Source organism: Nothoprocta perdicaria, unplaced genomic scaffold (genome assembly GCF_003342845.1).
Source record: "Nothoprocta perdicaria isolate Ctin4 unplaced genomic scaffold, notPer1 scaffold_52, whole genome shotgun sequence".
Taxonomy (NCBI): Eukaryota; Metazoa; Chordata; class Aves; order Tinamiformes; family Tinamidae; genus Nothoprocta; species Nothoprocta perdicaria.
The window spans coordinates 3,148,870-3,215,307 of NW_020455777.1; the positions used below are offsets into that span (position 1 = coordinate 3,148,870).

A 66,438-nucleotide genomic window follows, 5' to 3' on the forward strand; every position below is an offset into this window, starting at 1 on the left:
TTCGGCATTCTATGATTCTATGATTCTATGATCTGTGACCCTATCTGTCTGCTGTTTATCGCATCCCCGCCTCTGTGCCAATTCAGACCAGGATATCTTCTCTGTAGCCAAGAAATCTTGTGCCTTCTCCTTTCCCATCATACACAGTTCCCTGGTTTCCTATACAAGGCACTAAAGCATACAGTATGCAGCTTTCACTGAGAATCTGATTCAAGATTCACATTAGATTTCAGATTMAAGTCCTGTACTGATCATGGCATAGCACACCCCAACAGCCTGACCCCAAAGTTTTAACACTGCAGACTCTCTCTCTAACAGTCTGCTATCAGATGTTAAAAGTAAAAAAATGCATACATCTSCATGTTCATGTCAGCCTTTTCTGTGCAGAAATCACAAGACATTGGTTGCAGAATTAGATTATGCATTAGTCCTGGATGTTCTAAACCTATTCCTATTTGAAAGATTGCAAACTTTGTTTCAGCCCTTTTAATGCTGGCCAGGGGGAAAACAAAAACAAAACAAAAAGCAGAAAAAAAGTGGGGGAAGAGAAATCCGCTTTTGTTTATGTCAACATAGGTTGCTATAATGCCATTGAGTCATTAGAGCTTACCTGGGTTAAGGAGGTAAAACTGAAAGCAAGATTTGGCTATCCCATTTATTATTAGGCAAGCCCTGCTAAAGAACCAATAGCCTGACACTAATCTGCTCCTGCACTGCTATCTGCTTTCATTTTTAGCTCTAAGTACAATGCTTTCCATTATCCTTCCTAAATTTAGCATGTCTRTCTTTACAGGTTTAGATTCTCCACTTAGATTCCATATAAATCTGAAGCCTTTTGCAACAGTCCTAAATAAGGTGAGGCACTAATACCAAATTATTCAATGACTAAGGACAAAGAATAGACTGATTACAAGATCAGGATATAAAAAGGATGTAAAGAATCTTGTGAGTGCAAATGTGGTATTTCCAAGAGGCTTAATTCTCCACAGAGTGCCTTCCTTTTCAGTTATTATTGAAATCCRCACTCTGATAAAAGCAGCTGGAAAAGCACATTTACTAAAATGAAGAGTCACTTCAGAAGCTAGTTCATTACGTCAAATGCAAATCTTACTCCCCTTTCCYTCCTTTGAATACAGTGTCAGCTTGCCAATATATTCAAGTTATGAATACAGATCTTTYATGCTATAAATTCTTCAGTAGAAAAAAACTTTCTAATTCCATTTGTTTTAAATATTCTATACTGATTTCGTCAAATTAAGCCAATTAATGACAGCTTCTTGATGACTTAAACATCAAGTTCATTTACACTGCAAGGGTAGCATAAGTGGATTTATAGACACACAAATCCAAACACTTAATATYGGGTCCATTTTGAGGTTTGCAAAGGTGTACTCTGATATTTTCTCATTCTTTGCTCCTTCTGGCTTCAACCTCTGCTGCATTCAGAACTCTCTAGGATAGGTTTTCATTACTCCATGCGATTGAGACAACATATTCTTTCTTATGTATATATTCTTATCTTTTGGATTCAACCAAAAMCAAATGGCAAAAACATCAGTTCTTTGATTAGGAGGAGGTACAGTATTCCGTTTCAGAGGAAATTAATCCTGATTCCTAAACCATATTCAGATCTGACTTTGAGTGTATTTAAACCCAACTATCAGCCTGTATGTACAAACACACAGGAAGCATCTGACAAGGAATAAACTATCTGCAGGCCGCTCTTACTGAAGAACCTCATGTGGACTTCCCGTTCCCTATGATAGGAACAGCGAGCAGGCAGTTACCTGTTCAAATGCTTATTCTGCTTCCTAGGGGGTGGCAGCCTGCGTTAAGTTCTGCTGCAGGAGCCCTGCCAGCTTGATTGATGCACAGCCTAGTTAACTCTGACAGCAGCAGCAAGCAAGATGTGACAGCCCAGCTCTCAGGCCAGGCTCCATAGGCCTGCAGGRGATCTAAGGTACTTGCTTCAGCAGTGAGCCTACACATGTGCTGTGCTTTTCCCTGACACTCATTCCACATGTGCAAAAGTAAATTACCTAAGGGCTGAAAATCTGGAATTTCAGAAAGGCTAATGCTGGCATCCTACTGAAGGCRTCCTCATTGTTTTTGTCTCTGAATAGCCAAAGGCCAAAAAGATGCTGCCAATACCTGAGAAAAGAACTGGAGTACAGCATGCTTTTTGGTAGGCTCTTCTGTAAGTACATGATGGCTCTGCAGATGATAATGTTGCTGAAAAGTGCTGGCTGCCAAGGAACAAAGGTAATTGATTCCTGTCAAGTTCTGTGAAGAATAAAATTGTTCACATGTAYGGAGGCTCTGCTGTTCCTTCTAAAAGCATGGTGCTCATGGAGCCCTGGGAAGAGATTGGCTGCAGCTCCTGCTCCAGCCATTGCAGACTTCAGTGACCCTGCTCAACACGCATGGCACTGTCTCTGACATCACTGCAATGCAATTTTATTCCAAAAATATTTGGGAGTTTTRCAGCCACCTTCCCTAGCTATCTGCCAGGCTTCCCTTGCAGCTGAACATTGCAAAGATTGACATTTGTTACATTTTGGCAAACATTCTGTTTACCCATGCAATATATACAACACAATTGGTGCTCTGTTATGAAGGTGTTGGCACCTGACATGTCCTGCTCTCAGGCAGGCAGAAGCTTAATTGTACCATAGCTGATGGGGACTGTGCTGGCACCTACTTTCCAGTAGACACAGATGGCCCCTTATCACCTAATGTCCTTTGGCGGGACATAGTCAGCATGGTGAAGAAAGAGAGGGTGCTGTTAGGAAGTGGGGTTGATCAAAAAAACAAAAAATGGGCTGATGAACAAGGAGATAACTGGAGGATGGCTTTGCAAAGAGCAGGGACCAGAACATGTAAGAGGGAAATGTCTGCAAAGATGCATATAAGCTCATTAAATGGTTTATGTAAGATATCACTTATGGAGCTGCACAGTGCTTGGCAGCTCCATTTGCCTTTGATATCAGGTGACTCATGAGCAATGTGAGACTTTCTGGGAAAAGGCTCATTTTTGTTTCCCGTTCGCTGGCCCCTGACCCTGTCTTGCAGCAAAGGTCCGTTCCCTGTGTTGTGCAAGAGGCTGCGCACGGCCAGCTCTGCATATTGTTGTGTGCCCTTATCTCAGGGAGCAGCAGGATGTGCGATGGCCCCTCTGGAAAAGCACACCGAAGCCTGAAATTTCACTATTCATGGAAAATTACAGCTTTCTAGCAACTGAAACCACCATAAATAGGCAGGAGTTCTGCACTATGAACAGATTCTTTTATTGAACAAGGTGTCAAGGCGAAGCAATGTAAAGACTTAAGGATCATGGATTAAATTGAGTTTGATATGGAAAGATAACTGCATGAGGAAACTCTGCAAGATGAAACATTTCTATAGGGCAAAGCAAGGGAGAACTGTGATGAGGTGTCAGATTGCTGCCAGAAAGCAGGTGAAGTGCTGCCTTTAAGATACTTCTGTCACTAGSGATGGTAGGAGACTGGTCCAATTTAACCACCACTGCTGCGACCCCTGACCCTGAACATCACATACTCAGAATACCACAGTGAATTTAATATTAGCCATTTGAAGGTAAAGCAAAAGAGAGGCCTGACTGAATTTGTCACCAATGATTTAAAATTACTGCTGCAATGATGGGCGAGACACCCACACTGCAGTGAGGATGGCAGTGGAATGACCTGGACACAGAGGTATCCATGAAGAACTACGAAGTGTTGTAGTGCAGCAAGTCTTGTTCAGTGACCTGCATGGAGAGACAGAGTGCACCTTTAGCAAATTTCCTGATGATACTAAACTGGGAAGCGTGGCTGATACACTAGAGGCCATTCAGAGGAACCTGGATAGACTGGAGAGATGGGTGGACTGGAACCTCATGAGGTTCAGCAAAGGCAAGTGCAGAGTCCTGCACCTAGGGAGGAATAACCCCAGGCACCTCTATAGACTGGGGGCTGACCTGCTGGAGAACAGCTATGGGAAGTCTTGGTGAACAGCAAGTTGACCATGAGTCAGCAATGTGCCTTTGGTGTTAGTGGTACCCTGCAGTGCATTATGAAGAGGGTTTACAGCAGCTCTAGAGAGGTGATTCTCCCGTTTACTCAGTCCTGGTGAGACCATATCTGGAGCACTGTGTCCAGTTCTGGGATCCCCACAACAAGAGGGACATGGAACTACTGAACATTTGAGTCTAGCACAGGAAAACAAAGATAATGAAGGGACTGAAGCATCTTTCATATGAGAAAAAAACTAAGAGAGCTGGGCCTGTTCAGCTTAGAGAAGCCTGAGAGGGATCTTATCATATCATGTATAAGCACGAGATGGGAGAGTGTGGTGAGAATGGGGCCAAACTTCTTTCTTTGGTGCTCAGTGATAGGACAAGAGGCCAAAAAAAAAAAAAAAAAAAAACCCAAAATGAAACACAGGAAGTTCTCCACCTGAGTAAGAGGAAAAACTCTAGTGGGAGGGTGACAGAGCGCTGGAGCAGGTTGTCCACAGAGGCTGTACAGTCTCCTTCCTTGGAGTAATTCAAAAGATGTCTAGAAATGGTCTTGGGCAACATGCTCTAGGTGATCCTTCATCTAAAAGATCTCCAGCGGTTCCTTCCAACCTCAAACATTCTGTGATAGTCCTCAAAATAGCCAGATGGGTAGTTCTAAAACCAGGTTAATGTATCTTTTCACAAAGCATTCTCTCTGGTCTCTTTACTGTGCTGAGAGCAGTAAAGGAAGAACATAGAATCTAATTTCAAATCCTAATTTTAATATGTTCTCTTATTAACAAATAGTCTTAAAAAATATTGTGGCCTACATACTCCAAAATACTTGCTCAGTGTACATATTTTGACATGATTTATCCTTTCTGAAATCTTTATTGTGAAAACACTCTATYCCAGAATTAAAGTGATTTAGCTTCCTCAGCTTCCAAAGGAGAAATTGATGTGAGAAGTTTCTCCGAAGTATTTCCAACATTTATCCTGGACTGACTAGTTGGCTAGATTCACCAAAAATAATGTGCTGCTGACATCTAGTGGAATATGAAGACAAATTTTATTCTTTATTCTTTCAAGGCAACTCTAAATATAGGTCAAAATCTTCATTGAGRGCAGTGGGATTTTGTTTGTTGTGCTAGTCTGATCCACCTTAAAAAAAAAAGGAATTTATTTTGCTTCTCTGGGCTTAACAACATCAAAACAGCAATATAAAACCCAAGTCTCTGAGCTCAAAGTTCTAATGTATTTATTATTAGATTACAATATCATTATAACATACAGGAGGTATGTGCTATTTATATACACCTGTGTATGTGTTATTTAATGCATWTAACCATGGCATCTGAGCAAAAGGCAAGAATTTGGAAAGGAAAAGAGCCTCTTCTCAAAGCCTCTTCCAATCCTAAATTTGCTGCTGTTCTGCAATCTGACCAGAGGGTGGAGACCTTAAGGACGATTTGTCTTTCAGAGWCACCATGAATTGGTACACACTAAATGGTGGCATATTATAATCACAGAATCATAGAATCACAGAATGCCCAAGGTTGGAAGGGACCTCAGAGGTCATCKAGTCCAACCCCCCTGCTCACATAGGGCCACCYAGAGCACGTGGCACAGGGCTGTGTCCAAGCGGGTTTTAAAGATCTCCAGACAAGGGGACTCCACARCCTCCCTGGGCAGCCTGTTCCAGGGCTCTGTCACCCTCACYGTCAAGAAATGTTTCCTTAAGTTCCTGTGGAACTTTTGGTGCTCAGCTTGTGGCCGTTTCCTCTAGTCCTATCACTGGGCACCACTGAAAAGAGGCCGGCCTCCTCCTCCTCACTGCCTCCCTTGAGGTATTTATACACACTGATCAGGTCCCCTCTCAGCCTTCTCTTCTCCAGGCTGAACAGRCCCAGCTCTCTCAGCCTTTGCTCATAGGGCAGATGTTCCAGGCATCTGATCATCCTGGTAGCCCTGCGCTGGACTCTCTCCAACAGCTCCACATCCCTCTTGTACTGGGGACCCCAGAACTGGACACAGTGCTCCAGATGTGGCCTCACCAGGGCTGTGTATAGGGGGACGATCACCTCCCTCGACCTGCTGGAGACGCTCTTCTTAATGCACCCCAGGATCCCGTTGGCCTTCTTGGCCACCAGGGCACACTGCTGCCTCATGGTCATCTTGTCATCCACCAYGACACCCAGGTCCCTCTCTGTGGGGCTGCTCTCCAGCAGGTCCACCCCTAATCTGTACTGGTATCCAGAGTTATTCCTYCCCAAGTGCAGCACCCTTCACTTGCCCTTGTTGAACTTAGAATCATAGAATCATAGAATGCCGAAGGTTGGAAGGGACCTCAGAGGTCATCGAGTCCAACCCCCCTGCTCACGCAGGGTCACCTAGAGCACGKGGCACAGGGCTGCATCCAAGCGGGTTTTAAAGATCTCCAAAGAAGGAGACTCCACAACCTCTCTGGGCAGCCTGTTCCAGTGCTTTGTCACYCTCACWGTSAAGAAATGCTTCCTTAAGTTCCTGTGGAACTTCCGATGCTTCAGTTTGAAGCCATTTCCTCTAGTCCTATCCCTGCCCACCACTGAAAAGAGGCTGCCCCCTCCTCCTCACTGCACTTCATGAGGTTTCTCACCGCCCAGTCCTCCAGTCTGTCCAGGTCCCTCTGGATGGCAGCACAGCCCTCAGGGCTATCAGCTACTCCTCCCCGTTTGGTATCATCAGCAAACTTGCTGAGGGAGCACTCCCACCCTTCATCCAGGTCGTTAATGAATAAGTTGAACAGGACCAGACCGAGGACCGACCCCTGCGGGACACCGCTAACTACAGGCCTCCAMCTAGACTCTGTGCCACTGACTACCACTCTCTGCACCCTGCCACTGAGCCAATTCCTAATCCACCTCCCCATCCACTCATCTATCCCACACCTTYGGAGCTTGCTCAGGAGGATGCTGTGAGGGACAGTGTCAAAAGCCTTGCTGAAGTCCAGATAGACCACATCCACCGCTCTGCCYGCATCTATCCAGCTAGTCACTCCTTCGTAGAAGGCGATCAGGTTAGTCAAGCATGATTTCCCCTTGGTGGATCCATGCTGGCTACTCCTGAGCACCTTCTTCTCCTCCAYGAATCTGGAGACAGCAGCAAGGATGAGCTGTTCATAATAAAACTGTCCAGTGTTTTATGTTATGTACTTTATTCCTGATGCTCTTAGTCTTAACCAACTTGATCAACTCTGCTAGAAATTAAAAGAAAATGTAAAAAAGACTTGTCCTGAGGTGAATTGTCACCACCGGCTCTGAGGATTCATGCTGCAGCTAGCTAAAGGTTTTTGACAACTAAATACATAACAACCTGATTAATATACTTAATGGAGGATTTAAGAATTGCCTGTTCTTCGCCTRTTCATAAATAAGTGAGTTCATCTCAATAGTTGCCCACAGTTATGAGAAATGTTATTTGGCTCTAACCGAGYTACCACACCTTGCTTTTAAGACCCTGTGAGCAATGACTTTTTGCTCCTACTACCCTTCCTGCTGTCTGATCATCCTGTTTTGAACTCTCTGGCATTTTAATGTTTCAGGGTAGACCATTAGCTCAGCACAACACTTGAATGCTCCAGTCCCTGACCTTGGGTTGCCCTGGCTTTGAAAACCCTGCTCTGGCCTTAGCCCATGGGATAAATGGATGCACTGCATTTAAGACTTGCTTGCAGTAAATGCCAATCCAAATAGTGCTCTTTGCACAGACAATGATGGGGGAAAATATCATAGCTAACCAGTGCTAAAAATACACTTACTTTGAAAAACTTTGTACCCCATTTCCCCCGTTCTGTCTCACACCGATTGCTTGACATTTAGCAAGGATAACTTTCGTGCCAAGAATGTATGTTTTCCTGTTGTTTTAAAAGCCTGCCTAGGTTTGGCTAAACAGGGGCATGTAGAGACATGCTAGAGCTTAAAAGCTGAAGCCCCTCAAGGCACTATGCTCAGCAAATACGGTCCTTCTATTGTGAGCCTGGTGCCCACCTGGCCTCTCCATTCTCTTCTCCCTTCTCAGCGGGAGGGAGCTTCCTCCATCCAAAGGCCTCAGGAGGCAGAGAACTGAGGGGGGAACGTGACATAAGTCACCATGGACGTGCATGAAAGCCAAGGTCCCACCCCAGTGTATGACACAGAGTTGCTGCGTGATCTGGGCAAGCTACTTAGCCCTGACTCTCCCCAGGAGTTGGTTCTTTTGCGCGTGTGTCACTTCTTACACATGGGAAAAATAATTGTAGCAGGCAATCTGCTTAAGGGATTACTAACAATGGGTTGTCAAAATGGAAAAAAATATGCTTCCACCATAATCTGTTGCAGGGCTGATTCTCTTCCACGTGTTTGGCTCCGTGACGCCTATCATTAATGGATATGTGTATTAAATTCATCTGAGGAACTGCAGGCACATTGTTCAGGGGACAAATAACCTTGTGCAGCAAGCTGGGAAAAAAAAAAAGATAAATAATTCAGCTAGGAAGACCACCAAGGTCTATATTGTAGTAAGAGTAATCAAGTATAAAATTGCAAACTGGATGTCATCATGTCACATATTGCTTCTGCAGGCAATGTCTCCAAAACAGTCTTTCAGAAAAGGCTGAGAGAACAGTGAATTCTCTGATATTAGACATGTCTGTATTAGTGAGAAACATTTAGAAAAGACTTTGGTCAGACATAGTAGTGGTCATCATGTATATTAACAGCCATTCCAAGGAGGGATATACAGTTCTTTATGTCCGCTATTGGCTGAGCAAGAAAAGATGGACTAACTTGGGCACTACTAGTTGTAGACAGAACTGTAGGTTTTGCCTAAACATCAATCTAAAAATGAATATAATTATGCACTGCATTGAGTCTGACCTAGAAGACTCTGAAATATCTATTTTTAGAGGTCTTTTTTTAATAACATAGATTTTTATGTTATAATTGAGCTGTGAGGATATCCAGAGGAAACTGATGCTGCTTATCATTTTTTCAGGCGGGAAGATGGGCTACGCAGCCTACAGAAGATGGTCAGACCTACTTTTTTTCTTTTGCATGATCTGAGATCCTGGAGCTTTACTTTCAGATGTGTTAAAGTCAACAACAACAAAGACAATGGAAACTGCATTTGAATGCATCAGAATTTGTGCATCACTAAATGACAAGGATAAAACCTAGATTCCACAGATTGGACACCTGAAATGAAAAGATATGTTTGGATATAAAATGATACATATCTCCATTTTCCATCTGCAGTGTGGAAATAATGCTGTCCATGGATCTTATTGTCATGTAGGTGAAGATAAAGGAATTGAGGTTTGTGAAAGTTTTATATATTACAGGACCCTCTACGATTTTATAAGGTAATGTTAATTGCATTTCTACAGCAGATTATGTCCATTTCACAGAATCACAGGATGGTTGAGGTTGGAAGGGACCTCTAGAGATCATCTAGTCCAACCCCCCTACTCTAGCAGGGACCCCTGGAGTACATGGCACAAGGTGACATCCAGATGGCTTTTGAAGATCTCCAGAGAAGGAGATTCTACAAACTCTCCAACCAGCCTGTTCCAGGGTTCTGTCACTCTAACAYGCCCTTCCTCTGGCTTAGAATCCAGAATTTCCAGGTTTAGAATCACATACTGGGACAAAACACTATGGATTATAAGGGCATCAGTGATTGTTGTGGTTTTGCAGTCTGATCTATAATGTAACACAGATCATCAAATTATTATTAACTAAAAATCCTCTGTTGTGTACTGAACAAGGTCTTCACCTTTTCACCACACGTGAAAAAGATGATAAGCAATACTGACATTAAACAGTCTGTGCCTAAGCACAAAGGGCTGTATTACAGAGATACATTTAGCCTTTATTTCTGTAATTTCCCTACTTCTGCATAACTGCTTTTATAACAGTCTTTCTAGGCACTTCTGTGCATGAAATAAATCTATGCCAGTACTCAAACTGTACGTATAAAATCTGTTGAGAGAAACCTGTCCTATCATTAGGACCCAGCCTAAACACAAAAAGCTGTTTGCTGCCTTTTCCTGTCCTGTTTAAAGGGCCGAAGCAGGGAGAGCTATGCAAAATGTTGCTGGGAAAACAGTGAGGTTGCTTTCCAAATTTGTTTTTTCCCATGGCAKCAGCCCAGCTGCATAGCGGTGGTGTAGCCAGGGCGGGCATCATGCAAAGGCAGTGCTGGCCCCTGGGACCATGAGTTTATGCCACTTGGTCCAGGATGCCTGACACCATCCAGTGACCTCTCCTCTCTGAAACTCATGGCAAAGCAGGGGCGACGTGATTTGGCTCACCAATAGCTCTTAAATAAAGCTGGAGTGCTGGCACAGGAGGTGTCTGAAAGCAGCCAAGTGAAATCTAAAACTGAAATACTTCCATTTTGCTGACACTGCAGCCACCATCTAGAATCAATTCTAGATCCTTATCTKCAAGATGCACATTGCACTTAGCAGTCTATGGAGTTACCATGCAGTGCCACACAGCTCAACTATGTTTTCTCCAGGAAAACCATTTCATATCCCACTTGCTCCACATCAGCCTCCTTCCAGGAGCAAACAGGACTTGACAAAGGTGCATGGGCTGTTTTGGACACACTGGCCTCACTCCTTATCCTCGGCTCCCCAGGAGTCCAAGCAGCACAAGAGTGTTGTGAGCAGGAGATCAGCTCTGGGGGAGGGCATCATGCACCCAGGGCTCACCGTTGTCCATGGGCTCACCTGCCCTTGATGCTCTGCTTGCTATCACTGCAGGTGGAGAGGAGCCAGATCAAAGGTTTTCCAGCTGCTCTCAGGCCCTCCTTCTCACGTCAAATTGTCTGCTGGGGGTGCTGCRAAGGCAGTGCATGTCTCAGCACTGGCCCCAGCGCATGCCTAGCACTGGCCCGTGCATGTCAAGGGGTCAGGGACTGACCTCACCAAAACATCCGGCTGCTCCCAGCGGCCACCAAGGAACAGGACAGACTAAACTACTTCTGTGTATGAGCTTACTTCTCCTTCTCAGTTTTAAAGTCATGTGTGTTTAAACTGAAGATGAAATATTAAACACTGCAYGTGTCTTTTCTGTGCAACAACACATTTAGAATTATGGGGACCTTCATAAAAGATTTTTTTTTTTAATGGATCCATGCACCATCTGCAGCCAAACTTCTCGATTCAGAAACCATGAACCAGGGCCCTCAAAATCAAAAGGATGCTTAGAAAGTGGGCTTTCAAAAARGAGCTAATGCAAAGTTCTTTAGCTTTATATTTGCATACTTGAGTTTTTATGAATGAGACTCAACTAACTCAAGCTTTCCAGTTTTTACAACTGTGGCAGGGCTGGTTGTTTAGGCATGGTAATCACAATGTCGCAGTATATTGGGGCTTTAGCATGTTGCCTCTGATTGCAGTGACTCATGCCAAGCMGTTTGGGAGCTGGCTGAAATGTTTTCTCTTTTGGAAAGTGCAAGGGAGGCAGAGGCTGAAACGTTAACTACAGATCCACATATCTAAATATGTTGTTAGCCTCAGAGAACCTCAAACTATGGGGAAACCCATTTAAATGTCAGATGTCTTCCAGCTAAATGGGACTTTCTTCGGAAGGAAGCAGACGGTCTCAGTTTCCATTCTTACTGCTGTAGCTGCTCTGCTCTGAGCTCRGGCAAAATGGTCCCAGAACTAGGAGTAAGAAAATATTGTCAGTGAGTGTGTGTGAGGTTGGGAATGTGCATGAGGATATGTTCACTGGAACACAACGGAAATAAATTTCAGATATGTTTATCACAATACAACAGACGTACTGCAATAAGATAACAAGGGGCAATCTCCAGAGAGCCGCAAACATGGAAAAGGAGATTTAGACTGGAGGCGTATTGATCGTTTTCTAGGAAAAAGTAAGATTTGAAGGAGAAAAAGAAGAGTTTGAAGGGGCTCAAAGTTCCCTGTCTAGCAGGGAGAGTTTGAGGGGAGTGCCAAAGTTCCCCAGAAACTTCTCAAAAGTCAGCAGGATCGGTATGATTTCTCTGCAGTGCAGTCAGAGAAGAGAAAAGGGTCTTCCACTTTCCCAGAGAAGCCTGAAGGGGATAGCAAGTTCTTTTGCTCCCATAAGGCAGCTGCCTGAAGTTTCTGTTTACTTTCTATGGCAAGAAAACAATCTTCAGTCCAGTTAGACATTTCCTATAGATTCCAGCAGCACCTAAGTTTTCTTGTGTCCTTGATAGGAAAGTTTGCAAGACCTAAAATATATGACAGGTAACTATAAATCTTTGCCCACATATCCTTGGGCAAAGATTTGCTGAAGTTAGAAGCTTTATTGGAAGGACCTCACTTCAGGGGGAAGAGCAGAGTTGGCTACTCAGAGACCAGCCTGCGGCTCGGCAAGGCACCATGTGTCTCCCACAGAGCACACAGTGTGCTGTTGGCAGTACATTAGCTTTGGCCAATGTGTGTTTCTCCTACAGTTATTTAAACAATTAATGCTTCAGTGATTAATCTGCCATAGGGAGCTTTAAGCCAAGTTTAGCAGCACAGAGCCTGAATTCGAGTACGAAGGCAGAAAGAAGGGTGCATTTTGAGTGAAGTTGCTCCGAGGCTGTGAGGCCAATCTGGAGAGAAGCCAAATGCATGCACTAGGACTTTTGCAATGTTAAGAGAAGACCAAGCCCTGCTGATGATGTCTCGTGTTCCACTGAACTGCTGCTTCTGGGCAGCTGTGCTCAGCGGGTGGTGGTCGGGGTGGCAGGCGCAGCTGTGTCTGCCTGTAATAGAAACAGCAAGAGAGGCAGCATCAGCTTCCAGACAGACACCCTCATCACCACAGGGAAATCACTTGTAAAAATTGTGCTATTAAACTAAGTAGAAAATTGCAGTAATATTCCCTGAAGAGAGCTTGCATCTTCCCTGAAGATCCCTAGATCAGCTTTGCCAGAGGTGCTAAGTGCCTTGGGCTTTTAGAAAGGCAAATATAARTGCAAGCCACTGAACAGCGAATGTCAGCTCTTGAGCTGCAGCAGACTGTGAGCAGCACCACGTGCTTTCAGAAGGTGTGTGTGGATCCGGTGGGAGGCCAGGGTGTTGCCAAAGTTTTCTTCCCCGAGTGCCTCACTGGCACCCACCCAACCTGTTCATGTCAAATAACATGACAGATCTTACTGACCTTCTGACTTTACCTGTCCCAAGCAGATCTTACCTGCCATCAGGAACTGGGAAAAGTTGAACAAACTTGCCAAATGGCCCTCCTCATAGTTACTAAGAGAGAAGACTTCTTGTTTAAGTTGGGAAGCGAAAAACCATTTCCCAGCTCCTCCCCTCGCCTCTGTGCCAGCAAAGTGCGTAGCTGGCACATGGGGCTAAGGCGGTCAGAAAAAGAAACCTCTCTGGGATCTCATGCAAGATTGCTGCCAGCATGTTGTTTTCCCAATTTGTATTTCAAATGGCAAGATATCAGYGAGTGCAGAGACTGAGAAGTGATTCTGGGGCAGAAACTCTCTATTTCTTTTAAGCTCCCTCTCCCGTGCTCGGCTCCAGCTCATGAGCTTTCAGTTTCTCCATCTGTAAAAATGGGAATAATAATGTCATGCTACTTCACAACCTATTTTGACAAATATGGATGAATAAGAGCCAATTTCAATTTTTCCTTTGGCCCCTAGCACTTGACTCTCCTGAGGTTAACCAGTAACAGGTCTGTCCCCAGCTAGGCACTATCAGCTCTTACAAAGCTTGGGCAGAGGGAGAGGACACTTCGTGTTTTAAAAGCTGGGTAAATGCACTCCTGTCTCTGCAGCCTCAGTACAAAACGAGGCTTTTCCCTCTGCTTCTTTCCTCCTGTTCCATTTCCATTTCTTCTTCACAAGTAACTGGCAATGGCTCTTCCAAACTGTGGCTCTAAATGTTCAGAGGTGATCAGTGATTTCAGTGACCACGTTTCTTTTCAGTGACCACGTTTCTAAGAAGGGACAAACTTGAGACCTTGGAAGAGGTGGAATTTCCCCTTGGAAACACTAAACTTATCAGTCCTCTTGCAGACTATCTTTGCAGACTATTGGCAAACCAAGTCAAGAACTATTCAGGGAAATGGAGGATTTTAAACGGCCATTGCTCAACACAATTGCACACTGCTTTTTTTTTTTTTTTTTTTTTTTTTTTTTCCCGCGCACATGCATATAGAATTCCTTTCAGGCTGCCAGTTGTGGTTAAAAAACAAGAAGTTGAAACACTGCATTAATGACATGTAATTGTTTATTTTTACAACAACAAGATTTTCAGGAGAAAAAACACGTTCTCAGTAGAAATAATTAAAACCATGAAAATGACTGCATTTCCTGTGTGACTGATAGACTCCATGCAGAAGTAAATGTTTCCCAGCAACAAAACATATTAGCAGTTACATTTTTCCTAGCAATATACATCCCTTTTGTTATAAGAACGAGCAAAAAGAATTACAGCTCACACACTTTAAACAATTCATCACATGAGGACATAGCAAAAGCCRTTTCTGACTGAGCAGTGATCAGGAGGACTTCCATTTTTTGGCATCTTTTTCTTAAATTCCTAATAGCTGCCTGATTTCAGGTAGCGGATGACATTACTAATAAACCAGTCCAGGTCCAGACAGTGCAATGGTGCTATGACCCCATCGAGGGCACTTTCTTTTGCAAGGGACAAAAAAAAAGTAAAAAGAATAAGGATCATGTGCCCTACTAGCACATGGACGTAGGAGAAAAATCAAACCTGTAACAATTCCAGTTTGAGGTGAGAAACAGTTTTGTCACCTTTTTTCGCCAAGATTAATTCAGTAAAAAATTTGGACAGGATAATATTTGCTACTAAACCTTTTGACATTCAGTTATCACTGGCTCCTGATTCTGTTTCAAATGGGCAACTTTCTTATGGAGCTGATATTTCTATGGTTTATTAAAAAAAAAAAAAGTAAATATAAAATACCTGAAGCAAATCTGAATAGTGTGTGTTGGGAAATCATAGGCAGGTTTTTCAGTAACTATGATATGTGGCACTTCAGCTTATCCTAAAGTTAGACAACCTCTCCTTTGATCTGATGGAAAGGCTAAACTGTCATGAAAGTAAAAATATGCAGTAAATTTTAGTTTTTATTTCCTTTTCTCAGCTCAATTCTTTGTGTATTATACTTTCCAGCTTCCCCATTCTTAACTTCTTTTGATTTTAAGATTTTGTCAAAATATAATTCCTAGAGTTACTGACTCTGACTGCACYGTTCTTTTAAAGAGTACTTCTAAAGAGGGTGCAAACAGTAGAGCAGCAGGAGAGAGTACTTGTGTAGCAAGTCAGTAGATATTTTTCAGGCACTGGAGGAAACTGTTAAGTGTGATGAACTCTGAATTGTGCGTATTATTTGCTCTATCAAAAGAGGTCAAGAACATTTCTAAAAGACTTTTTTTATGGTTAGATAAAAATATATGGGTATAACTCAATGTGTCTCAAAAAGAGCCAAACACAAAGATCATGACCTAGTAAGTAAACCACAGGACTCAAAATAAAGAAATTTGTGTTCTCAGGAATTTGTCTTCTCAGGAATTCACTACATGACCCAAGCTGTTTTATATTTATTTGCTCAGTATTATAAATTTATTTATGTATTTAGAGGTAGTGGTTTGTAAAATGAAAAAAATACACAGCCTAAATATTGGATTTATTAAATTTATCTTATTATTTTAACCTTCTTTGCACGGTTGACTCCTGAATTAAAATCTATTAACTGCATAACACTAATAACAATTATCTTCTCTATATTTTCAGTTTCTGAAGGGCAGTTCACTTTCTTGAGATTCTTCTCTCTGTCTTTTTAATCCATTTTTCATTTCTCTGGAACTAGAATTTTGGCATATTTTCCCTCTTGTGTGTGGGTGTTAATGCGTCAGCATTGTTGGGAAAGGCTACTCATGCTTTTTGAGATTGGTACTTGTTTTCTGAAAAAGAGGTATGTTTTTCTTTCTTTTGCTTCTGTCTCTTTTTTTTTTTTTTTCCGTCCTTGTTTTTCCTTTCTTTCTTCATCCCAGTTTTCCTTACATTGTCCTGTGCTGGCTGTCTTATGAACCTCACTTGCATTTTTGAGAACAGAGATCAGCAGTCACAGGTGCAGGAACAACTTCAGCTGACATGTCAAGCATATATCCTCCATAATTTTGCTTTTGCAAAGTTTATTTCCATAATAGAAAAGAAACAAATTACGTGAGTTTTATTATCTTCTTTCCATGAGTCATAAAATATACGAGAAAATGAGAGAACCTTATTTATTTTACCTTTTGTAAAAATGGCCTAGGAAAACAAATTCCAAAAGTCTTTCAGCTCTTGATACATTCTTGATATGTTAATACTAACTTGCCTGTCTCTCCACAGCCCTAAATCTGAGTTAATCAATCTCCAGAAATTCAGACAAATACAAATCAGGACTGGATAAGTTAGATGAGATGTTGGCTCCAACCTCACAGATCTCCTGGGGGGCATTATTCAGCAATTTAGTATGAATACTTTATCTTCTTTTTCCAGCCTATTTGAACTTCTAATTATAAATTCTTCAGTCAGTTTGGAAAGCAAGGAATTGAGAAAATATCAGAAAAGTTCCTTTCTTGCCAGCTGCACTCAAATATAGCAAACAGGAGAGCCTCTTGATGCTGTTGAACTCATACTACTGGCTTTTTATTGGCTTTTTTTGTCTTTTCCAGTGTTCTTTTCTTCCTGAACTGCATGACCTTCTACTCAGCCTTAAATTTCACAGTTGTGCAACTAATGATTTTCCTGATACTATCTATCATCTGGAGTGTCCTTAAGCTACTTATCTATCCTGGTGCTGGATTTGGTTTTTTGTTTTTGTTTTTGTTTTTTTGGAACGTTTCTTCCAAATTTCAGTGGGACCTCTTTCCTGGGCAGCATGACAACTTCAGAGCATCTCCCATCTCCCCATCTTTCCGCCCTCCTTCAAGACCAGCACGCCCTGTTTACCCATCCCAGCAGCTCTAATTCACCTGCTACACAGCTCCTCTCTGTTCCCCCTCATTTTTCCTCCTGCACTGGGGGGTGCCTGAAGTTTCTCAGCCTGCAGCTTGTGTAACAGCACTACTGCTTTCTCAGCCCTCACAGCTCAGTCAGCACCCCAAGCCCTTTGTCCCCCGCCTGTTCTGCATGCACAGTCTCCTTGGGCTACGCTCACCAAATCTGCACTGAGCCTTTGGCCTCTCCCAGATCTTGGATCAGTTGTCTCAAGGCTGCAGGCCTAGTGGCAAAGCCTCCAGCTTCTTTTTACAAGGGGGATACACCTTAGTATCCTGTAGATACCAAGACATTCTCAGGTGTGTCTTCGGTATGGTCCTCTCTTTCTCCACGATAGTTGTCACCTTCTTTTTGGTTCATGTCTGGGCAACATGAACCATGCAGTTGCTTTAACAACATGCACAGGCAAAGCAGTACCAGTGAAATAACAGAAGACAATAGAAAGCAAGTGAAGCACATTCCCTGCTTTTCTTCCTTATCTCTTTTCATGTCTGGTCTGCTGCATTTGTTTGTTTGTTTGCTCGTTTAATTTTGCTAGAAATAAGGAGGAGGATACCAAATGCTGCCCAGGACTCTATGGGCTACCAGCCAACATGTCCCAGTTGCTCTTTTCCATGAGATCCCTTTACTATCACCCTGCTGTAGCATTTAGCACAAACTGTTTTGCTTTCCCTCCCTCTGATTGCTTTTATTGACTAGGACTGGCCTTTTTCTAGAGCCTTCCTATTCCAGGATGATAGTTAACACCAATTGATGCCTCCGCTTTTCAGCCACAGCTCTGAAAACAGATCCTCCCAGTTGCTGAGCTGTGGCTTTTTACCATCAGATGACTACTGATGACTCCACAAAAAAAAAAAAAAAAAAAAATCAATTTCATGCCAAACAGCAGATCTTGCGATAAAATATTTCATGTTTCCCCTTAATAAATTTGTCATGAAGACGATGTAAAGAAATGTTTATCATTCAGATACAATGCTTTGGGGTTTCAGTGCAATTTAGGGAGCAAGTCAAAGCTCTCTAGTAACTGCAGCTCATATGGCAAGCATGCCCCACTCCCTGAGCAATCCAAACTCAGGATGCCCACAGAGTCCTCTGCCCTTTCTGCAGAGTTACACCCAGGCCCCATCAAAAGACTTACCGTGCGCTTGAGGTTTACCACATCCTGGAGCAGGTCCAAAGCTGGTGACTGCATGCGGCACTGCAACTAGTCAGCATGGATGTAATATGAGTTGGAGTTTGGGTGAGGGCATGGTCCGTGGTTTGACGTGCTATGTTGGCACCCTTTAAGAGACCAGAGGACTTCTGCAAACCCCTGACCTTTACACACTGCATCAGCCAAGCTTTCTAATTAAACAACACAATGCCCTCTAGAAATGACAAGGCATTAGCTAAAGGAATGTTCAGAAGCAGAGCAGCAAGAATAGTGATGTCTTCCTTCATTTTTGACTGGCTTTTAGGGTTTCTAYCATGTACTGTTTGCTTTGCCACACATGAGAGATACATATCTCAAGAGGTTGCCACAGGAGGCAAGGTTAAGCAACTGCGTATTGCAGCTGCTATATTTATCATGAAATAAGAGTGAACTTGGAAGAAAAAAGGGGTGTGTAGACTTAACTTTCAGGAGATTAGCCTGCCGAATTTCTAAGCAAACATGTAGGTAAACATTTCTGTATCAGACTAGGCCCTGGTTTCTGAAGGGAATATTCATGACAACACTCAACTTCATGTGCAAAGGCAGTTGAAATAAATCCTAATGTTTGTCGAAAACATTTGCTTWTACTGTAATAAAAAAGGAATAGAATTCACTGGTGTATTTACTGGGCATTTATCACTTGAAATCTGTTCATCCTAAGATTTCAAAACTCGATGAAAAGATGAAAGTGCTCATATTCTCCAGGATCATTTCATATGGAGACATTTAGGAGCCGGGAACAAGCATGTAGACATGGAATTAACTGAAACAAYATGAGTGCCCAGGGAGCTCCTTTTTAAGCAGAGTGTGAGCTATACAAGGCATGGGCAATCAAGGAAGGTTGGTTATGGCAGAGGAATCTTGGCACAGTTGAGTTCAGTCTTTGGAARGATTTCCACTCTTCCCCCAATTGAAACAGCTCCCTCTCCTCTCCTCTCCTCTCCTCTCCTCTCCTCTCCTCTCCTCTCCTCTCCTCTCCTCTCCTCTCCTCTCCTCTCCTCTCCTYTCCTCTCCTCTCTCTTCTTCCATTCATCCTCTTCTCTCTCTCTTTCTTCTGTCTGTCTGTCTCTCTTTCCAAAACATCCAAACATTAAAATAGTTTCTTTAAAAGCTGACATTCGTTTGCATGTATCACATGAGGAAACAACGTTTCTCTGGAAAAGGCAAGACGTTGGTAAAAGCCCTGATAGTGTCTCATGCTGTCTGACAGGTAGACATTTTACATGAAACAATGCTCATATTACATATGAGCAAAGAGTCAGTCCAACTCCCTTAAGTCCCTGCCAAATGTACTGCCAAAAGTAAATTCCCTGCTGGAATCTCCACTCATGTAGCATTCTGAGTCCTCCAGCTCCTTAAGCTGACAGTGACATACCTGTCAGATAGGGCAATTACAGTGCCTTTTGTCAATTTTTCTTGTCAAGCAAACCCTGATAAAGGGTATATCTTGTCTGCCTTAATTTAGTAAAAAAATGTTTAGGAATTCCCCTTCCTGGAAATATTGCAGAAGCTACCAGCTTTCCATCACCRCCTTCCCTCCCACAGTATTTGCAGACATTAATGTATCCAAATGAAAACAGCTGAGATGAAGAAACGAGGAACAAAAGGAGGAGAGAGAACAAACATGAGGCCAGCAGCAGTGTCGGATGATCCAATGCTGATTCCCATTGGGGACAACTTGGACAAGGTGCCTGGCTGAGGTTAGCGAGTCTATACGGTGCAAACCCGGACTACTCAGGACGGYCCGTGACAGGGACCCATCTCTGCCTGCCCCAGCCCTGCCCTYCTGCCCTGTCTGCCCACTGCTTCTCCTGAGCCTGGGAGGGAGTGTGTGATTCCTAGCAGCTCTCAAAAATCTATCTCTCTTTGACTCAATCCTACTGAWTTTTTTTTTCCTCAAAAAAAGTTGTCATGGGAGGTAATGGGTTGCCTTTTCACTTGCTTGTGAAAAAAACACGYGCATCCATGGCATGAAAAATATCCATCACAGCTCTTCTCTTCCTGACCACCAAGGACGTACGTGGCTGCCTTCTCCTCCCAGCTCTTCCTCACTACTCCTTGCTCACAGTTCAAAGAAGCAGAGTGAAGCYGTGCCTGCCTCCAACCTCAGCTGAAAACCCCCGTCCCAGGCTCCTCTTCTGCTAGAAACTCTGTATGCGCATGGACACGAGAAGGAGAGAGATCYCCCGAGCTATGGGGCAAGGAAAGCGCACGGAGCTCCGCGCGAACGGCCGGTGCCTCCAACTATTTGTTAAAAGGCAAGAGCGATACTTCCGACAGACGGCCCTCCCCTCGCCGGCAATAGGCTCCCAGGAATAGCAACAGCCTGTGTCACCGCGGACGGCCAAGCCTGCTGAAATAGCAGCAAAGTTGCTCGCAAGACACTCTGCAGCTCCGCTCCGGACGGCTTCGCTCGCTTGTCGCCATGAGGAGCCRGCAGCGTGTGGCGCGGGCAGGCGGGCCAAGGCCTGCAGCGCTGTGAGGCACCCCAGGGGCAGCCATGGCACTGGAGCAGCAGCGGGACCACCTCGGCCAGCAGCACCGGGCCATGGGAGCAGGGGAGGATGAGGAGGAGAGCGGGGGCGGCCGCAGCAGCAGCCTCCAGCAGCCTTCGGCTCCGCCAGGTAAAGCGGCGGGACTCGAACACCGGCGGTGCCGCTTGGGTCAGGAGGAGAAGCTAAGGGGGCCTCAGTGCACGTGAGTTTCTGGGAGTGCAAGAGAGGGGAACTGAGAAAAAGGAAGGGAAAAAAAGAAAAACCCCAAAACCAACTGCTGTGAATGAAGGTATAGGTGATATTGTTCCCCAAAGACCTCGGTCCTGCTGTTCCTATGTGCGCTGCCTGTTGTGTAAATCTTTCCTTCTTTATGAGGATAAGTCACCCAAACAATCAGACGGTTCGCTGTCATCTTGGATGACAGCGTTGCTCCAACCCTTGCCTGCTCTGGAGCCATTCAGCCCTTTAAACTGTAATTCAGGGGGTGCCAAGAGCATCATCACACCTGCCTGTGCWGGTGGGAATTTTGGGTGTTGGCAGATACTTCCTCATGACATTTTTCCCTAGCATTTCGTAAAGAAAAAGGGTTTCTGTGTTTCCATATTGAATGAAACACCTGTAGAACTTCTTCTGAGAAAGATCTCTGGATACTGAAGCTGAATTTTGTAGCTCTTCACCTTTGCTGCTCTTCACACAACTGTTTTTTTTTTTTTTTTTTTTTTTTTTCTGAGTTACAGCATATCTTTAAAATGAGTCTCTTTTGCTAGTGATAAGATTGAGGGCAAATGACCTGCAATTGTGACATTTCTCACCCACAAGACAGCTGGCCCAAACAGGAAAGCGTTGCTGTAAGGCAGAAATGACCATGTCCCAAGCAAGTTTTGTTCACTTAGAAATGAATGAGCTGCCTAACCCGCACACATTCGGATAGCACCGACATGAGCGCTTTGCTGGAGTGTAACAGAGATCAGGCCAGCAGCATCCACTGATACTTGGGAGCGGAGGAAGCAGAGGTTAATTGAAATAGAAAGCGAGTCAGTGTGCAGATGTATTTAACATGAGCCTAGGTTACAAGAGGAGCAATGCAGATTGTTACAGCACGATGCTATCAAAGGGAAGCAAAGCCCTTAAAATAAACAGCAAAGTTACTGCAGCACAGGGCTGCAGTTAGAGGAATGAATGCAAATTACGCAGCTGGCCTTACCCTCGGAAACTCAAGCAGGAATCCAAGAAATTTCTAATTACCGACTTAGGAATTAAAGCACTTGTTGATTCCTGTTGGAAAGAAGCAAAGCCTAGAATCTTATTTGATGTTATGAAGGGTCAACCTGCCTGTTTACACAGGGAAAATACATGGGAGAGTAGGAAGAATGATAGACTAACTGGGTCTGTCCAGGACCTACATTGCCCTGTCTTGCCATTAGTTCCAGGATATTTTTGCTTGTGAAATTTGAATATTGCTCATACAATGCATTCATCTTGTTTACAGTGTGCAAAGTACAAAATTCCCACTCTCCAGTTCCATCTGTCACAGAAATTTAGATATATGAAAATTTCTGATACATTAGCTTCCTTGTGCCTTTTTTTTTTTTTTAAAGTTTGATTTATATCCTTTCATACTTGGGATGGAGGAGTAAAATTTAGAAGTTGATACACTACCTGGGTCTCATAACATTTTGGAGTAAACATATTTTCTGAGATTTTTCAGCTCTGCTTGCAACATAATTTTGTTCCAATCTAGCAATTTGTTTCACCCTTAGGATCTTGTTTTATAACTATTTTAGGCTCCAGGCCAAATATCTACATAGATGAAGTTAGTTCAGATGTATCCTAGCTAATAAAAAGTGTGCCTGTTGAACAGCTACATCTAGAGAAACCTTGGACACTAGAACATACCAGTAAGAYAGATCACTAATGTTTATATTTCTCTGCACCATACAACTGGAGGACGCAGAAAAGATGATTATGACAGTATGGCAAAGGTCATAATGCTGTGAAAATGGCATAACTGCTTTTTATACAAGAAACAAAACCACAGTTTAATTATGCAGCCATAGCCAACACACACTACTACATATTTATCCTATGAAACCAGGTGATCCACTTACATGTGTTAGTAAATGCTGTTATAGAAACAGTTTGTGGAATTTTAAACACTCTTTCTCTGTAAAGAAAAACTTTTGGTATGTCACTCAGTGCTTAGATTGAGAAGAAATAAGCCCTTGAAATTAATTCTAYTTTATTTTCACGTACAGGTGCTGTAGTTTTAAGATTTACCATGGGCAAAATTAGATGCCTTGTTCTACTTAAAAGGAAGATCCCATGCTGTGGATTCCTATCAGTGCAGCAACACAAATTCCAAAGGGCCTGACCTGAGCTTATTAAATTAGACAAGGGTTAGCAGAACTTGATCTTGTACTCTGAACATCCAGATAGATCAAAGAACCCCCGGGAATTAAAAAATGTATATCCTGGAAAACTGTGAAATTTCTCACTCCAAATTACAACTAAAGCAATAAAAGAAGGTACCGTGTTGGGAGGCACCATGCTCATTCCTCTCCTTTTAAAATAGAGCATATTTACACAGGTCATACAAACAGATACCTCACCCCCAAAAGAACATATACACAGAGTCCCAGTTGAGCTTTCTGTTTATACATTGAATGCTCTTTTGGGAAAAAGGGGGGGAAAAAAAGAAAAAACAAAACAAAACAGACTGCTTTCTGTGCCAAAAACCCTCCATACTTTAGCTATCGTGACATCTAAGGCTGCTCTGGTGAGTGGAAAAGGGCTYCGAGGCACCTTACACCATAATTCCAGCACATGAAGGGAGGGAAGAGGGCTCCTTCCCATCTCAGACTCCCTGTAAACCTTCTCTGGCAACAATCATTTATCTGTAATGCTCATAAAATACATGCAGAGGCAAATATTTTGCCTTGGGAAGGATTGTGTTTTCCCCAAATACATGCTTGAAAGTAAGTGGAGAGGGGCACACCCTTACTAATCTTTGCTGCTAACATCCAGTCGCACAAGGAGAACACCATGGTGCTATACTGTGACTGCTGTTGGTCTCCTTTCCAGGCACAAAGCATAAACATTTCCAGCAAATGTTCTTAAAGATAAGTTCGTTTGCCAAGCAGTGGTGCTTTTGACCTGAGTAACAGTGGTGAGAAACCATTTTGTTTACACGGGGAAACTAATGAATAGACTTTCCAATCACTTGTCACATACCAGCTATACGCCCGTTAACCATGGTGTTTATTGCAGGCAAAAGGAGAAGAATTTCTGGAAGCCATCATTAAAGTATTTTTTTCCCTTGGGCTGCACACTGCCGTGTACTTTTCAGGCAKCTCATAAAAATAAGGGGAACATACATTTTAAGAAGCTTTTTTTGAAAAGGAATGCCTAAGAACTGCCAGAAATATCATTAAAAATGACACTTAAAAGGGTTGTGAGTCTAACTACTGCAGTGTGTTTTATCTTGAAATGTTAAAGCAAAACATACGCTGAAGTCAGAGGGAATTTTGTCTGGACCATGAGGTGAAATTGGGCAGAGATTTGGGGGTTTAAGCTACTAGGCTATTCTGAGCAGGCGGGCCTCAGGTGTAGCGAATGAGATTATTCCCACTTACGATAAAACCTCAKAGTGATGTAAGAATGAAAATTACATCATCTTGGTTACTTCACTAGCAACTTTCCAAGTTTCCAAGCTGCATCCCCAGCTTGTACAGTTTCTCCTGTTCAATAATAAATTATCAATCACCACCATAACACTGATCTGAGGACCACAGGCTGAGGAGAGGTCATGACAACCTAGRTCATAAAGAACAGTGCCGATGATAGACTTATTTAAGACATTTGATTTGTCATTGTATTTTTTACTAAGAAACTAGAACCACACAAAACTGACATATTGCACATTAAAAGAATTAAAACCATATGGGATACAGATCTTACCCAGTAAACAGGAGACACACAGCAAAGGAGACGCATCCACACATTGCTATTTTTCTGCTGGAGATCCTTATGCGTAGGTTTTGTCCCTCTATTAACTTAGATATTTATTAATGGAAGAAGATAATCACGGATATCATATTCCAAGATATGATTATCTTGGAAGAAGATAATCATGGATAATAATATTGGCAGATGCTAAATGTAATGGGTGAGCAATAAATGATATATGTCACTAGCTGAATGAAATTTGGRTGGCTTGCTCTGCTGTTGGGTAATGGCTGGGCTTCCTCTTGGCTAATTTTGAACATATGTGCTGTAGGTGAGCCTGCTTGAGCAGGAAGGTTGGACTAGATGATCTCTAGAGGTCCCTTCCAACCTTAAATATTCTGTGATCTGTGATCTGTGATTCTGTGATCTGTGATCTGTGATCTGTGATTCTGTGATATTCATCTGAGCAAGCCATGCAGATTCCCTTTATAGTAAATGGGAGGAAATAATAACTGACCTATTTTGAATATATATAGAAGTGCCTGTTTTTCAGAGGTGATTACAGTAGAAGTAGAAGTAGAAGTAGAAGCTCTACTGTTTACAGTAGAGCTGTAGACTTCTTATATTTAGGTGAGTTTAAACCCTCCTCCCTATGTATTTTAATACAGCAAAGTACAGATAAGTGTAAATTCCCAACTAGGATAGAAAAATGCAGGCCTTATTTAAAAGAAAGGCAATATTTTGGAAGGAACCCAGTTAGAAAATAAATTGATTGTCTGGAAGGATGGCCATCTGCAGATGAGCTCCTCTACACTGCTATGAGAACCCACAGGCAAGAAGGCAGGCAAATGTGCACCACGAGTGGGACAAATAAAGAAGCTTTGCATTTGACACTGCGCAACTACAGCAGACGTGCTGGGTCTTGCTCACAATTTATTGGAGAAACTGATAGTCTTGGGAAAGTTCAGAGAACAGGGCTTTGGATAGTTAAGGGATGGGCAAATTTGTAGAGACTCACAAACCAAGAGGATATCTGTGGGATGACTTGATGGCAGGCAATAATTTTGTACTTATGAACAAAGATCAGTGCAGGAACAAAGATCAGTGCTGGAAAATGGAGACGATCAGATGGCTGGAAGTCAAAGCTGCAAAAATTAATACTGGATAATATTAATATAATAATGCTGGAAATACTTTAAAGATATTTTACAGTGAAAACTATTAACCACAGGAACAATTTGCAGCTTAATTATATTAGTTTTCAATTACTAGAAATTTTTAAGTCAAAGCTGAATATATTAAATGATTTAGTTGAATGAAAAGTCATATAGATATGTCCAAAGCAAAGTGTAGTGCTGTTCAGAAGTGTCAGACCAGATGATGACAATGGTGTCTCTTGGCATTGTAATATAGAAATCAAAGCAAAATCCTAGGTTAAGTTCTCTGTAGTGCAATAAAAGGATATCCAAACAAGCACAAGTATCAGCCTTCATTGGTTTATTCTGGGCCAAACATTGGGTTAAAACTAATAATGTGTTTCTGATACCCAGGCTCACTCACTAAGCACAGCATGGTGTTGTATCAGACCTGCTTTGCAGCCAGCACTCATTCGAAAGATATCTTTTCCAGATACAGCAAACAGGCAAACCAAGAAGGCAAAAGGAGGGATGGAGAAAGTAGTTCCTGCAATGCTAAAATGCTATTGAGTGCATATATTGTAGAATGGAGCGAGGATAACTCCAAGCAGCTTAACTGAAGTTTATAGTACTTCCACCAAAAGTGTGGTTCACTGTACAACCTCATACTAAACCCAATTTAAAACAAGTACAGTAGTGTTAGATATTCCACCCATAAAAGAAGAAAAATTTTAGGTATAATACAGCCACGGATTACAACAATAAAAAGTTYGTTTTATCAACAGAGTACTTTGTAAATTCATTTCTCACAAATTTGTGTCTTCTATTTCTTCCAACCTTTCCCTTCTCTATCACAATAAATCTACCCTCTGCCCACTGTCTCCTGAAAGACTTCTCACAATATTCCCACATCCCCTAGGTTGTCATTGTCCATCTCAACAAAATCCTCTGTTTTAGCTGTATCTCATTTGTCCAGCACCGGAGCACAGAGGAGGAGAGTGCCCTGGCAAGCAGAGGCAACACGTGCACTCCTTAGCCAAAGGCAGCTGCCTCTTCGCTCCTGGTTGGCTCTCAGGGAGCAAACTTGAGAGCCAGGAGAGTTGGAGAGTTAATGGGATATATGCACCTTAATGGAATTAATGGGCTTGCACTGTCTGGCCATGGAGGCACAGCTAACAACACAGCTAGAGCTCAGGAGTTAGCAGAGTGCTAGTGGCAAGGAGCAAAGCGGTGCCAGGACCCTGCTAACAGTTTCCCAGGACAAGTGGCCCTCTTCCAGGGCTTGTTCAGTAGTACAAACATATCCTAAGTGTTTCTCCCTTCCCCTAGTACTGATTTTCTTTACAAATGTAGCATCTTCTCTCAGAGGGGACTGATTCTCACCGCTGGGCTCTAGAGTTATTGGCAAGGAGCATCAGGCAGTCAGCATGATCCAAGTGCCTTAATGTCTTAGAAAAACAAACTAAAAATAAACAAATCTCAGCATCATAAGTTAGACCTTATAACGCTTTCCAGCTAAGGAAGTACTTATTCTGAGAGAGTTTAGTTTAATATGGAGTATGTTATGCTGCAATAGTCACCTCTCCTCAGACACATGTTATTTCCCCAACTAACCACAAAATCAGAAGTCAATTCATGCCTTTCCTAGTTGTGTGGCAGCAAGCTTCWTGGTGAGAGGAAAATCATGCTGAGGGAAAGAACAAACCCAACAATAACAAGCTGAAATTATCCTCAAAGTTTAGGGTGCAAAGGCTTCATGGTTAGTAGAGTATGATCAGTTAAATCTATCTTGCAAAAATAAACAATTTTTTGCAGTTGTATAAAATGAATTTATTTTAAAGTGAACTTTCAAAGGCRTATAATTTCCACTTTTTAATGTTTTCACCATCTGTTTTTTATTGTTGACATTGTGGCCATTGTAAGCTATGCAGGATATCTGATCTTTATATTCCAGGCTAGTGATGAGCGAAGTCCAGTGAGTTCATGAATTCAAAAACTGCATTTCCTAGAGTATCCAGGCTATCTTAATCAGCCTGATGATCAATGGATGAGTTTGTATACACCAAAAAAAAAAAAACAACAAAAAAAAACCACCAGTAGCCTTCACGGCATCCTCAAATGAAAAAAAAAAAAAAAAAGGTGAGGGAAAACTTACTTTATTACTTGTTCAAGTTAGAGTTGAAGCAATTTGACTGGAAAAGTAATGCTTTCCTTACCCTTGGTACACCAGGTGGGTGAACAAGACCTGATGGCCTGGGCAGGTTAAATCTTTTATGGTCCCTCAATTCATCACTAAAAAATACTGAGAATGTCCCAAGTCAAAAACTGCTTTCTTATCAAAGAGTTGTATCATCAATGTTGCCTGTTACAGTGATATTCTGAGACAGAACATTTAATTGTTTGAGACCTGATCAAAACTACATTGACTACTGTTAGATCACGAGTCTAAAAGCATTACAATTAAAGATAAAGTTATAAGAAATACAAAGTGTATACATATACATATATATATATACAATTTCAAAAATTAGTACTACTTTCTATGTGGCCACTTCTGGGTCCATATGGAATTGAATCATGGCAAAATCATGGTTTTGATTTTAAGGTGATTTTTTTTTTCCTTTTTCTCTGATTTCAGGTTGTGGGACATTTACTTTTCTGTCATCTGCTATTGCTGCCGTAAGTGGACTTCTGATGGGTTATGAGTTGGGACTTATCTCTGGAGCTCTTCTTCAGATGAGCAATATACTAGCACTCTCTTGCAAAGAACAGGAAATAGTTGTAAGTTCCCTCCTTTTTGGGGCCTTATTTGCATCTCTTACTGGTGGATTCCTGATAGACCGATTTGGAAGGAGATTTGCCATTATTATTGCATCTTCATTGCTTGTTTTGGGCAGTCTGATCTTATTGCCCTATGAATCATACRGAATACTTATTGTGGGACGGATTGCCATAGGTATTTCCATATCGTTATCATCAATTGCTACATGTGTATATATTGCTGAGATCGCCCCACAGCACAGAAGAGGCCTCCTCGTGTCTTTAAATGAACTCATGATTGTGATAGGCATACTTTTTGCCTATATTTCAAATTATGCATTTGCCAGTGTATCTCATGGCTGGAAGTATATGTTTGGCCTTGTGATTCCATTCGGTGCCTTGCAAGCTATTGCCATGTATTTCCTTCCTCCAAGCCCTCGGTTTCTTGTTATGAAAAATAACGATGAAGCTGCAAGAAAGGTCCTGGAGAGGCTACGGGAAACTTCAGATGCTACCAAAGAACTTAGTGTGATCAAGTCTTCCTTGAAAGATGAGCACCAGTATAGTTTCTTGGACCTGTTTCGTTCAAAAAACAACATGAGGGCCCGAATGCTGGTAGGACTTACTCTAGTCTTCTTTGTGCAAACAACAGGACAACCCAACATTTTATTTTATGCATCCACTGTTTTGAAGTCAGTTGGGTTTCAAAGCAATGAAGCTGCTAGTTTGGCTTCTACTGGAGTTGGAGTTGTCAAAGTGGTCAGCACAGTCCCAGCCACAATTTTTGTTGATCAAGTTGGAAGTAAAACGTTTCTCTGCATTGGCTCATCTGTTATGGCAGTATCACTGGTCACCATGGGGTTAGTGAACCGCAACATACATGTGAACGTCACCAGTGTCTGTAAAAGTCAATCTCTGGAGGATTCCCTTCTGCATAGACCAGGAAACCTGAGCAGCCACACCAACGACAGCATCAAGGACCTCTTCATTAGTATGGTTTCACAAGAAAAAGTGTCAATCAACACACAGAGAAAACATGGCATTGCCGGGAGAGAACAGAACAGAACTGCTCTGCTGGGAGGCAAAAGCACTACAGGATCATACATGGAAAGCGAGGAAGTTCCTGTTGTCTTAAAATGGCTMTCACTGGCCAGCCTGCTTGCTTATGTTGCTGCATTTTCCATAGGTCTTGGACCAAGTAAGTATTTTATTTTATTTTTGTGATTTTATAATTCTTTATAATGATTTTTTTTACAAGTAAGTTACAAGCTTGTATGAGATGCCCAGCTTGCTAGCAGTCAATTCTCAGTCCAGACTGTTTTCCACTACTATGCACTTGTTACAGAGCTGCCTAGCATGTACTGCTTTGAGAGAGGTGCTGCCCACTGAGATCCATGTGCTCATCTGCTGTGAAACCTTTCAGCTTCAGTGAAATTAAAAACCAACGTGAGCTTTGCACAGCAAAATTATGGGTCCTCAGGCTCTCCATTCTCCTTTGTACTGTGCTCTYAGCTTAGAAAGCTAGTGATTTGCTGTTGCTAGTTCATAAACCCAAGGCAATGATGAGCTCCAGACCTCTGTATGTTATGGCACCCTCAACTCCATGAATTGGAGCGTGAGTTCTGTTGAGGGCCCAACCCTCTGACCATGTAATAGTCTTCAGACACAGCTAAGAAGTTCAAGGCTTTGTAGTTCATGAGCAAATTTTAGTATCATTGCCACTACCGATACCAAGCAGTACAAATGTCAGAATACAGACTGGGTCACTGCACAATCAACGAGGCCACTGTCATTCTTCAGGATTCCCACTCTCTCCAGAGGAGAACCTCTCTGACATTCCCAGGAAGAATCAAATCTTTTCCTTCCTTTCCTTTCTCTTTGTTCTGTTTTTGTTTGATTGTTTGTTTTTAATAGAATTTGCATATTTTTTTCACCATCAAAGGGTTGATTTTTTTAAGTCACATTGCAAAAGATATATTCATGGAGCCCATTATTTATTAACAGACTTTTTGTGCTTTTATGCCCTGACTCAAACTCGCCTTGCAAACACATTGTGCTCCTGCTGCTGTATAATGATAAAAAGCTTGCCACAGGAATAAAACCCAACAATTGCACTAACAGCAACTCCCCAGCAGTATTTATTTATTTAAAACATTACTCACTGGGAGAGCTGTGTGAGATAAACATTCATTGCCAGAGCAACAACTTTACCAATGTTATTGCAGCATTATTCCCTCCCTTGCAAACCTTCTTGGGACTGGATTGTGCACCAAGTGACACGGGTGCAAAAACAGGGGTGTACCTCTGAAAATAATGTTACTTGAGTTTTTACGTGGGTTTTTGGGGGGCACATGTTCAGACTTGGACTGCTGTTGAGAGCTACTTTCCTGCTCACATAGCTATAAAATAGGTTCCTTGTCATGATGGCATGATATGATGCTAATAGGTTCCTTGGCAGGGTGGCATAATGTGATGCTAATGATAATGGTGCCCCTTTCCATGTAGGCTGCAGGAACTGCCTTTGCCACGTTGATCTGAGAAGTCTTAGACACCCAGGTTTGCTCTCTGACGTCCTTCTTGACAGACAGCACAGATGCTCTAGATGAGCAAATGGGAGGGAACAGTCACCATCCAGCATGCTGAAATCATTGGCAGTACAGCCACAGTGAGAGGGTAGAGTGAATTTAAACTGATGCATGCATCTACAGAGCAAGTTAAGGGCAGGTTTTCCAAGGGAGAAACAGATGCCTCAGAGGGCACAGAAAATGCAAAGATAAGAGAGTCAAGGAATTACTGGAATCTGCAAAGGACCTATCCCTGGGTTAGACAGGGAGGCTATGACTTCTGTTTCCTTTCTGGCCTTCAACCTTTTCTGCTTGGAGTCCAAAGTCTTGAATGTATTTTAAAAGCATAGATTTCTTATCACTGGTGTGCTTTCTTTGTGGTAAAGAATAAAGAGTTTGTGTGTGTTTGTTTTACTCATCTTCTAAAGCTGGCTTGAGGTCTAAAGCAGACCCATGGCCCCTGTCTGTTCTGCAAATGGAATAAGGCATCAAGGCTGCAGCACGGACTCCAACACCGGCTGGCAGCTTCAGCCAGATGATGCCTGGGGCCAGAAACACAATAATCAGCACCACTATATTTTCAATGCATCGGACTCTGCACTAGGTCAGCCTCCCTCCTCCTCACTAGGCCATTTCTGTAAGACATTCACCCACTTTATTTGAAATCCATGCTATATTACAGGAGACATGGATAAAGGAGAGCATATGTAAGCACCGTTAGAAAAACGGCACACTCTTTATAGGGCAGATCATGCAATGTAGGCCTCATCATCCATTTTAATTACTTTTTCCTGTATTTTCCTTCCTTTCTGAGGACAGTCAAAGAGCTAGTTACTGGCCAGAATTGTACAGTAGACTGTTGTAAATGTCATTTTTTTTCCCCATGGTTCCTCCTTTGTTTTCAAATTATTTGAAATAACTCAATTTTTTTAGGACTGAAAGTACACTAAATATATTTATTGTCACTTATCAAAGCACTCTGGCAGCGCAATGATGAGCCCTCAATAAAAATAGACAGAGACAAAAGCCATTTTTGCATTATAAAAGAATTCACAGAGCAGCAAGCATCTGCTTAATCTCCTTTTTTTTTTGACTCAAGGTGTCCTATATTTATATCCTCAGCCCCTAGGCAAGATAAGAGGAGTATATCTGCTGCTCTGTTTTGGATTAATTGTGTTTGACGAAATGTAATCCAACTGCTTGTTCACACTCAATTGCACACAATTATTAGGATGTTTTATAGGTGCAACAGGTTGGCTTTGCATCATGGCACAGGACAGCACAGACTGTTTCCCCAGGGGTGTTTCCAAAGGCATTTCAGTGCAGTTATTACTTGACCCCCATCTTTGTCTTGGATTACCGTGGTCTGCAGATCAGAAAGGGCAAATGAGGATGAACAGCTCTCAGCAGGAAAAGATGGTTTCAAAGCCCGTAAGAAACATCCATCTGGTTGCAACGTGAAGGCCAAGGAGCGTGAGGGGCACTTGACTAATTCCAGGGAATGTCTGCAGGGAGCTGCAGTCTCCCGTGGGCACGCATATGAACTGGCTCTATGTGGAGGGACGAACACGGGAAATCTGAGCCTCCCAGGAATCCTGTTACACCATGTACAGGATAGGCTAGCAACATGTGCAGACGTAGATCACTACCTCATTACCAAAACTAAAAGCTAAGAGTGGCCCTGGAAATGAGCTAAGCACAAGGAAAACACCTCTAGTCATGGCTAGGCATACACCTGACCACTTCCTAAATAACACAGGATTCACTGAAATAGACATTGAAAATGATAGAGAAGTTGGAAGGAGGATCATGTATAAAACAAAATTTTAAGGGTTCTCCTGAAGAGTGAAATCTAAGAATGAAATCTATATATGTGAGTATATATATAGTATATATGTGAGTGAAATATATATATATATATATATATATATGGTGAAGGAGATCTGTGAGTGTCCTGATGAAATCTCATGTCTTCTGCACATGACATATTTAAGCATTTATTAGATTATGTAAGCCAAAACCCAGACTCCTAACATTCTCCTAAAGTCTGTAGGATTACACTGGAGACAAATTTAGTCCACTTTGCTTCTGTGATTCCTACATTATTTCACCACCTGAGTTAAAGCAGGACTCATTAGCATGGTTAAATGTACACATTTGCTGTGCATTTCAGGGTATATTCTCCTCACTCATCAGATGAGCCTGTAACAAAACCCAGAGCAGCTGGTTTCACATATGGCAGTGAACCGTCAGGGATCACGGAGGTCATATCCCATGCCACCCTTATGATCTCAGACAGCAAAGAATTGTCTTTTCTCTGCAACAAACTACTCTTGGATCCGTGTTCTTGGCCACTGAGTACCCTAATAGAGGCTGGAAAATATTTTGAGAAAGAGAACTGTTAACATGGAAATTCTATTTCAGAAAATGCCAGTAACCCTCAGCAGACTTAATTGGTTGTTCCTACGTTTTGCAATATTGTAAGCCATATGGACCTGTACTAACTTGGAATGTAGTGGTAAAAGATAGAAGCATCTAGAATTCACAACAGTGCCTTTGACATTACAGCAATGTTTTAAGCTCCTACAAATCTTTAGGTTATTGTATTTTTTTGTGTATATACATTTGATGCTCATAGGCATTCATGCTCAGTATTGTCTTTCATGTTTTTTTTTTCTATATTTTATTTTTTGAGCTTCTACATTTTGTAGAGTGCCTGACCTTAAACTTCACAAAAAATGAGCACTATCAATTTTACACTGCTTTGGGTTCCCTGGTGCTGGGGGATTAAATCAAGTGATCAAAAATAAACAAGTGCTCAAATGCTTTGTTGGATCTGATCCAGAATAATAAACATGGAAAATGTGTATGTTTCATTAAGGATCAGTACAGAAAGTCCTATTTTAAATAATTTAAAAATGATCTTGGACACTTTATTTTAAGACAAGATTCCTAGAATAGTTCATTTGYCCTGAATCATCTTTTTAAGGCATGCATGCATGCATGCAGTTTGAATATTACACTTCTAGTGCACTATTTCTGTGCTATTCAAATAGTGCCTCACATTGTCTTTATTTCTCACCGTGTCTGCACCAAACAGTGGTAGAAAGACAAGCGAAGCCAAAATGAAAATTAAACWTGGATTATGAATTGCCTCACCCTAGGTAATATCTGTCTGAAGACCTGACACCTAAGTGCGCCAGGAATCAGTTTGCCTTTTAACACGATGGTTGACAGAAGTGAAGTGAAAGCTAGTTTAAAATATTTGGGACAGTCGAGTGCTGAAGAATAGGATTTCAGCTTTAAGGAGGTGTTCTTACCAGCGAGATGATAGGTTATTTTTACCTAGCTCAGTGGAACTTGCAAGACTGCAAGTGCTTTTTGAGTGTGAAAAAATATCATGAGAAAGCATTCCTCAATAATAAGACATGTCAATGTCATTAAAGGCCTTTACTTAGTTATTTTTAGGCTCTGTTTTGCAAGGAGCAGAGCASTCTTGATCAACCCGAAGACCTTGCATCTTGCAGTGCGCAGTGAAATCCGCAAAGTCATTTTCCCTGACTTCTTTGCTCCTGTTCCTAAGCTTACTTTTAAGCACGTGAGTGGCGAAATGCCTTGGCAGGTCGGGCCGAGTGCTTTGCCTCCCGAAAAGCAGAGCCCTCAATACTGTGCAAGGAGGGAGCGTGTAGAGAGAGGCACCGGCGTGTCCCGCACGGCGCTGCTGCGTCACCCTCGTGCCTGCGGTTCTGCCAACAGCGCCTGAGCACCAAGCTTGGCCCTGGGAAAACACGCTTGGAACGGGGGAAGGCTGCTTGCCTTTTGGCATAGTGGATGTACGCTGTGCTTTAACTCAATATTTTGATCTTGGTGCTCTGAATTATATAAATACGTTTCCACTGACGTTTGTATTTTAATAGACCAGTTGASACACAGGTACTGCTTGACTTGGGACAAATGACTCATGTGCTTAGGTTTAGGTATAGCTTTAGAGTAGCTGGTTGATTCTGGTTAGTTAATAGCAGCAGATGAATATGAAGCATTTTAACTGCAGATTGGCTTTATAAAAAGCCTACATAATGAATATTGTTGTGATATTAACTAGGAATTGAACCTAACAAATTGTTTTTGTTTCACAGGGACACAGTTTTTGGGAGACTGGCGCAAGTCTCCCAAGTGAATCTAGCATATCATTTTGTATGAATTTTCATATGATAAACAGGGATGGCTGTCATTTATTAGCTGAATTTGCCCTTCTTACATTGTAGGTCAAGTGTTACATTTAAGCTTTCTGTAAATAATTGTGTCCTTTGATAATCATATCAAAGATAAAGAAAGATTTTACATTGCTTTGCCTTGACCATGTTCTTGCAGAGGAGATCACCACTGTGACAYTGAAATCTCTTTGCAGGTTATACATCAAGCTTCACAAAATTCACTATCCTTAGGGAGCAAGAAAGGAAATTGTTTAGAGGCAGTTTGCTCTTGGGTCAGCTATGCCAAAAAACTACATCTGTTTAATAGAACCTCTAATGAGAAGACATTGTAAAGCTTATCCAGCTAAAATATGTATTACATATTTTTAAAAAAGGGAGAGAGAGAGAGAGAGAAATACCAGCATGGCAAATATGTGAAATCCTGTAGCTTATTGGCACTATTAAGGAAAATGGAAGTTGACAGCCAAAGTGCAGAGTGGATGGTCTAATAGATAAGCTACTGCATTAGGAGAGTGCTTGTTTTCTTTCCCTCAGGCACTGAGTTTCTGTGTCACAAATCCATATTTTGCAAGAGCAAAGACTTAAATTGCCCCTGGTTGTTGTGTTCCAGCAGGACACTTTTCTGTTGCACAGCTCCCTCGGGGCCCAGCATTGCCCCTCGGTACTGGAAGGGCAGGTTCATTTAGCTCACCCAGCTGGGTAGTTCCTCCTCTCCCTGCTTTTCAGGAGTGAAATACGAGGTAAACCCGACTAGTCCAAGCACAGCTTCCTTGTGAATTAGAGCCTCTGGCTTCTGTGGCCATTCTTCTGCAAATACCTTACAGTATTATCCTGGATTCAATATTCTGAACATATAAACACCTGCAAATAGGGATATATATTTCAGGTTTTAATTAGAAAGACCTTTTCTTTTTTTTTTTTTTTTTTAAATGACGGTATGTGACTTGTTATAATCAGGCATGTTTTCCTTTGAAAGCTTGTTTTCATTTTTCTTTCTTTTTCTCTTTTTTTTCTTTTTTGCTTGCCCTGCAAATTGTTCTGTGTTGTTGGCGCACTATGAGTGGCTGTGTAACAAGGGATTAGTGAGAGACAGACAGTGCCTGTGAAGTCAGCTTGCAAACAGAATTGTCATTGCTTATGTGGGTGTAAAGATGCTTCTAGTGGGGGACCTGGGAAGAGATGCAGATTATTACATATCTGCCTATCATAAAGCTTTGGTGCATCCTACTGAAGTGTTTGTGAAGTGAGAACACTCAAAATATTGGGCAAGACAGGCGTGAGATTGGATTAACTAACACAGYTTATTACTACTAGATCCCGGTTTTGCCCAGGATGGGAACCTGGGCTATAGATGGGAACTACAGGTTATTAAAAAAAAAAAAGAAAAAAACTGTTCTTATTTGTGACTGTTCTTTTAAACTGTGAATAGGTGGAAGATAACTGAAGATACCAGAAAATAGATTTAAGAATATGTTCAACCACTTACGTGAAACAGGGAAACCCATACCAGCCATTACGTATAGATAAAAAGAAAAAGACACAGAGAGAGAGATACCAGCATGGTCAATGTGTGAAATCATATAAATTGCTGGCACTGTTTTTTCAGACTCATATAGATGAAAGTTAGAATATTAATTTAAAATACAAATTAAAATGCAGGTTTAAGTGCAAGCTCACCGCGGTGAGAAGGAAGTTAGGAGAGGAAGGATGACTAGGGAAAATAGAAGGGAAGTAGCTCTCACCACCCTCCCTCTCAAGTGATACAGATGACAGGAGAAGCCGGTGAGTTGGTCTCACAATCTCTTTCCCAAAACCCTCCTGCAATTTTAATGTGAAGGGAGGAGATGCTGGAGAAACAAGAATCCCACATCCCATCAAAAGGTTGCTTAAAAAAGGTATGTGTGAGTGTTCAGCCTGTCTTTAGGATAGTGATGCAAATAGTTTGAACACTAGACAGCTATTTTTATCTACTGTAATACAGTCGCAGGGAGAAAATAGCTGGATCTCACTTGTTTTACACTTGTAAATTCAAGGATTGAGCCTAAAGGATTAATCATTAAAAACAGAAATGTGGTATAGCAGAAGGAGGGTAAAAAAGGAATTTCAGGTTAGCAAGTTGTCACTCTTTGGTTCATCAGTCCCAGTATCGTGCAGCCAGTAGTCCTCAAAGCTGCTCCATCAGAAAGAAGCTGCAGTCAAGCTATGTTCATCTCCCTAGAAAGCTTCAGAATGAAGTAAACAGCTTTAAACCCCTAGGAAGCTTTAAAATGAGGTACACASTCAGATTTTCACCTGCAGAAATGAGAATATGGACGGAGGCCTTAGGCCTTGCCTGGCTTCCTTACCTGTTAGGAAAAGAAATTGTTCCCCTCCTTTTCATGTTGCACAGAGGGTTTGACTTAGCCTTGCACAYCCGGGGAGTCTGCTGGCCACTCGTGCACTCTGCACAGTAATAGCTCCTTCCATTAGCTCTGTATTTGTCAGCTATTAATTTCAGGCAGACTTGAGTCATATTTTGGGACAGACGGAGAAGAGAATGGCTTTCATTAAGCAGATCCATTGATTTCTAAGGACAGTCACAATCATCTATCTGCTTTGGCCTCCTACACAACACAAGTGGCCAAATTTCAGTCCACTATTCTTGCATGACATCTCTTTTACCTGGTCTGGAATAGGACAGACTCCCTCTAACTCCGTCTTCTTTTCAGTCTAGGCATCTCCCAGTTTTGCAAGCCCCAGAAAACCTCTGACCGCCTTCATTGTCCTTCACCGGAGCTGCTGGGAAAGCATTTGCAGAGGTTGTGTTTGGCTACACTTACCAAAACATCATCAGAGAGATGTTAAACTCCCTGCACAACCTACGGGCATGCTTGCCTACAAAATATTTTCTCTTTCCTTCTGAGAAGAGTTATAGAAAATACTGCTTGCAGGAGCTGCAGAAAATAAAGAAAGGCAAAATACTGATAGAAATAATCCATGTAGGTTATGTAGAAATAATGCATAATCCACCTCCTTCGCAGGTGAAGCTGAAGACATTCATCCTCCCTCGCATCAATGGCCCCTGGAGGAGCTCAGGCTCTCTCTGCCCAGGCTACCATGCTCCTGACGTGCTCACTCCATTGCCTAGGTGATGCTCTAAACCATTTCAATCACAATGAGATTAAATATATATATATATTATATTTTGCTATTTTRTCTCATTTTGATTGAAATTTATGGGCAGGTGTCTCATCCCCATGCATACCGTGAGGGCTTGTGCCAATGATCTCTACAAGAAATCTGCACGGGAGGGGCAACGCACGTCTGAAGTTGGCCTTTTTTGAGAAGCAGTTGGCCATCTGGCAATTTGTGTTCATACTCAGTAGAGCCAGAAAACAGGGTAGCAGAGCCAGAAAAAGACCTATTGTGTTTCATAAGCCTGGCAAAAGGCTTGCTCTCAGCAGACGTAGACATTACCCATGTCCTTTGACTTCCTTCCTCCCTCAGCAGCTTCGCTGCGTCCGTGCCTGCATCCTTCCTTGGCTTTGTCAGTTTGTTATATATTCTTGGATGCTCTGCCTGCATTACTTGGGGGATAATCTGCTCCTTCTCTTCTGTCGGACCTCTTGTTGCTAACACCCCAGCCTGCTGCTTTCAAAGTCTTACATATTCCTGCCTACTTCTCTCCCTAAGTCCACTTAATCTTTTTTCACAGTTTATAGCTCAGAAACCCTGAATTCTTTCAGGACTTTGGTTGCCATTCTCTACATCTCACTGTGAGGAACTGGACCTTACACAACACAGGTTCAGGAAAGGCAAAAAGTGCTAAGCAGCAAGTGAATGCCAAGGGAATCTAATTTTTCATTAATGAGAGCTGTTGTGCAGCTTCCATTTTGCTTCTGCCTCCTGGCAGGAATGGGGTCAAAACAAGGACGTTTTTCATTCATGTACCTTACTTTCACAGGGGACCTTCAAGACCCCAGTATTTCTCAGATGTTCACGTTTTCTGCTTCTCTGATCAAAGTTTGCACCCTCTTCTTTTTTTCACCCCCTTTTTTTTAACTGTATGGCTGAAATCAGGGAAAAGTCACACAAGGGCTGCAGGCATCTCTTTGCTTTTAGCCTGAATATAAAGCTTGTTAAATTGTCCGCACAGGCTCACAGCAAAGGGCCACACAATCCATCTGTTACCCCATCACTGAGAACAGCCAGGAACAGATGCTTAGGGAAAATACCCGAGAAGGGCACATGCAGTACTCTCAGCACGGCCTTTTGGCTATCTACAGTTTAGGGAATTGGAGAAGAACATTGGGGGGGTTATCTCTGTTGTTGTATTTGTTAGCCCTTGACAGATCTTTTCACGTATGCRCAGAGAAATGCAGAGGGGTGCAGGAATGCTCTCTGTCCTCCTTGGCCCTCCTTTCTTTATTTGCCTTTATTTGCAGCACAACCTCTGCCTCTAATGAGCTGATAGTGTCTCTAAACATCCTCAAAGGCTTCATCCGTGGAGTAAAGAAGGCATCTGGGAATGGGTCCTGGAGGCGGTTTCCCTTTTATGCAGTACTTTGCTTTTATTTTTAATGAATTTTATGCGTCATCTTATCAAAGCACTTTCAGATTCTGTTGCGGCCTGTTGTGATCCTTTTTTCATTGTTGTTGACTTGAATAACTTTGTGTCTTCAGTGAATTTTGCACATCCACTCACCTCCCTTTCCTGAATCATCTGGCCAGATTCTGAGCAAATCTAGTAATCTCCTTCCATTGTGAATACTGGCTTTGTCCTTCTGCTTCCTTATACTGCAGTTAGAAATAGTCCTTCACGACCRGACCTTCATAAATTCAAGCTCTGCTTTGGAAAACACTTAGACGTATCAGAGTGAACACTGAAGTAAAGAGCATACCCATACTTTTCTCCTATGACCCGCTTCTGGCAYGTAGTGCTCTCAGCCCATACGTTTTCAAAGTATCTGCCCTCCTGGTTATGGTTTTGCCAAAAAAAAATCAGGATCTAAGTTCTAYTTTCTTTGTTTGGACACAGCACACACCTTTTTGGGTAAGGAATTTTTCTGTTTATAACAGCTTGTTTCACTTAGTTGTTTAACTGTGCTGAGCTATTTCTATTTGTTTTATTTGTTTTATTTGGTTGTATATATATTTTAAGTCTCCAATCAGATAAGTTAAACATTCTCCATACGCCCTCTAGAGCATTTATCCTTATAACAACCACCCTTATTTTAATATTCTCCTTTTGAAGTTTTGTGTTACTATGGTAAGACCTTGGCTCTTCCATTTCTACAAGAATACTGATGCAGAATATGTTGTAGCCAATATAACAGAGTGTCTTTGTGTATTTTGAACTTGTTCTGCTCAACATTAAATCAAGATTTTTTTCTTTCTCATGAGCTACCAGGCAAATTGCAAAAGAAACAATGATTTAAAATGTAATCTCTGCACTGTGCTCCAGTATGAAATTTATTCAGTCTAAATGAGGACAGSTAAAGCCTTGCACAGTTACTGTCTTGTGGCTTTACAGCCCCTCTGATGTTGCTTAGATCAGTGTCAACAGCCTGGTCAAGTGGTTGCCAGCGTCTCCAAACCCTCTGTTCTTCCTACTGGGGCAAGGAATTTCAGCCTAGCAGTCAGCATCACACAGACCAACCGTGGTGCTCACTGAAACACTTAAGTCTTCCCGTGAAGTGTGATATTTTATTTGAATTAAATTCTGCATCTGCATACACAGTGGGTGTTCTTTTCTCTGYGTTTTGCCATAATACAATATTCAGCTGTACATTTATTTTCAACCATTGTCAACATACTAGTTATTCCAAGTGATCAAAGGTGAGAGTTACCTGCAGCCGCTGCAGGAGCAAATCCAGCAGGATCTCGGGAGGCTCTTAGCCTCATGTCTTCCCCACATTTGGAYTGGGAAGCATGAACTCTCTTCTCATCCATTCCATAAACACCAGCCAAGGACTGCCAAAGTAGTTGTCAAAAAGTGTTGTGCGTGCAAGAGGATTACTACCATAGCACCAGTTGGAAATAAGGTTAGGTTATGTAGCAGATGGAGTGTCTTAGTGTCTTAGGCTGGTGAAGGTAGAACCCCAGTTTGCTTTGCAGTGWCTCTGGGAGGCTGACGGCTAAATTTCTGCCCTGCTCTGTGCACACTCAAAGGCAGCAGCAATCGTTGTGAATGGGAGCGAGAACCCAGTTACTGGCTTCCCAAGAGAAAGCTACATCCCCTCTGCACCTGGAGCAGCTGCTGCTTTTTGGCAAAGGTACAGACAGTAAAAACCATCCCAGACAGGTGCTAAAAGCAAAGAATTGTTGCTTATCACTGCTTCAGCTTGGAGAAAGGGACAAACACACTGCAGTAAGCGACAGGTTTCTACAACTGCTATTTCTCCCATGGAGGGGAAAAAAACAACCTATCTACTCCTTGCCAACAAAGCAGAGGTCAGGGTAAGCCAAAGGAAGCAGCTGCCTTGTTCAAACACGAAGGGCAGATCTGGCAGATTGGAGGGATCTTTCTGAATTTAAATAGCTGGTTGAAATAAAAGTAGCTAAGCACGGTTGTGGCTGATGCAGACGCTCAAGTATTTTGATTTCTGAACAGAAAAAAAAAAACCAATTTCTTGTACTTCCAAACTAATTACATTTAGCCTGAAAGAGCCTGTCTGTCCTCAGAAAAGTGCGTGGCACTGGAGCTCCTGCAGTGCCCGTGCTCGTGGACACGACACAGCAGTGCCCAGGGCTCCTAACGCTGCGAAACTCCCCCAGCTCAGGGCTTGCCCAGTGCAGCAGAGCTGCCGTGTCGCTGAGCAGGACACGATCCATCGAGCCCAGCGCCTCTCTGAGCAGCTGCTGGCAACCACCTGAATGCARGAAAAATCTCACATAAGCAGATACAGAACAAAGTGCTCAGAGAGAAAATAGTATTCCTAATCCTGTCATCTGTACGTTGGTTTATGCCCTCAAGAGAGTGTTTTGAATTCTTTCAGACTTCATTTTTAATCCTGTCTAATGTGACTGTGAATATTCTCTTTGCCAGTTGTGGTGTATAGTCATTTTTGCAGGGCCTCTCAGCTCCTGGCTGTAATGCTGTCCTACAGTGATGAATTCCGCAGGCTATTTAGGGACTGCTAAAAAAAGGGTTTCTTTGCGTCTCGCTAACTTTCGTTGCTTTGCATTTGGCTAGTGCTTCCTGTTGTGACATGTTATATCGCCTGTGACTAACGATTTAGGCTTCGACGGCCCTGCCGCTGCAGRGGGACAAAGCACCATAATGAGCTTCCACTGCACTGCCAAGGCCTGCTTTTCCTCAGGAGCAATACTAGCTGGCCTGGTGRTGAAAAATAACGTATCTGCTTTAGAAGCCAATAATCTTACTTTTTTTCCCCCCACCTCATTTTTTCCCCATATGTAGAGATGTTACAGAGCATGTCTAAGCATTTATTTAGAACAAATTTTGCCTTATCAGCAGTAAATGTATTAAATTTTGCTATGATTCAGGTCGGCAAAAAAAAGAGGTCTCTCTACAGCTACTATTAAATATGCTTTGTATTGTGTGCCATTTGATTGTGCATAACAGATTTAGGCTGCTATGCATTTCGGTCTTGGTTCTCTTTCCTACTTCTGGAATAAGTTCTCCACTTTTCCAGGCCACTCCCAGTGTGGGAGTAAAGCTCATCATATTTTTCTTTTCATTTTTTTTAAAGGAATATCTATGTGGGCTCCAAAACACTGCTAAATTAAATCTATGGTACGAAGAGATCTAGAGTAGAATTTGCTTAGTCTCCTCTGTTAACACAAGATTCAGTTTTTTTTTTCTTTTCAATTGCTCCTTTATACTGTCCTTCCATGCAGTATATTTTCTTTTACATCTTTATTAGTACTGTTGAACGGGCACCCTAGAAATGTCTGTGTGTGAAACACACAGACTCTCAGTATTCTATTTTTAAAATGTAACTTTAAGAATGTCGAAAGTAGGTGTCTTGGGAAAATTTCCATTTCCTAGTTTGTAGAAAGCACCCCACACGAGACCAAACTTAGTATGGCCATGACTGAGGATCTGAAGATACAGTTCATCCACATGCAGCAGTTGTGGTCATTGGCTAACGCATGGCCTCTCCGTAAGCTACAGCAACCTGTGCTAATCCCTCTTGCTTATGAACAAACAAATAAATAAATAAATAGTCAAAGACCATCAAGACTCAGGAATCCAGAATCTCTTTTTAATATATTTTTTTTTTGCTTTTGCTGTCAAGGAGGTAACCCCACCAGGTCTACATGACTGAATTTGTTATTCTGGGCTAGAAGCACCGRTGCTGAGATCACTTGTATCATGGTGTGGGATGAAGCAGCCAAAGATCAGGACCTCTGTCTTCCTTTAAACTCCAGCAGTCTAACTCCGTGCAGCTCAGAGCTGGAAAGGCAAACGTGCTTCAGCTTGGCAGGCTGATTTATAAGGCGGCATAAACACATAGAGCTGCTCTGAAGCTGCAGATTACTTTGGTTTGCTGCCCCAGTTCCATTAAYATTATGTCACTTGAGAGTAATACTTAGTCAGAGCTCCCTTTCATACGCGCATGTGCTGTCAAAGCTTCCCCGCGYTCTTCCATATTTCCACAGCTAGAGGAGTGCTGGAAGACCCAGCTCCCAGCTCTGYCTTGTGGTGCCACTGCGGTTCCACTGGTAGAGCAACCAGATGGGACATCCCAGCCTGCTGCTGAGCGTGGTGTGTTCTGCTTTTGGAGCACAGACCAGCCTCACAGCTCTGAAAACCACCTTATTCTTTCAGACAGATTCATCTGAATTTACAGACTTCCAAATTTCTAGCAAGAGAAACCGTGCTTTCAAATATACAGTCTTCTTTTTATTGTTTTCTTCCATTTCAGTGTCTTGGCTGGTCCTGAGTGAAATTTTCCCTGGTGGGATCAGAGGACGGGCCATGGCTTTGACATCTAGCATGAACTGGGGTATTAATCTGGTCATCTCCTTGACATTTTTGACTGTAACTGGTAAGTCCTCTCTTGTTCACTCCAAGTTGATGTTCTCCTAGTGAGAATAGTACATCTTTCCAACAGAACTACTATTGCTAAAACTTCAGGCAACACATTACTCTCCAACAGACCCAGAATCAGGCAAGCAATTACTAGCAGACCCTCAAAGAGTTCAGAGGTTGATTTGGTTCTGCCAGATGTGAGCACAAAATTTTGGACAAAGTCARTTCCCCACTAAGTGCCAAAACTTGTTCAAGTCCTTGGACCAGTGTTGGAATAGTCCTTCACAGCCATAGTTTTGTTCTTGGCCACAAKGAATGCAAATCCACAGGAACTCTTTGCCTTAGCTGGATCTAACCTGTATTTGTGCAAGTGTAACTATGAGCAAATATGTAAGAAATCAGAAGGCTTAATTTGGAATTCTCTCTTCAAACAAATATATGCTGATCTCACTGAAGCCAGCAGGACCTGGGCTTAGGTATCTGATGCAGAAGATACTGGCTGGAATAGCAGCTTCAGCTGCAGTTTTCAGCACATGACACAATTGGCAAATGCCTCAACTGTCTGGCTCAGATTTAGCAGGGGAGGAGGCTACAGGATTGCAGTAGCCTGTCAGTTTTGTGCATATCCCACCCTGAGGCATGTGCTGTGGCTGCAGCGCCTTTCCCTTCAGCCTGGCGACACCCTCTGTCCCTGGATTGTGGTATCAAAAGAAAAATAATTCTTGGTTGGACTCTTTAGGAGTTAACTCCTTGATCCCTGTCTGCAGTCCCACTGCAAAGAAATGCTGGGACTGACAGGTTGAAAAGATTAACTGCAGACAACTAGAACAGTGCAAAAAATGCTATTTTCTTTTCTTTTTCTTTCTATGAAAGAATTTGCGACAAAAACAGACACAGGTGGAATTTTGAGCAGTTTGTGGCTGCCCGTGCCTTCTCACAAACTAGTAACAACTGTTGCTCACTGTTTTAAACCAAAGTGACAGCAGGCTTAATAAATCAATAGGCTTATGCTAAATGGTCSAATATGGACTCCTCAGTTTTCTTTCTTCATGAATATTTGAAAAAGCAAAAGCACTCTTCTTTTTCAGATTATAGCTAAGCCAGGTAAGAGGGCCAAGAATAATAGGCTAAATTCGCGCTGATTGCTCCTGTGCACTAGAAACTGTATCTATAGATAGATAGATAGATAGATAGATAGCTACATAAATCTTCTTGCAATATTTGAAAATAATAAATATGTTTTCTTCTTTCATAGACCTTATTGGCTTGTCCTGGGTGTGTTTCATTTACACAATAATGAGCCTGGCGTCCCTGGCTTTTGTTATTGTATTTATACCAGAGACGAAAGGATGCTCTTTGGAGCAAATATCCATGGAACTAGCTAAACAGTAAGTAAAGAATGTAATTGCATCCAAGTGGTGCCAGAAGCACATTTAAAAAAGGAAGAAAAAAAAGAAAAAAAGAAAAAAGATGTGACTTTTTTTTTCCCCTGGGAAGAAACAGACTCTCTCAAAGCTTCAGCCTTCAAGGGCTGATCTTGGTGGCCAAGCAAACATTAAGGTGGTGAAGAGCAGACSCAAAATCTCAAAATTGTCACTGTTAAGTATATGAAGCCAGGTTAGTGTGTTTCCTGAGTCTTGTGGCTCTATAAGAGATCATACCCAAATAAGGTTCTTCCAGAATATGTTTTGTGACCCCACCTCTTCAAACAAATAGCATGTAACAGCAATGAGAGAGACAGATGTATATTTGATGATGTAAATGGCCCCAGTCCCTTTTCCTTTAATATGGCCCAATGTGACTGTTTTTGTGTGACTTGCCTCCATCTGTCCTTTCCCAACCCTCTGAAGCACAGTAGTCCTTGGAATTACATATCTTCAGTAAGGGTAGAACATCAAATTTGAGAATAAAATTTAACACTCCTTCAGTATATGCCAGGTACTCACAATCTCCAAATGCAGGTTTCATTGCCGTAAATTAACTGGCAATTTTTATTAAAAGTGTGCTACTGCTCAGTTCCTTTCCAGCTATTTCTGGCCATAAAAAAAGAGACTAAAGAATAAGACTGACTAAGTCTTAGATTAAGACTAAGACAGAGACTAAAAGAGTCTGTAAAACAAGGAGTGCTTCTGATATGTCCGAAGATCCACTCTGAACAAGCAGTTTGCTTCTTCGGGTGGTCTCACAAGGGTGGGACAAGGGCAATGAATCTGGTGAACAGATTTTCCTGGGGTTCACTGCAGTGTTCCTGGTTAACCAGCAGATCTCACACCTGAGCAGGCAGCRCAGCCTCTTTCACTCCATCCCTGCCGGACAGCAGGACAAATTGCACCCAGGGAGCAGGCTTGAAGACCCAGGGAGAAATACTCAAGTGATAATAAGACACACACTTTCTGATAGTGAAGCTAATTAGCCTGGAAACAGCCTACTGTGATGGGTCATCCCATATTTGGGATTTTTTGATTATCACATAAGATTTTTGTAAAGGGCGTATTGCAACCCTGCCAGGCTTAAAGGAGTTTGCTTATGGGGTAGGAAAAATTAATTTTTTTTTTCTGCTGCAAAAAGCCCTGGAGTTAATTCTGCTGCAGCAAAGGAGGATTGCTGCACTTTGTGCCCTGGAGGTCTCTGATCTCCCTTGTAACACGGTGGGGCGATTGCTGCTAAACACGCGGAGAAACGCAGATTTGTGATGAAGCCTTAGGCCAGCTCTTCCTTTCCTCCCTAATCTTGAAATAATAATAGTAATAAGAGTTCATAATAGTAAAATAATCATAGCAATAAGAATGCACAAAGCCAAAGGTTGCAGTGAGCTCAGGAAGCTGAAGCCAGGATGGTGCCGGGGCCGGGAAGGGCCTGGCTGAACCTGCCATCTTGTGGGGAAAGGAAGAAGGCTCCAGGCCGGCACTGGCGAGTGCCAAGGAACCCCATGGGGATGCAGTTGGCTTGGGCTCTACTGCCAGCTCCATATCTAGCAGGAAAAACACTCATTCCTGCGTATTAAATGACAAATGTTTTCTTCTCCTTCAGGAAATACGTGAAGACGCCCTTGTGCTGGGTGAACCAGTGCAGAGAGAAACTGGTGCCATTGGGAGCTGCCCAGAGGGAGAAGGAGCAGTTCTACTAGAGCCGAGGGTGGCCAAGGCGGCCTGCGCACACAGACTGGTGCAAAAAATGTTCAGTGATGCTCACACTGTGATGGGACACTCACTACCTTTATTATGCACAAGATATTCCCCCTATCATTCTTTAGTAGAGCTTCTTCCGGGGCAGTTTACAGACAATATTAAACATTGTTGTAGTTTTTAAAAACTTACTAGAACAGCAGGCTCAGTCTATTTTTAAGCCAGAATCTCTCACCTCCCATGAATTTACTCACCTCTYAAAAACAGGCGGTGAATGGAGACCAGAAATCTGTCCCCTAGTTTAGTTACCCTTATTCAGACAAGAGTTCTTACTGGAAGAGGGGGAACAAGAACTACTGGGATGCCAAGGAGAATGAAAAGCACGTCTCTCAGCAGGGGACTGGAGAAGAGAGATCTTTTTAGCCTAGGAAAAAAGGAGTCTGAAAGGGTGAACAGCTCTTTAAGTCATTAGGGAAATCAACACCATGGAGAAAAAAATAGACAACCATGGAAGATACAGGTTGATAGTAGCACAGAACAACTGGCTATGAACCATTTATGAATGAATGGATTTAGACTTGAACTTAACAAGACAAAGCGTCTTACTAGAACTTGAATAGTTTTAATACAGAGCATGTTCAGTTTACAAAAGGAAATTTTACATGTGATTTCCTGAGATGCCAGGGGTCAGGAGTCAGTGACCTAGGTTATACTCCAAAGATATCAAACAGTCAATTTTTTGAATGTGGGAACAGTCACATCATCAGCTATTTTAGCCTGAGGGTAGCCCTACAGAAGAGGAGATAAGATTTCTTTGGCTTCCCCATCCAGCAAATTTGGAAGCTGGAACAACCGGAGTTGACTTCAAAATAATTTTATTGCTCAACATAGGCCACACCAGACTTTGAATTCTGGATTCAGAAAGTAAGATTTACATGASACAGGACAGTGCAAAGGAATTTCTGAAACATTTAATCATTGCAAGACATAGCTAAATGACTCTAAGTGACTCTGGGTATTGCTTAGCAAGTGTGTCCCAAACACTTAACAAGCCTCTATAAAGGGTTGTCTTTACCATTCACTAAAAACAACTATTTACTCTATTTTTTTCTAAAATGGGAATATGTTTTGGTAACAGAGTGATCAATAGATAAATATTTTTAGAAGATAAATAAATGACCAAAGAATCTGGAAAGGAAAGGAAAAAGGAAAGGAAAGGAAAGGAAAGGAAAGGAAAGGAAAGGAAAGGAAAGGAAAGGAAAGGAAAGGAAAGGAAAGGAAAGGAAAGGAAAGGAAAGGNAAGGAAAGGAAAGGAAAGGAAAGGAAAGGAAAGGAAAGGAAAGGAAAGGAAAGGAAAGGAAAGGAAAGGAAAGGAAAGGAAAGGAAAGGAAAGGAGAGAGAAGAGTCTTTAAAAGCTTTCTGTCTCAGCAGCTATAGAGCTGCATTTCTTGCAGCGTTTAACTGAGGAACCAAGATTGATGGTGTCAGCTGGAGTGCAGATACTACTTTGAACTAGACACCTGGTCCCAGTTTATCTGCTGTCTCATGGCATTAAAACCATCTGACTGTTCTGCACTAGAGGGACGGGAACTCACTCATGTAGGCAAAGCGTTCACCAGATTAGGTCAGTCTCAATCAGATTCCAATATTGTCACACTCATAGACACGGACACTGTAAAATTTGCTTGAGAACATTACTTGTAAGATAAGTAAAATCTGAAAAGGACGTATTGAAGCTAAGGGCATGAAGTTTAGCTACCTCAGAGCAGGGTCTTGCTAATCAGATCAGTACTATAGTTTTGCTGTATCATAAGCTTTTAGGGTATTTGAATCTATCTGACAGACATCTCTTAAGAAGTCAGGTAAGTGGTCATCGCAATGGAGGACTTTTATCTGTGCAGATCCTGTGTCCCCTAAGACAAGGGAAACCMTAGACAAAACTCTTTCAGGGCTTTCCTTGCTTTAGATGACATGAGATTTGTGTTTTGCGCCAAATTTACAAGCAGCTGGCTAACTGGTTTGTTTATGGATGCCTTATTTCTTGTGTTCTGATCCTAGAGTGATCAACCCTCATGATAACCTCATGAATGGCACAAGCCTGGGCCAGTTTTCAAGAACGCTTATGATGGCGTGCAGAGGGCTCAGCAATATAACCTTTTGGGCATCCACAAAATACCAAGACTTAAGTAAAAATTCTGCATTTCTTTTTTGATAAAGGTACATATGAGCCTCTTCAGCATGTTTTGTAAGAAGCAATAAGAGACCAAGCACACGCAGGACACAGAGATGGCAGGGCTGTGTACCTGAGCTGCRCACAACTCAGACTTAAGGTCACCTCAGAAGAAAAAAACACAGATCTTTTGTTCTTGTTCCCTAGAGGATTAACGAAGTCATAGGGAATCTGCTGAACTGCCACCTCAAATTAAAATTCCACCCTTGATCTGGGATGCTTTCCTCTTTTGATAGATTTTTTTTTTCCCTTGAAGTCCCTTCTGTTTGGTCTTGATTAATTTGAAATCTTCAAGAAAATTGAAGATGTGCTTAGAGTTATGAGCTGCACAGTTCTGATATCAACCACAAGAGAACATAATAAAAAATCCCTTTGCTCTTGTTTGGGATAGACCCCCTGTAGCATTCCCCTTAGCACTGCYCTGACCCCACCAGAAACACAAGGCTGCAGCACCAGGAATTTGCAAGGAGTATTCATACAACTTTTAAAAAACACCACAAAAAGTATGGRAAAAAAAAGCAGTAGTGCTCAGCCCTGGAAAAATAACATTGCAGCAGGGAAGGGAGAGAGCTGGAGAAGGGGAGGGTCTGGAGCRGTGGGAGAGAAGCGTGGATGAGGAAGGCACATGGTAGAATGGGAGGCCTTTTGGAAAAGCAATAGGAGTTGAGGTCACAAATTCACTGTAGCAATGAGGGGGAAAAAGGCAGCTCTTTTTCAATACAGGTGATTTTTTTTTTTAAATTGATATTTTGAAATTTCCATGTGCATTTTGGAGGTAGTCACAATTCAAAAAACAGAAAGTGGCCCGAAATTTACTTTTTTTTTTTTTTTTTTTCTTTTAAGCTTTATAACGCTCCATTCAGAATCAATTTTTGCACTCTTGGGATCAACTCTCTCTGTGATACACTGTCTGATTTTTTTGCTAACTATAGTATGCCCAAGCAAAGAGGAGTTTTGCATATCAATGCCTTATTGCTAGAGAAAACAACACATTCTATTATTGAAACTGAAATAAAGTATGGGACATGTTGTCAGCTTGTCAGTGCCAAGCTTTGCCTCGCGGTTATCAAGCCTGCTAAGCATTCGCTTAAGAAAAGCACAAGATCCAATTCATTTTTCTCTTCTCAATCACCAGCAAAGGGCTGCAGATAAGGCCTTCCAAGTGTGTTTTTTTTTAATTATTATTATGATCAGAGATATTTTCTTTTTACAAAATGAGTATAATCCACCACCAAATCTAGACAACTTGTAAAATCTTCTTGTTAAAAAGCAAGCTTGAACCCAGCCTTTTTCTAGGTTTCTACATGTTARTATCTTTCTCATTTTTTCCCTTGCTGTCTGCAGAAGCCTGTGTCTGCTTCATGTTTATGCTAGATGATTGCCACAACTTCCAAAAAAATCTATTGCAAAACAGTTAATGAAACCTGTACGTGTTCTCACAAAAAAATAAATTTGACTCTCAAAAATTACAGCAGAATTTGTCTACCAACTTTTCAAACTTCCCCCAATACCAAATRCTTCTTGCAGAAACATGAATAAAAAGTAAAAATAGCATCTTTCTGAAGAAGGTATAGTTCCCATACTGGTTTAATACAGAGACCCTAATGGGCTCAGGTGTCTTCAAAAGACATCGATGCTTCAGTAGTGATTTTTTTTTTTTTTTTTTAACTCATAACATTGCAGACTTGGTCCTAATTCTACTGGCCTCTTACAGCAAAGTCGACGCATTGACCATAAAGGTACAAAGGGAAAAGGGGATGCATATGTCTTACAAATCAGGCCCCAGGTGGTTGAGGCTGATTTGTCCCAGGTCTCGCATTATTCAGTATCTTCATTAGTAGCCTGGATTACAGAACAGAACAYGCTAGTAAACTTGCTGGCAAAACCAAACGGGGACAACTTGGATGGCTTAACAAATTGGTGGGAAGAGCCGAAAAAAGCAGGATACAATTCTGAAAGGGTAAGTGCACATTTCCCCTGGTTAGGCTGCCTAATTACAACCCCAAGAATGACAAAATGGAGCTAGAGAGGGTTCTGCAGGAAAGGATCTAGTGGCTATGACAACTTGCAAGTTAGATATGAATCACAGCTATCGTTCTACTGCAAAAAAGGGAGTGCTCAGCGGGATGCATAAATAGAGCTGCTCTCTCTAAAGAATGGGGATCGACCTTTCCCTGCCGGGCGAGTGCTGCAGCGCGGCCCTGGGAAAGCTTTGCTGGGAAATGGAGAAGGGGGYGAGCTGAATTCCAGCAGCCGCGGCGAGCAAGGGGCCGGGCGGGCTGGCCGGGCACCGCGGCAGCCGAGAGCCGCCTGCGGCCAAGAGCCCCAGGAGGGCAAGAAACCAACGCCTGCTTGGTGGAGACGGGGAGGAAGGCACAAGCWCCACAGCAAGGTTTGCTCCACATACTTTCTTTCTCACCACCACCTTGCATGCAAGCTTAGCTCGGTGCTTTTTGGCTCCTTTGCAGATTGCAAGAAAAGGCCTCCGTGAGAACTAAAGTTAGCATGGAGCTACACAGCCCTTCATCAGAAGTGTTTCCCATTTCGTACATTGCAGCTTGTTTATTGCCTTTTTTTTTGGTCTAGCAGGCAGATTTCATACTGAGTGATGGTGCTGGCAAAGTAAAGCAACCCCAGCTTCTCTCCCTTCTTAGAAAAAGCTCTTTAGAAACTTTTCTTTAGAAAAAGTTCAGGAACTTCAGAAAAAGTTCCAGTTTCACTAGTGACATTCAAGTATTCTGCCAYGTGCTCAAAAATAAAGGCAGGCCTAATCCAAGACGCCCATTGTGGTTATAACGGCCATTCACCAGCTTGGGTCTGCACTTTGCTCTTGAAAAGCTCACAATATATCTATATTTACAGTAATAACAGTACATTAGCATTTCCAAATGCTGGTTTGTCCATTGCTCCTTGTGGCTTTTCATATGCATCTCATTAGTGTCGAATGCCTCCATGTCTTTTACGCACATTGCAGCAGGCATCTAAACCAGGTACCCCTGCATCAGCTTATAAAGATGAAAAAGAGATGAACTCTTTATAAAAAGAATTCCATGACTATGGAATTCTATTTAATATTTCACTATTATAAATCCTCTTTTCCTACCTTTGATCTAAGAAGGATTTTTCAATGAATCCATCACTTCAGGCTCTTGGCAAGTTGTTGCTTTCCGCTGCTTCTTTCAAGGGGTTCTGCAAGGTTTGATTGAACATTTCCCACATTATTCCTTCCTCTCCACAACTTCTGCATGAAGTCACAGGGAGGGCCCCAGCTTCTATACCACCCCTCCGACACATTCAGTACATTATGCTGCACATCCACTTCTTTAGAATATTCCACCACTAGTGACCTCCTCTATTGCAACAGCTCATGGTTCGCTATTTTAACCACCCTGTGCGACAGGGCATCACCCACAGCACCAAGAGCAGTGCTACCTTCCAGCCAGATAGGGAAAAGAAGACATACATACATTTATACATATTTATTGTATCTTTTTAAAAGTAGCAGTTGCAGTTACTTTTAAGCATTCACCTCTTCTGCGTCAAATGTGCACATACTGAGGGGAACGGCTACTGGCTTCCAAGTCCAAGGTGAATCCCAACACATGCCCGAGCTAAGCCTCAGTGCTTGCTGGCAGTTCCTGTCAAGACAAACCGTGCAGTAACCACAGTGTAGAGAAGAACTGTCAATTCTTCACCAGAAGGCTGGCGCTGCACTAGCGTGGCCACTCCRTCTTCCCAGAGCTGAAGGACAGCAACAACTTTCTGGAAGCCTTAAGCACATGCAGCTTCTTTTTCTCCTTCTGCATCCAGTAGGGTAATGGATGGGGCAGTAGATTTTTCTACAGTAGTTTCTTCAGTTGATAAAAAGCTTCCCACCATCAACAGGGAAATACTTGGAGGGCTTTACACTTAGAAATGTCTTCTCTTCATGTAACAGCAAGGAAATGCTTGAAACCTGGCAGGCAGTTAAGAGAACTGGGAACAAACCAAATTTCACCCTCAGATAAACATACGTTAACTACTAGAGAATTCAATCTAACCCACACACAAAATTTTTTACACATACTACAAATAGAAACAGAAGGTATCAGCAAAAGACTATTCTTACATTGTTTCAAATTAATTTGCAGCTATACAATTTTAACTGTAATAGAAAAAGGGAAAGGAATATAACAGAACAGGTATGAAGAGAAATATTTTCCAAAGTTTTATTTGTGCACATTCATCAGGTGAAAAAGATAACTTTTACAGCTTCTTTGGTGCCCAATATTCAACATACAAAAAATGTAAAAGACCATTCACAAATAAAACACAAGCTCAAACTAAAAAAAAATGTTTTAAAGGTAGTGCACATCGTGACAGCTTTGCTTATGAATACACAGAAATTACTGCAAAAATAAATAGAATGTCTTTTTAAAAGCAGCAATTTCATATCCTGTAAACTTCCGTTTTTACAATACAGCACTGTTAAAAATAAAATCCAAAGGGACTGGAGTTTATACTGTGGCCATGAAYGGTAAGAGAGTCTGTATTCCTCGGCTAGAGTTGGTCCAGTTTTCCTTTTTGCTTTTAGTCCAATGTGCAGCAGTCTTTAAAGGTGCTTGGTTAGGGAACCTAACCATTAAGTGGTGAATTATAAAATTTATTTCCTGCTTTCGAACACGAATGGGTAAATCTGTTCCACAGCACTGGCAACAGCCTTTACATTTGGCCCTGAGACATATTAAGAAAGAAAAAAAAGCAGTAGGAAGAGAAAAATCAGGGTATTGGTAAATAACAACAGCAGCACATTTTAAATAAACTTATTATTTGAGGCCACCACAATTTTATACTGTAGAYAAGAGTCACTTATCCCACATTTCTCCCTATTTGGGGAAGTTTTCCTCGGATCACTTTTCTTATAACAAAAAGACCTGTAGAACCTGTAAAATGCTCTAAATGGGTCAATGGCCAAGCTACAAATAATACAGTCATTTCAGAACARCTTGCATTATTTTTGATTTACTGAATTAAACAGTCAGCCCAAACAAGAAAGCAGAAGCCGAGTAACAGAGGTACTTCTGCTGTTCCTTTGGGAATCTGTATTTCTGAAAGCCCAGACACCTCTAACTCTTCTTTTACACARCTAACAAAGGAAACTATTGTTAAATGATGAGGGATTTAAGTATGTTTCAAGTAAAACAATATGTTTGAAAACTATGGTCTGTTGCTTCATAGTCTGAGTTTTGGAAAAAACTCTACTACCAGTCTTAGGGCAAAACCTGGAATCCAGCAAATGGTTATTCTCTCGGGCTGAAGCATCTGATAGTTGTCTAACGTGATCTATGAATGTGTGGGGAGAAAAAAAAAAAAGGGAAGAATGAACCAGCAGTGCTTTCTAAGGACACTACATCATTTTCCTGAAATGCACAATTAAAGTTGCAAATGACTGAGCAATAACATGCCTGAAAAACAATCTTGCATTTGTTTGGCGATGCAGATAAATCAAAACAGCAATTACTCGTGTGCTTTAGCATCTCTGAAGTCAGTTTTCTTTTTACCTCACCTCTTTACTTCGCTTCTTTCAATTATAGAGATGTACTAAAAAATGGCTTCCGAAGGCATAAATAGCCTTATCGGGTATGTTTTTTTTATGCAAGTGTTGCTTTTAGTCATAAGGCTTAATCAGAAAAACAAATGAAATAGAATAGGACCCTGCCTGCCCTTTCAGACTTTACAAGTATGTATTTCTAATGGACTTTCTGGTGCTACAGGCAGTAGTTTGCAGCATTACACAGATGAAAAACAGGTAGCAAATTCCAATTGTTACAATATTTAACTAAATAATCAAAWAATAATAGTTAAATAATAGTTATATTAGTTTAATAATAATTAAATAATAGTTAAATATTTYGCTAAATACCTTGCATTCTCAAATAATTTCTCACTATTCTTTTTATTAAAAATGACTATTGACATTCTTATTAAAACAATTCTTTTTTTGAMTACCAGTAATGACGTTTTCCATATGCCTGCCCTACAACTATTCGGATACCTCCACTCCAAAACAAATTAGATTCTAGCACTAGGAAACTAAATCTCAAATATATCTTTTGACTGTTTAAAAGGCCTCCTTTCCCAAGATAACTGACCATAAAGTTAAATATTCCCAACAAGTTAAATATTTATTTTGTCATGAAAATACCTGTAACTGTGATACTGCCTGTTGAAAAAATCTGTAATGTAGCTCTGAGTGTTTTTATTCTGTAACAAACCGCAGGATGAAGTTCTGGTTCATAACTAGAAAACAAAATTTAAAGAATCAAAAGGTAAAACTAGGACAAAAAAAAGAAAAGCTTAAGAAATATAACAAGACTATAAACATGTAAAAATCCTACCGTACCTCGCATGAGGTCTGTTATTCTTTGTAAATTCGGGCAATCTGATCTCAAAGGGCATGTTGCACACTGCTAAAACATTCACAACTTTAAAATCTGTGAAAATTACCTTTTCAAGAGAGAGAGAGAGAGAGAGAGAGAGAGAGAGAAATAAGAGGCATTAAAAATTCAGCTTAAAGAAAGGCATCTAGATGGAATCAAAAAACACGTTATGAACATATTTTGATTTCAAAATGAAAACTCTAACTGATGCATTTCTAACATGAATCTAAATGATACTTATCGGGCTCAGATTGTACAGTAGAAGGATAAAGTAAGCAATAATTGCTGAATGAGGCATTTCACAACTCTGTTATGAGGCTAAAGGACAGTTTACATCAAGAATGACACAGAGAAACGATCCATATCTCTGTAGTAAAAACATCTATAGTGAAAATAAGGCAAATCATGAGACATTAAAATAAGCAAGGAAAGAGCTTAGATTTCATTACATCAACGGATTTTTGTAATTATTGGGGAAAAAAAAKGTCTTTAGGGTCTCATTGTGATATACCACTTTTACTACAGGTAAGAATAAGAAAGAAGACAAAACTTGTTTTGTAACTACCCAGTGGGTCAGTATCTAGAGCTGGTTTTCACTCCTATTTTCTGAACCTAACCGCACACAGATTTTGTATGACAGCAAAACTGCCAACAGACAATTCCAAGACAAATTGATAAAAGAGTGAGAAGGCAATGTTGGCAATATCACTGAAGCAATTTCTGCTCATGTTCTGAAAATGCCAACCTTACAGCAACCATTCCTCAACCAGACCTTTTTAAAAAGTAAACAATAAGTGTAAAAATAAATGGAAACAGTAAGTGGAAGATCAAATCCATATAAAGGATGAACTATCAGTATACTCCTTGAAATACGGTCCAGCTAAAGTGATCACTTCATTATAAAGTTAGAATTCTGTCCTTCTACCCTGAAGCTCACAGCTTGTACCCTCCACTCCAAAGGATGTTCCCTCCACAGTGGATCTAACGGGTAAATTTGCAACAAGTGGCTCAGTTTGCTATAAGGCAAAGGGAGCAGTGAGTCACCCTTACCTCTAGGGAAGATAATCAAACATTCCCACTTTGTGCTTTTTTTTTTGGTGCTTTGTTTTTTACTGCTTTGTTTTTTATTTTTCAAAAAGGACAGCCACCGTCTCTACTTAATTATCCTGTGATAAGCACAATGGGTTTCAAAACCAAGATGTTCTAAAATTACATGTCTTAGCACGCCTTCATGTTTTTCAATCCTTAGTATGAAGTCCAAGCAAGTAGGGGTTTTTGACTGCTAATGTCAACCTAAGCTCAGAAAAAGAAGAGTTCCACATCATTTGTAGTTTATTTGGCTTGCTTGCTGGTGCATAGCCTGAGAACACATAAGCATTTTCTTTCCACTTCATTAAGAGGCTCAAGCTTGCCCCAATGAAGCAGCACAGCGCTCTGTTATTCCACCAGAAACAGTTAGGGGAAAYTGTGTTCAGCTAACAGGTTTTGCTCTCCAGCTCCACTCCCAGATTAATCTTCAAGGTATTGCAAATTCTATTTGAGATGCATTTGCCAGTGACTCATTTACATAATGAATATTGCTGTTGATTAGCTAGTAAAGGAGCACTATTCTGAACTGCCAAACAAAACCCAAATCCATGAAATGAAATAGTCTCTCCGACCAGTATCAGTGACTGTACATTGCCACAAAAGGAGGAGCAGAGTGAAGACATGCTGGCTGCTAAATTGCTATGCTCCCTCCTCTTTGTTTCTTTCTGCAAAACTGGCTAGCATTACTTGAGTCATGAGTGCCCTTTTCCATTACAATTACCTGAAAACCTAGTTTCTGTAGACTGCGAGCTAATCGTCTGGCACCAAATTTAGCTTCTTCTTCACTATAAAGACAGACAGACAAAAGTCCAGTGTTACCAAAAGCACAATAAGCATTTGTGTGTACACATATGATAATAAACACTCAATTATGTAATACACGAACTACATGCACAGAAACAGCCTATATTTCATCCTGCTGTATACATTATGGCATACTTTTCCACTATCTAGGTATTGAAATAGCCATCCTTATTCTATTTAAAGAATATCTTTGCACTTGCATCTCCAACTTAAATTCGTGGGAGCTGAAGTGGGAACTGTACAATAACACACATAACACATGATACTAAATAACAATCCAATACAAATATGAACACAGGGAATCTGCAGTTGACTACTCTGAACTAATGGTCACTCTTCAACCTACTCTTCTTAAAAATGAGTTTGTTAATGGCCCTGGAGGATTAGAAAAGAAGGTAATGTTTGTGACACATTCGTAGCAGTGGAAAATATCAAATCAGCTTAGGAAAAAAGCTCCCAGGGTGCAGTAACCAGCGTGCAGGGTCACAGGTAAAAAGAGAAAACTATCATGTAGGTGCTGACACCGACTAACACATTCCATTTTGAGGCAGAGATCATACACAGAAGGTGTGCAGACTCCCCCCACTACCATTATGCCACAATGGGGACAACTCTTAGCTATTAGAGGTAAGCAAGCCTCAGGTGGACATATCTGAGCTGAAAATTTGCCTTTGCTTCTTCCTAGTCCCTCACCAGATATAACTTGATTAAATTCAGGCAGATTTTCATCAGATAATAGAGATTACCCCTTGAATTAAATCATCCCTTCCCAAGTTTCAAGTTCCAGACAAAACCAAAATGAATTCAAGAATCTTCTAAAGAAAAGAAAAATTTTCAGAATTTTCTTCATAAAGTAGTTTTCCCAGAAGGTTAAACTGCTGTTTCTCAAGATTTCAAGTTAGTTCAAGGCAGACACTTAGCACAGGAAACTCTCAGGCAAACTTGGCAGGGGTCTGTGTGAGCCAGCACGAGGCAACCTCAGCTGCAGCAAGTACTGCCGCCTGCTCTCTTTTCATCCCCTACATACTGAAAACCTGCAAGATACTCAGCTACACAGAAGCTCTTCATGAACTCACCTTGTGGCTCCTGTGCAAATAACTTTTCCTGAGGACCAAATTGTGGCCGTAATCCGAGGTTTTCTAAGCTTCATTAATACTTTCTAAAAAGAAAAAATAAAGAAAAAGGAAGAATTGAAAAATCAGTGTTAGTTCATTTTCATACTGGGAAAAAAAAAATCTATACTAATACTACCTTCTGTAAGGTTTGATAGTCTTGAACTGTTCTTTCACATTTTCAGAAATTAAAAATAAATAAATAAAAATAAAGTCAGCTGTGGATAAAAGCAAAGTAATCTGGAATATTTTAGCCAGTGATTCAGGGTTCACAGAAGAGATGAAATATGGAGGTGAATTAAAAGTTGAAAGCCATGCACATTGTGCTACTGACTCCTTTCCTGAAAGGCTGCTATCTTGTTTACAAATAATTTGGATGCAGATCTTCCAAAGATCTGCTGGCATTCATCCAGGTGCCTCCTCCCTCAACCATCTCTGCCTGTGACAGACCTGCAGCCCCTCTCCTGCTCTGTGACCCCGCTGGACAGGCACGAGGGGTGTTTTGGGGAGCTTAGAAGGGCTCATGCCACCTTTGCAGTCCAGTCCTGTGGTTCTCTCCCTCTGCAGGACTGCACTATCTCACAAGTTAGGAAAGGCAGGTGAGGGATCTCTTCATCCACTTGCTAAAGCTTTCCCATAAATTTAGAGTATGCACCTTCACAGTGTTTTTCCTCTTGTCCCCAGTAGTAGGAAACTTTCCATTTACCACCTTTAGTGGATCTGAGATCACCCTCTAACCTTTATTTAACCTAAGCTCAGAACACATTCTGCTTAGCATTTACTTGCTTGCCATGTAAAAGATGTTTTAATTCCAACACACTGCTGTTCATATATGACAGGATTAAACWATTCCTTTCACAAATCATTTCCCTCCTTGTGAAAGGAGGCTAACTGACTGAATCCAGCAAATTCCTGTTTTCTCAATTTGCTATCAGCTACAAGCACACTTGCATCCAGGTGTTATAAAAATGTCTTCTTTTTTCATATCAGAACATATTGTCCTGACAAACATCAAACTCTGGAAGGAAGGACAGACCTTGAGGTATAACAAGTCTCACTGTATATCCAATATTTCACCCCAGGAGCTGCACAGACCTAAACTAATAGCTTCCTGCAGCCTTCTGAGGCAAGTTGCCCCTCTGCCCTACTGTAGACGCAGTACATAACGACAGTCAAAACGCCTAGCAGGACAGAAATACWGCCATTCTCTTCTCTATCCAAAGGTGCAACAACACTTAGCTTAAGGACATTTGTAAAAATAGATATTGGAGGTATATTGAATCTCTTACCCCAACATCACGCTTGTATATCACATTTGCTCCCTCTAATGCAATCTTCCTCAAGTTTAAATGACATCTTGTTCTAAAAACACACACTACGTTTGTGATTAAAATGTCCAAGGCAACATCACTGTCCGCATCCATTGGGGTGATTTACAACTCAGCTTTCCCACCAGCACACCATGAAGATCACATCCTGAGAAGGAGAAGGAGAAAATTAAACATACCAGCAGAAAACTGTCTATTAATACTCTCGTTGCATATATCAGTGCCTTAAATGAAATGAGGAGCAGAAGTGACTCTATTCTGACTCATTTAAGTCAGCTAGGGGAAAAGGGGGATGTCTTGCATCCTGTATGTTAGGAAACAGAAGGTTATTTGTTGAAAGCCATGTTGCCAGAAATAAAGCATTTATATATAACAATTAGATTTACAGGTTAAATTTGTTACAGATCTTATCTGCTATATTAGGAAACAACAATGATTACTAATGCTATTTCCATGACTCCAGTGCATAATCTTTCCTCAACTCATTTGAGATCGTTGTTAAGCACATAGGGAAAATTATTTCTCTCGTTGTTTAGGCTGATRTTTTTGAACGGTCTGATGTTTGGGTTACAATGGATGACCACCTTTGCAACTAACAGCAGTGAAACTGCAGCCTGCATAAAGCTGCCCAAACAGCTTTGCCTCCTTCACCTGACACTCTAGGCCCATCTCTCCAAACATCAATTGTCCCAGTAGCAGCAGCAGCCTCCMTCAAGCCATGGGGTCCTCTCTGACCCTCCTGCACTGCCCACAGGAACTGGGGCCCATGCCAAGGGCGCCTCACAGCGCCTCTGTCACTGCACYCATGACAAGAGAGATGACATTTCAAAAATTGAGATTTATCTCAGAAAAGGGAAGGAGAAAGCAGGGGAAGGAATATTGGTATAGAGTAAAAAGGAACTATATCAACACATTGCAGTTTATTACAACGTTTTTCAAGTTATTTTCTTTGTAGAAGAATGTAAAAATCTTAGCTTTATGCCGAGGGAATGCTTTTAAATGAAGTTCTTTGCTGTCAAACAAGTGTATCTGACAGGCAGCTCAGAGAGACCACATGCTAGGAAATAGAAACAATAACAGCCCCGACTGTTTTTCATCCACGTATCTGAAATTTAAGTATCATTTCATCCAAAATGAACACAGCAGAAAGCAAAGAGCAAAATCAAAGAAAAAGAGCCAGATATATGCTACTCTCCACAAGGTGACTGCCACAAAAGAATGGAGACTATGCATCAAGTACCTATGCATTATAGCCTTGTATATAGATCACTTTGAAGTATTTTGGCCTTGTATTATTTATCAAAAATACRCAAGGTCCAAAGTGAATGTTGTTAACGTTATTTCTAAGTATTTTAATACTGACTTCTTACAGATCACATCGGAGCTTGTAATCAAGGATTTCCTCCAGGTGCATCTTTGACAATAACTGACTGAGAGAATTTCAACAATTACGATACAGAAGGGGAAACCACCAGGCAGATGTGCCTTATGTATGGGATCAACTGCTGTCAGTCTATTTTACTTTGTAGTTGGATCCCTCCAAAAAATTATTCCATATGAATAGGCTTGTCCAGTAGAAGGAAAGGGGAGACAGGTGATAACAGGGAAAAGAGATAAAGAAGGAAAGGGAGAAGATATAGACATAAAATCAAAGGCTGTTTTGCAGGTACACAGTGTTGATACTAGGGAGGCAAAGCAGGAGAAAAAAAAAAAGAAAGAAAGAGAATCAATGCAATTAGCATTCCAGATTTTTTTCCTTTAAATCAAAAATTGCATGTATCCTGAAACTTAAAAATGACTTTTAAAAATGACTTATGCCATCTGTGGTTTTTTTTTTTTTTTTTTTTTTAAATGGCCTACTAGAGCCTGGGTTAGTGATTTATGGCACTGGATCCAGAGAGAGCCCACGGGCAGACTGTGAATAGCCTGGGCATCCTGAGGGCAGCATTTACTTTCAGTCCTGGCTCTGGCTCCTGGCTCCCACTGAGTTCACTTACTGGAAGCCAGGAGCACTTCTCTGCTAGGAAAACCAGATACCTCCGAGCAGAATTTTCTCCCAGTACTCACCACATTTCTATGGGTATCCTTAATCTACTCATCCTGAAAGATGAATGCCAATCAGGCACGATACTCTGGAAATGCTACCTAACCCCTAAGGAAAGCCTAATGTCATGTCACAATGTCCCCACACAACGCTTAATTATTAATATTGCCTTAAACAGATTCTAGGAGACGAGTCTTTCACATCAGAGGAAGAGATGGTTAAAATATAGGAAAATAAGACCTAAAAGAAAATCAGAACACTAATATGTTGTGAAACTGTCAAGCAGGAAGTTTTCATCAGACCTAACACATGTTGGTTAGAAATGCCACCTTCTTGCATAGATTTTAATATGGGAAAAAATTACAGTATTGAGGTAATGTACCCTCATTTATATTAACCACAGTCTGAAAGTTCAAAGGACAAACAGATATTTAGGCAGGAAGGGTTTTTTTTTTTTTTTTTTTACTTAAAATGCCATTTTAACGATAAGCAATTGCTACACTATATTTTGTGACACTAAGTTAAAAGAGGACACAATTTGTTACAGAAATCCAGAGTATTTCAGGATATAGCAAATACTCAGAAAGCCACTCTTAATCTACTGCTATGCTACCTGTTCTAACAAATGCAGCCCATTGCCTGCTATTTCAGCCAAATGTTGAAGACTTCAAATACTACTGACACTCACTAAGAATCTGAGTACGAGTCAAAAATTCAAATACAATAAGCCCATTCTTATTTAGTAACACAAATACAATAGCCTCTTGCAATGCAACAATACTGTTCAATACTAATGGATAAAACAATAGTTCTGTAGAACCACTAGGCTGGCAGGTGAAAAAGTTGATTTAGACACTGCTTTCCAGACCCTGAGTGAACTTAAATCTCCTTCAACTCACACCTTAGGCTTCACATTTTAAAGTCACAATCTGTAAGGACAAAAAAAAGGAAACATTCCAGGAAAAATAAGTGCTGCTGCCTTTCTTGAGGCCTCAAAGAAATCTAAACTCACAGGAAGCACTTCTACAGAAGTATGRAAGTTACCTGATTTACAAAGCACCTTATATAAAAATATTTGAAGAATATGATTTTTTAAAATTATTTTAAGAAAACATGTAACCAAGTAATCTGACTGGGTAGAATAAAGAAGTCCTGGCCAACACCTTGATACTCCTCTCTCCCAGCCTTCCCTTCTCATCTGGGGTTTGAGGCACCCTCCCTGTCCCCCYGAGCCAACGTTATTGCTGAAAACTGGAATTCCCGCACTTCTCGCTCCTGCTTCTAGAATGAAAGAACTGCCTCCACGCTTTTAACCACGACTTCTTGAGCAGCCAAGCTGCAAGGCTGCTGCCATGCATGTCTGCCTGTAACTACGCCAAGTTTAGCAGTGACACTAGCAGAACAGAGGGACAGGGCAGAAGCTGAACATCACGTTCCTCCCAGTTCTGGGTCTGCCAAATTTCTAAGTTGTTATTATTAAGCTCAACTTATGTTTCATTGGTTAATTTTGCTCAGAGATTTTCTTATCTGAGCCTTGGAAGTGTGACGGCTTAAATCTCATTTTTAAAAGCATGTTTTCAGCTGCCAAAGTAGAGAATAATATCATTTACTTTTCCATACGTGGAACATTTATTTTATTCAGCTTTCTCGGGAGCAAGAAACTACCTAACTTACATTTCAAGTTCTCTGACATCACAGTAACTCTAGTGATACAGAGAAAATCTTAAATACAATTTGCAAGAGTTTCTATTATAAATTTCCTTGGTGAAATAAAATTAAGCTTGTTCTCTACATAAAACATAGATCTCAGGGATACTGTGCAAGTGCAGTAACCCGAGAAACACAAAGACGACACTAGTTAGCTAGGTGAAGTGGGGTAAGGAGAATAAAGCCAACAAAATCTAATCTCAAGGATATCTGATGCCGAAAATGATGCGTTCTACACTGAAACTAGAAAATCTCCCACATCAAAATAAGAATTACTCTGAAGAAATGGGTGAATACTTAAGTTCTTCAATGAAGTACTACCCATATCTCCCCAATTAGGAGCAAGGCAATACTATTTTAGACACTATATAAATAATACGCCCTACACTGAAATCTTACAATCTAAAAAAAGCCAGTTCTTCCCGTACTCAATAAATAAATAAATAAATAAATAAATAAAATCCAAGTCCAACTAACACCACCATCATCTTCAAGGAAAGCAAAAGCACTTGGGATAGAGTACATAAACACAGTATTATTTTAAGCCTTTGGCTACCTTTGATGTGAGAAACTCCTAGCAATGAAGTCAAATAGAGAATATCTAACAATGGTTACATTAATGCCAAAGGAGGCGAACAAGCCCGTCTTTCACACAGAGTCAGCATAAGCACCTTCTGATGGTTATTTTTAACCTTTCCCCAAAACTGCTCATCAGCTGACCCCACAAATTGTTCCAACAACTCAACTGAAGGGGTAGCTGTCACCATTGCTCAAATAAGTTTGCCAAACTACAGTCTGAAATTTTTAAAAGAATGCACAAAATGAACAAAAAGAGAAGGAGGAAACATCCTTTTACTGCAGGTGAGTTTCTAAGAYAGTTGTTCTGTTCCTCAGGAAACAGGACCCCACAGTGAAACTCTGGAGGCGACAAACCTCCAGTCTGGTTGTACTCTGGCTTCCTATGCATCCTTATAGCCCTGGCATAGGCAGCTACAAGGCAATGTAGCTACAACCTGCCTAGAAAACCCGCTGACCCCAACAACTTTCCAAATTATCGCCTCAGAACTAGAGATTCACGCTTTTTTTGTCACCTCCCATGGCAAGTTAAGCTTTCCCTACAGCTAAATACTATTGTAAAAATAATATTCTCTCTCACCCTTCGAGACTTACTCAGTCTCGACTATTTCCTACTGAATGCAAACAGAGTATCTTCTTGAGAAAACTTCCAAATACGCATAAAACAGCAAAATAGAGACTTGTCCAGCAGTGACAGCAGCTACACTATGAGTAAGTAGGATACAAGCACCCAATCCTGCTGTCTGCTCTCCTGGATAGGCCTTCTGGATCTGCGCAGAACCAGGATCTTCCAACACAAACCCAGCTGCAAGACTGGAGCCAACTAACATATTGAACAAGGTCAGGAAGCCTCTTTTAGGTAGCAATATAACAGTAACAGGCCATCATCCTCAGCTCTGCCTCATTAGAAAAATCTGTTCTTATCCTAGATCAGAACAACTTGCAACCAATTTTGTGCCATCTCTCCCTTTTAACATCAATAACAACCTAATGCTGAACACYAGGAAACATGTTTAAGTTACACAGAAAGCTTCCCTGTGTGTGATAAAAGTTTGATCCAACAGGTTGGGCAGCGGCCCCAAAACGACCAAAGACAATAAAAAATAAGAAAAAAAAGTTTTGTTGTTACAAAATATTTTAGCGATATTTACGCCTCATCTCCCTTTCGTTCTACCCTTTTAATGTTGCAGTTCAAGAAAAATACATAATAAATAAATAAATAGAAGAATCATTCCCATTCGCCCAGCAAGGGCCCTCACTTGCAGTCCTTCATTTCCTGCCCCAGTGTCACAACACCGAGTTTTTGTTCCCTCCTCCCCGCCCCTTGCAGCGCGGCCGGCAGCTCCCGCGAAAGGCGCCGCGAAACAAAACGCGGCCACGAGGCCCCGCGAGCCCCGCGGCCGCTTCCCCCCGCCCCCCCCGGGGCTCTGCAGCCCCGCGCTCGCCGCGGGCAGCGGCTGCTAAACCCGCCCGCCCATCCCGCCGTTTGGGGAGCTCACACAACACCCCCCCCTCCACCCCGTTCCCCGCGGGCAGCGGCCGTTGCCAGGAAACGCTGTCCCGTTTCCCACGGGGGAGGCGCCGCTTCTCCCCGCTCCGCTTCCCTGCCCCGCGGCGGTAACTGGCGCCGCAGGCCGCTCCGCCCGCCCGCGGAACGAAGCGGAGCAGCAGCAGGAGGAGGA

At 41.6% G+C, this 66,438-nt stretch overlaps 2 protein-coding genes across 4 annotated transcripts in view; one reads left to right on the top strand and one right to left on the bottom strand.

Annotated features, from left to right (window-relative positions):
• The first annotated feature begins 26,238 nt into the window (after positions 1 to 26,238).
• Positions 26,239 to 48,519, top strand: SLC2A12 (solute carrier family 2 member 12). The gene is made up of 5 exons (XM_026048199.1): positions 26,239 to 26,344; positions 28,443 to 29,762; positions 44,216 to 44,338; positions 45,578 to 45,710; positions 47,353 to 48,519. Exons 1-5 carry the CDS (start codon positions 26,239 to 26,241, stop codon positions 47,447 to 47,449), a joined length of 1,779 nt encoding a protein of 592 aa, XP_025903984.1. The 3' UTR covers positions 47,450 to 48,519.
• A 4,901-nt stretch (positions 48,520 to 53,420) lies between these two features.
• The window catches only part of TBPL1 (TATA-box binding protein like 1), a 13,271-nt gene continuing 253 nt past the window's right edge, over positions 53,421 to 66,438 (bottom strand). Inside the window, exons 2-8 of one of the 3 annotated variants that reach the window (XM_026048206.1) lie at positions 60,391 to 60,577; positions 59,066 to 59,148; positions 57,907 to 57,970; positions 56,060 to 56,163; positions 55,862 to 55,956; positions 54,922 to 54,999; positions 53,421 to 54,390 (exon numbers count right to left, since the gene is read on the bottom strand). In XM_026048206.1, the coding sequence (XP_025903991.1) occupies positions 54,320 to 54,390; positions 54,922 to 54,999; positions 55,862 to 55,956; positions 56,060 to 56,163; positions 57,907 to 57,970; positions 59,066 to 59,148; positions 60,391 to 60,525 (630 nt within the window). In that variant the 5' untranslated portion in view covers positions 60,526 to 60,577 and the 3' untranslated portion in view covers positions 53,421 to 54,319. Of the gene's footprint in view, positions 54,391 to 54,921; positions 55,000 to 55,861; positions 55,957 to 56,059; positions 56,164 to 57,906; positions 57,971 to 59,065; positions 59,149 to 60,390; positions 60,593 to 66,438 lie in introns of those variants that run through there. The other 2 variants (XM_026048207.1, XM_026048209.1) reach the window with 2 other exon arrangements.